Source organism: Globicephala melas, chromosome 4 (genome assembly GCF_963455315.2).
Source record: "Globicephala melas chromosome 4, mGloMel1.2, whole genome shotgun sequence".
In the NCBI taxonomy this organism is placed as follows: domain Eukaryota; kingdom Metazoa; phylum Chordata; class Mammalia; order Artiodactyla; family Delphinidae; genus Globicephala; species Globicephala melas.
The window spans coordinates 77,300,954-77,373,042 of NC_083317.1; the positions used below are offsets into that span (position 1 = coordinate 77,300,954).

The 72,089-nt window shown below is 38.4% G+C and overlaps 1 protein-coding gene across 1 annotated transcript; it reads left to right on the plus strand.

The window, feature by feature from the left end:
• Positions 1-20,772: 20,772 nt before the first annotated feature.
• On the plus strand, positions 20,773-36,838 carry CLDN1 (claudin 1). The gene is made up of 4 exons (XM_030860806.3): positions 20,773-21,202; positions 29,927-30,091; positions 32,494-32,578; positions 34,287-36,838. The coding sequence occupies exons 1-4, from the start codon at positions 20,980-20,982 to the stop codon at positions 34,447-34,449; spliced, it is 636 nt and encodes a 211-aa protein (XP_030716666.1). The 5' UTR covers positions 20,773-20,979; the 3' UTR covers positions 34,450-36,838.
• Positions 36,839-72,089: the final 35,251 nt, after the last annotated feature.

Here is a 72,089-nt window from a genome sequence, read left to right on the forward strand (position 1 = left end):
GCACATTAAACTCATCAAATGCTAATGACAGCTTAAATAATATTTAATAGGCATGTCTTTGTAATTCTTTTAATAGTAGCAGTGAATATGATTAAGGTAATTAAATATTGCCCCTGGGAAGTGAATGCCTAAAAATCCACGTATGGCGTTTTGAAGACTTTAAGAAATTAATCAGAGATGTTTGGGTAATGCAGCAATTTCTTTGAAGACATATGTTTAGTTAAAGAAATTAAGCAATTCTGTACTTTATAACTTTAGAGTGATGGCTATTCCTTATTTTGTGCCTTCAAAGTCTTTTGCTTATAACTCTAGTATAACATTTACTTTGTTTTGCCTTTTATAATAACTACCAAAATAAGAATGAGTCTCCATTAAGACCACAGGTCTTACAGGGTAAGAGTAAATGTATTTGAAGTAGTAACACAATCATTGTTTAATGAATTCATAAGACATCGTACGTAATTTTATTTATCTCAGGATGTTAGGATATTTCAATCCTTAAATTTTAGTGCTTACATATCTCTCAAATTTACCCCCAATATGCTATCTCCATGGATATTGACATTTAAACATTTTCAATTATTTTCTAGATTATTACAATAACCCGCTAAATAATCTCTCTGCAGTTAGACTTGCCTTTCTTATACTCTCTTCTACACTGCTGCCAAATTGATCTTTCTAAATGTTAATCTGATCAGATCACTCCCTGCTTGTCCCTACTTTATTAGTCAGGACTGTGATGGGAAATCAGTGTCACACACAAATGGGGCAATGGAGAAGATTTAAATGAAGGGACTGTCTTTAAAGATATGAGCAAGGTCAAAGGAATGGTAAAGACCTCGGGACTCTCAACAAGAGAAAGACACTACCACAAGGCATTCTAAAAGGGAAAAGGGAGAGGGCCTTTACCAAAACCAGGCAAGAGATCTGTAGCTACAGGAAATGACCTCCAGATGAGTTTGTGGCCCTAGGTTGAGGAAAGCAGTTATTGCCTCACCCAATTGATTTGGATCAGGTAACCTAGAAGTAGAGCATAAGACAGGTAGTCTTGTGCAAGTGATCTTTGAGGAAGTTCTGAGGTGAAATCTGTAAGGGAGTAAGGAGAGTGAGAAAAGGCAAAAGATGAAATTAAGCAAAAATGTGATTTCAGGAGAGGTTTACGTTCAATCTAATCCCATAGGACACTTCAGAACATAGATTGTAGCTAGAGGTTTTCTTGCCCAGAGAAAGAAGGGCTTCACTTTCTTATCTGTGCATTAGACAGTCACTGGGGACTGTCTGACCCCTGGGAGAGGAGATAGTTTAACTTCTCAGAAATCTTTGGGTGTAACAGCTTCAATCAGCCTAGGGCGATCCTCCAGAGAAATATGCCAGTTTGAGCAGTTACCAGCCAAGACCTGCAGCCGTTGGGGGATGGGTGCACCAGCCCAGTCTAAGCTCTTCCCATCTGTTCTCGGCTTCTTCAGAACTTGGGTTGGTCTAAATTTCTGGAAAAACTTGTAAAAGAAGCATTAGTAGGGTGAATTGCAGCCTTCTTTACTTCAATTGATTTTAAATTAGTAAATGATACTTATCATCTCCTTCTCCTTCTCCTTCTAAATTCCTCTTATTCTCACCTAGAACTTCAGATGGCCTCAGTAGCTTGTTTGGTGAGATGATTCAGAATCTCATCGCTGAGAGGCTTGATACCGTCATTACCATAACTTTACCAGGCAATGATTGCTGTACTTGTTCATTTATAATTAAGTTAGGCATGGACGTACCAAGAAATATCCTGTAGTTAACCTAAGTACAAAACATATTCCTCCATGCTCCTATTAAGTAACAACAACCATATCTCCTTAGGATCATAAGGTTAAAATACCCAAGTGTATACAAGTGTGCCAGTATGGTAACTCCTTTCTTTGTTTGCTGGTCAATTTGAAAAACTCTAAGTTATCAGCTGTCAGCCATGGCTTAAGTTTAGTGAGACTTTTGCAGTGTCTTTGAGTGAAAGCATCCCTCTTCTGGGAAATAGGACCTCTAGGCCCACAGGGTCTTAAGTTGAGCAAACGGAAAACACACATTCTCTCAGTCGGGCCCTGGAGTGACTGTAAAGTGAAGTCACACCTTCCTCCATCACTTGGTTTCTGAACTCATTGAATAATATGGGACATAGCACCATATATGGCCATTGGTTTAGGATAAAGGTACTGCTTTCTGAAGGATAGTGCCCCCATTAAGGAGTATCATCTCCAAACTGATATTGCAGATGTGCCTTAAATGGGCATTTCCATGCTCTGTCAGGTCAGCACCCTCCAAATGATTCAATATATGGTAACATCAGAGGATTTATTTGCCATGTTCCCATCATCATGCTTCTTTTGCCATTAAAAGGATCTCTTGGTCTGAGGAGACAATATTTGGGATCCTATTCTATAGATCACTCTGTGAGCCCTTGCATATTATGCTGACTGAGATACTGCTGTTAAAGATAAAAGGTAAACACGTACTTGGAATATGTGTCACTCTGCTCAAGACAAATTATTGCCCTTGTCAGGATAAGAGGGGCACAGTGTTATCAAATTACCATCAAGTGTCTGCTTGGTTTCATCGAAGTATGGTATCATATCAGGGATTCAGCATTAGAATCTGTTTCTGGATAGGATGGACATTTAGCTGGGGCATTAGCTGGATCAAATTCAGTGAGAAGGGAGCCCATGCTATTCGGTCCAGAGGTAGTCTCCATCTCTGTCATCATGGCTACTCCATTCATGAGTCTATTCAGCAAGCACAGAAGTTGGTTTATAATCTATTGGACCAGTCATCCTCCATACTTGGTTGACATATGGTAAATTCCTCTTATTTTGTGTCCATTCCCATATGTCCAGCCACATTCTACTTCCTTAGACATCCTTGTCCCTAAACTGCCAATTTTGTTCCTTGCATGCCTCCAGCCAATTAACCAAGTCATTCACCACTGCCTATGCATTCCTGTATATCTTTGTTTTGAGTCACATGTCTCTCAACAAAATTGGGTGATGAATAATACTGACCAAAGCCCTCTCTACTGTTCGAATTTTCTCATCACTACTGTCTTTCAAGGCTTCCTCTGAGTGGGCTGTTCTGTAACAGCAGCCCATTTGGGGCCCAAACTAAAACACCAGGCTGAACTATCCATGGACCAAGTCTGGGTTATTTTCTTCTTCTCCTAAGCTGGTCATAAAGAATCATCCCATGAGACCATAGTTGTGAGCTGTGTGAGTGGTATGTTTTGAGACTGTGCTGGGTGACATGGAAGTCTGAGACACTTATTTTTCCAGCTCACTTATGCCCTTTGGAACTGCTTAAGGCTAATCTAAGATGTAACCCTTCCATTTTTATAAATAATTGCTGCCTGGACTGCTAAAGTTTATGACTTGGTGGGTCTGACAGCCGCCAGCAGTGAGCAGTTTTGGTGTCACAGCTACTTGATGTTCCTTGGCCAGATATTTATTCTGCCTGTGATCCTGATTATCAAGGAGAAGTTGGACTACTACTCCACAACAGAGGTAAGGAAAAGTATGTCTGAAATACGGGAGATCCGTTAGGGCATCTCTTAGTATTAGCATGCCTGTGATTAAGGTCAATGGAAAAGCACAACAACATAATCCAGGAAGAACTACCAGATCCTTTGGAAATGAAGGTTTGGGTCACACTGTCACATAAAGAACCATAACCAGCTGAGGTGTTTGCTGAAGGCAGAGGAAATACAGAATGGGTAGTAGAAGAAGTTATTTATAAATACCAGTTATGACCATGTGACTAGCATCAGAAATAATGACTATAACAATCATGAGTATTTCCTCCTAATTTGTTATGAATAAGTCTTGTGTGTATTTATACATATATTAAGCAAATAGCCTTGTTTTCTTTCCTCTCATATTTCCTTACCATATAACATAAGATTTATTGACTTCCTATCAGCATTTAAGTATTGTTAATTTTAAATCATAGTATTTAAGTTATGGGATAGCTGGAGAAGAGTAAACATCACTCAAGGATTTTACTTCCTCCTCTGGAGAAAAGATTAGTGTATTTTCAGTTGTATGCAGGATAGTTGTATCATGTAAGGTGGTATTATGACTTTGTTATTATCTTTATTTGGAGATTAATTATGGTTTAAGAAGATATGTATAGGGGAGGAGACCAGGATGGCAGAGTAGGAGGATGCAGAGTTAACCTCCTCCAACGAACACATCAGAAATACATCCACATGTGGAGCAATTCTCACTGAAACAAACTGGAGACTATCAGAAAGACTTTTACACATCCAAGGCTGTAAGAAAGATCCACATGGAGTCAGGTAGGAAGGGAAGAAAAGTGATCATGTCAGGACCTTTGCCCCTAGTAGGGGACACAGAAGAGAATGGGGATGACACAGGCTCAGAGATCCTGCCTGGGGAATGAGCAGTTTGAACCACATAGGTCAGAGACCCAGAGCCTGAGTCCCCTTATCTGGTTTGAAAGCCAGTGGACTGACATGTGGACTGTAAGAAGCCTCGACTCCACTCATGAGGAGTGCACACACACTTGATTACTCCAGAAACAGGCTGGAGGGAGCAGATTAAAACTGCCCAGGACTCTAGCTGGTTTCCTGCAACCATCCCAGCGTGCACCCCAGCCCAGGACTAGAGCCCTCTCCAACCCCTCTTGCTCCTCAGTGCAGCTCCACACTAGGGTAAAGGCTGCCACAGCCGAGGAAAGAATGCAGTTGAGGGGGACAAAGCCGGTTTGGACTCAGCACAGCATCTGAGTGGGGCAAGGGCAACCATTACTGGTGCACATGAAGGCAGCAGATCAGGATTGGTCTGGAACTCTAACTGGTGTGCTGGGACCACTGCAATGCACACACTGGCCCACACCAGGTGTCCACTCCGGCCTGTATTGCTCCAGTACTGCTCACCTCTGGGGTGAGGGTGCTGGTACTGGGAGCTGAGAGAGAACACACTTAGTGGAAACAGAAACAGCTCAGACTGGATCCTCAGGGCTTCTACTCCAGCAACTTGGGACCCAATCCCACCCCCAATAAGGTAGTGTTGACACTAAGCAGAAGAGAAGTGCTAGCTCCTACCTGGTTCTGGCTCTAGATCCTCCAGCCCCACCTTCCACCAAGGTCATAGCTGGTAGCACACCTTGAGGGAAGAAAGAAGGAAATAATAAAGATTAGAGAGAATAAATGAAATACAGACCCAAAAAAAAGCAATAAAAAAGATCAGTGAAACCTAGATCTAGTTTTTTTGAAAGATAAACAAAATTGGTAAGCTTTTAGCCAGGCTCATCAAGAAATAAAGAGAGCAGATGCAAATATACAGAATAAGAAATGAAAAAGTAGAAATAACAGCCAATATTAAAGAGACACATAAAGTCATAAGAGACTATGAAAAGTTATATACCAATAAATTGGACAACCTAGAAGAAATGGATAAATTTCTAGAAACATACAATCTTCCAAGACTGAACCAGGAAGAAGTAGACAATCAGAACAGACTGATCAGTAGTCGTGAAATTGAATTTAGAATTTTAAAAAAAATATCTCCCAGCAAACCAAAGGTCAGAACCTGATGGCTTCACAGGTGTATTCTACCAAACATATAAGGAAAAGCTAATATGTCAAGCTATTCTAAAAAATTGAAGAGGACAGAATACTTGCAAAATCATTCTACAAAGCTACCATTACCCTGATACCAAAACCAGACAAAGACACTACAAAAAAAAAGATCAAATTACAGGCCAATATCTCCAATGAATATAGATGTAAAAACCCTCAGAAAAATTAGCAAACAGAATTCAAAAATATATTAAAAAGATCATACACCATGATCAAGTGGGATTTATTAGGGATGCAAGGATGGTTCAATATCCACAAATCAATCAGTCATACACCATGTTATCAAAAGGAAGGATAAAATTTATATGACCATTTCAATGGTCATATAGTGGCAAAAAAAATCATTTGATAAAATTCTACATCCATTCATGACAAAAACTCTAGTCAAAATGGGTATAGAGAGAACATATCTCAACATAATAAAGGGCATTTATGACAAATCCACCGTTAACATCATATAGTTAGTGAAAAGCTGAGTGTTTTTCCTCTAAAATCAGGAACAAGACAAGGATTCCCATTCTTGTCACTTCCATTAACATAGTACTGAAAGTCCTAGCCACAGCAATTAGATAAGAAAAAGAAATAAAATGCATCCAAAATGGAAGGGAAGAAGTAATACTGTCACTATTTGTAGATAATATAATACTCTGTATAGAAAACCCTAAAGTCTCCACCAAAAAACTATTAGAACTAATAAATGAATTCAGTAAAATTGTAGGATACAAAATTAATATATGCAAATCTGTTGCTTTTCTATATACTAACAATGAACTACCAGAAAAAGAAGAAATAAAACAATCCTGTTTAAAATTGCATCAAAAAGAATAAAATAACTAGAAAGAAACTTAACCAAGGAGGTGAAAGACCTATACTCTGAAAACTATAAAACAGTGATGAAGGAAATTGAAGATGATACAAATCGAAAGATATTCTGTGCTCTTGGATTAGAAGAATTAATACTGGTAAAATGTCCATACTACCCAAAGCAAACTACATATTTAATGCAATCCCTATCAAAATATCCATGACACTTCACAGAACTAGAACAAATAATCCTAAAATTTATATGGAACCACAAAAGACCCCAAATCACCAAAGCTATCTTAAGAAAAAAAGAACAAAGCTGAAGGTATCATACACCCTGATTTCAGACTATTCTGCAAATCTACAGTAATCAAAACAGTATGGTACTGGCACAAAAACCGACACATAGATCAATGGAACAGAATAGAGAGTCCAGAAATAAACACATGCACTTATGGTCAATTAATCTATGGCAAAAGAGGCAAGAATATACAATGGGAAAAGACAGTGTCTTCAATAAGAAGTGCTGGGAAATCTGGACAGCCACATGTGAAAGAATGCAATTAGAATATTTTCTCACACCACATACAAAAGTAAAATCAAAATGGTTTAAAGATCTAAATGTAAGACTATAAATCATAAAACTCCTAGAAGAAAACATAGGCAGAACACTCTTTGACATAAATCATAGCAATGCTTTTTTATCTGTTCCTAAGGCAAACGAAAAAAAGGAAAAATAAACAAATGGGAGCTAATTAAACTTAAAAGTTTTTGCACAGCAAAGAAAATCATCAGCAAAATGAAAAGAAAACCTACTAAATGGAGAAAATATTTGCAAATGATATAACTGATAAAAGGTTAGTATCCAAAATATATAAACAGCTCATACAACTTAATATGAAAAAAACAAACAACTCAATTTAAAAATGGGGAAAAATACCTGAAAAGACATTTTTTCCAAAGAAGACATACAGATGGTCAACATGAACAGGAAAAAATGCTCAACATTGCTAATCATCAGAGAAATGCAAATCAAAACCACAGTGAGACATCACATCACACTCTTCAGAATGGCTCTCATCAGAAAGACTACAGATTACAAATGTTGGTGAGGATATGAAGAAAAGGAAACCCTTGTACACTGTTGATGGGAATGTATATTGGTGCAGTCACTATGGAAAACAGAATGGAGATTCCTCAAAAAACTAAAAATAAGGGGCTTCCCTGGTGGTGTAGTGGTTGAGAGTCCGCCTGCCGATGCAGGGGACACGGGTTCACGCCCCGGTCCGGGAAGATCCCACATGCCACAGAGAGGCTGGGCCCGTGAGCCATGGCCGCTGAGCCTGTGCATCTGGAGCCTGTGCTCCACAACGGGAGAGGCCACAACAGTGAGAGGCCCGCATACCACAAACAAAACAAAACAAAACAAAACAAAACTAAAAATAAAACTACCATATAACCCGGCAATTCCACTTCTGGGTATGTACACCAAGAAGACAGAAACACTAAGTCGAAGCACCTCATAACAGCACTATGTTATGTGTTCATAACAGCACTATTTGCAATAGCCAAGATATAGAAACAACCTAAGGTCCATCAACAGAAGAATGGATAAAGAAGTTGTGGTATATTTACATATATCACAATGGAATATATATATACAAATGGAATATTACTTACCCACACAAAAAAAATGAAATTTTGCCAATTTCAACAACATGGATGGACCTGGAGGGTATTATGCTTAGTGAAGTAAGTCAGATAGAGAAAGATAAATACTGTATCTTTTATATGTAATATCTAAAAAAAAAAAAAAAAGCATATGAATGAATATAACAAAACAGAAACAGACTCACAGATATAGAGAACAATGTAGTGGTTACCAGTGGGGAGAGGGAAAGAGGGAGGGGCAAGTTAGGGGCAGGGGATTAGGAGGTACAAACTACCATGTGTAAAATAAATAAGCTATAAAGTATATTGTGCAGAACAGAGAATATAGCCAATATTTTATAATAACTTTAAATGGAGTATAATCTAAAAAAACATTGGATCACCATGTACACCAGAAATTAATATAATATTTAAGTAAACTATTCTTCGATAAAAATATAAAATAAAATTAAAATTAAACATATGTTTAGATGCCAAGTTGACAAAAAGCAGACTTGTGATGGTTAATTTTATGTGTCAACTTGACTGGGCTAAGATATGCCCAGATATCTGTAAAACATTATTTATGTGTGTGTCTGTGAGGGTGTCTCTGAAGAAATTAACATTTGAATCAGTAAATTGAGTAAAGAAGATCTCCCTCACCAATGCAGGTTGGCATCACCCAAAGCAGTTAGGGCCTAAATAGCACAGAAAGGCAAAAGAAGGGTACATTTGCTTTCTGCCTGAGGTAAGATATCCATCTTCTTCTGTTCTCAGACACTGGTGCTTCTAGTTTTCTGGTCTTTGGCATTGGACTGAATTATACTACAAGGTTTTCTGGGTCTCCAGCTTGCAGATGGCAGATTGGAGGACTTCTTAGCCTCCATAATCAAGGCCAAGTCCTATCATAGATACACATATATATAATTTTATCTGTATTTATAAAATATATTTTGTGTATTATTGGTCTGTTTCTCTAGAGAACCTGAACTAATACACCATGCCGAGTAGCGTTCCAGCAGTTGCATTTTTTTTTAATAAATTTATTTATTTATTTATTTTTGGCTCTTTTGGGTCTTCGTTTCTGTGCGAGCGCTTTCTCTAGTTGCGGTGAGCGGGGGCCACTCTTCATTGCGGTGCGCGGGCCTCTCACTATCGCGACCTCTCTTGTTGCGGAGCACAGGCTCCGGACGCGCAGGCTCAGCGGCCATGGCTCACGGGCCTAGTTGCTCCGCGGCATGTGGGATCTTCCCAGACCAGGGCTCGAACCCGTGTCCCCTGTATTGGCAGGCAGATTCTCAACCATTGCGCCACCAGGGAAGCTCCCAGCAGCTGCATTTTGAATGATGTTCTCTGCAGCAGATGGCATGCTCTTGCTCCAAAATCTCAGTTGCCTGTTTGAAACTCTTCTGTTGGGGCTTGTGAGAGACTCCATGAATATCTTCATCTCCTACAAATAACTCATGCACCATTATAGGATCTTCTGGGTTACATGACCCAAGTGGTAGGACTACTTGTACTATGGCCTCCGCATGTCCTTTCTTGCCCAGGGTCCCTACTGAAGCCTGGAAGCTTTCCACACCACTTGCTAAATCATTCAGTGCAGTGTGATGTTTGCTCCACATTGCTTCTTATTTAATGGTAGAATGCACAAGGTAAAATATTTTCCCCTTTACCTTGGACCAGTGCCCCAGACCATTGACTCCCTAAAAGGGTCACAGATGTGGCAAGCCACTGGATCTCTGTATGGCTTATCTTTCCTACTCTCTGAAGCTTGTGTGTCTTATCATGGCATCCAGAGTCACCTAGGCTGTGAATTCAGCTTTCTCTGAAGTTCTGCTATTCTCAATATCAAGTCCTTTGCCTATTCAGCAGCTCAGTAGGCCTTTCAGTTGCAGGTGATAAGGATCTCTCTAAAGACTGCCAAGGAAGGCCTCTGACTTTCACACTTACCTTTAATAGATGATAAGTTATTTTCTCTCCAGAATGCACCAGGAGGCACTCACCAGTAGTCACCCAATTCCATATCCCTTAATTTTATTATTTTCTCTCTATCTCTCAAATGTCAGAGACCCTGTAAAAGCTAGTGCACTTCCATCATCTTAGCAATTGTACTACTATGACATCCAAGAAACTATCAACACACTGCTTGTCATTAGGGACAGGGTCTTCATTGCCATTCAGCTGGTATATGATCCAACTCCAGAATTACATCTTTAGAGTTTGCTTTATAGGACCATTTCTGGTACGAATTGTCTTAAATCGGGTTCCCTAGAAGCAGAATCTGAGGCAGAGAATCTAAAACAAGTGATTTATTCGGGGAATGGTCTCTCAGGATAAACCTATAAAGAGGGGAGGAAAAGAGGACAGGGCAAAGTAGAAGCTAGACAAAGATATGGTTTCAAGAGAAATTCATCCTCAACCTGAACCCATGAAGAGCTCTGAACTCTCAATTGTTTATAGATGTTGCACCTCTTATATCCAAGGATGCTGGGTTGTTATATCCTTATATTAGTCGACCGCTGATAACTGACCACTGGCAAAGTGGAGGATTGCATAACTTTCTAGGCATCTCCTGGTAAAGCAGTACCCACTAGCTAAAGACTCTCCCCATTACTGCTAAAATATAAGTTGTCAGTAGTCAACTCCTGCAGCATCTGGGGAATGAGTGTAACACTCTGACACACCGGTCCCCCTCCCCTCCAGCTTTCTGATTTCCTAAAGGTGCTTCTCTTTGATCAAAGTCAGAGGGAAAGAGAGACCACAGATGCAACCATAAAGATTCAATTCTTAGGACACAGAGCAGGGTAGAGATGGTTGCATGACGGATGCAGGGGAGCACACAGAAAAGGTCCTGTGCTTCTGCATAAAATCACTTGGGGCTCCCACATAACCTAAAAGATTAAGCCTCAGTCCTCAGCATGGTAGGCTCTTCACAAGTCTCTCTTCCTTGCCTGCCTGGAAGCTTTATACTTCATGGCTATTTACCTGATATAACATATGTCCTGGCCAACATTTCTCAGACTTTTATTTCTGAAATACTTTTCTTCTTGCCTGACATTCCCCTTCCCAATCTCATTACATCTTCCTGCCACCCTACCACAACTTCCCCATACTGGGCCACACATACACACACACACAACAATCACTAACAACAACAATCACTATCCTAACAACAATCACTCTACTGTAGCTCTTATGAGTCGGTTTCTCAAATAGATCTTAAATTACCTGAGAAGAGAGATGGCTTTATTTTTCAATTGCTCTGCCACGGAGTAGCAACGAGTGAATGAATGGAAGAAATAATGAATGATTCATTCATATCCTTCAAGGGTCAGTTTTAAGTAACATCTTTTTTAATGTCATCTCTGGCCTCTCATTCCTGTCTCAAATTTTAGATGCCCCTCCACTCTGTTTTTATAACCCTTGACCTACATTTTTCATAGGACTCCCCATAGGGCATTATAATGATTTGGTCAGGTGCCTGTCACCTGCACTGTAATATGAGCCTTTCATCATTATAGTTCCAGTGCCTGGCAAATAATAGGTCCTTGAAGAATATGAAAGATGGATAAATGATTGAATGAGTGAACGAGTGTAAGAGACAGTGACAAACCATAAAATTTCCAGGAAAGGGAGCATACTTTTCTTTCTTAGAATCAAATGAAGAATTGAAAATTACAATAAAATGGAATTTTAATAAGTGTGGCATGTTCAATGGGTTGTACAATATTTGACAGAATATCATAGATGGACAGATAATAGATAGCTTATATAGAAAGAGATAAGGAGATAGAAATAGAGATAGACTTAGGGTGGTTTTATCTGATTAGCTTTCAATTCGGATCAGAGAACATTTCCAGTTTCTAGTATATGGAATATTATCTATAGTTTTTGAGTAAGGATACGTTTAAGTTAATGTGTTTAAGGTACTCAACACTGCTAATTTGTTAATATATGAGTATCATTGGCAAAAACATTTCTAAGAATCTGATTAATCTCTAGACGAACAGCCTTGAGACAAAATAGTTTTAAAACACCTTGATCTGAAAATGATGGCTCTTCAGGGTTCTCAAACCCAAGATTTATTTAATTCAACAAGCTTCTTTTGAAGAATTGTATGGAGAAAAAGCTTTTATCTTATTCTTTGGGGTGATCTTTCAGTGAGCTGCCACATACCACATATGTTACTGCTTCAGCACAGGGAGTCTTGGTTGTTTATGAACTTTGTTGAGTGCAAAGGTTTATTTGCATCGTCTGATAGCTTTTGACAGGAGTTTAGCTCTTCTAATGGCAATAATAGTCATCTGTTTTTCTAAGCACGCTGATTAAAATAAAGCAAGGAAATGAAAATGTGTTTAAACATGTTTCAGACTAATAATGTCAGTCTAAACCAACTGGAAATACAAGTGCCGTCTTGGTGATCCTCCTTCTAATCTTGATCCTTAGTAGAGCAAAGTCGATGCAACCACAGTTCCCAGGCTCAGTGTGACGATTTTTACCCAATTTCTTTACCTCTTCAATCATAGTATATCTTAGTAACAAAAGTAAAAACATGCTATATTTTCTATGATTAAATCATCTCTGTTTAGTTTTCCTGTACCTACTATTTTATTTTGAAGTAAAATGGGGCAACTCTGCATTGCTCAATATTATCGTTTGTTTTCAATCTTATTTCTTCTAACTTAATACAAAAAGGAAAATTTTAAGAGTTGGAAAGGACCGTAGAGATAGTTTTATCTGGTCTTCTACTTTTATCTTTGTGAACAACTTGAATCCAGAGAAACTGCACAAGTGAGTAGGTGACTATGCTAGGAAGAGAAGCCCATTCTCCTGATTAATATTCTCTGTCTCCATTTATCCCACACTACTATTAAGGTGCCATTAATGTCTCTATTCACTCATTCATTCCTGAGTTCATAAACGTAAAGCTCTTAGAACTTAGTGTCTGGTGCATATAATATTTATTAATATCTTATTTTTCTTATAATTAACTATTATTTAATTAAATTATTTCATTATATGTAATTAGAGTTTTTGTTAAATCAGAAACATATGAATAATTGTCTATAATATATTTACATTTCCTCTCTTTTCAAGGAGAATCACTGTACTTTATAAAGCATTTACTCATTAAGGTAGGTAGAATAATAGCCCCTCCCAAAGATGTCTGAACCTTAATTCCCCAGACCTGGAATATGTCATATTTCATGGCAATGGGAGAAGAATTAAGGCTGTAGATGGAGTTAAGGTTGCTAATCAACTGACCTTGAGTTGTGGAGAATATTTTGGATTATCCCCATGCCACCAATGTTATCATAGAGGTCTTTATAAGTGCAAGAGAGAGGCAAAAAAGAGAGAAGAGAGTTGGCAGTGAGAAAAGGACTTAGGCCAAAGTTGCCAACTCTGAAGATGGAGGAAGAGAGCCAGAAGTCATGGAATGCAGGTGGCATCCCGAATCCACAAAAAAAAGGAACAGAGCCTACAGAAAGGTAAGGAAGCTCTGCAGACATCTTAATTTTAGCCCAGTGAGACCCACTGCAGTCTCCTGAACTACAGAACTGTAGGATAATAAATGTATAATTTTAAGCCACTATGTTAGTGGCAATTTTTTACAGTATCCACAGGAAATGAATATACTCATTTTTAAAGGAATATAAAAAAAACATTTTTAGATGTACAACCCGTGCATTTGGTCAAAGCGATTGTAGAAGCATGACCAGAACACTCTAGTACAGTGCTAAACAGTAGAAGAATTTGAGATAATGGAATACCCCACATCTGTATTGTCCAGTGTATAGCCCTTCACTACACTGAGCTCTTGAATGTGGCAAGTAGGCCAGAGAAACTGAATTTTTAAATTTAATTTTAATTAAAATTTAAATAGCCACATGTGAATAGGGGCTAATAAATTGGACAGCACAGTTAGTGTCTGGTTTATAATTAAATGTTTCTCCCCTATTCTGCCAAGATAATGTAGCAAGTCAGAAACAAGTCTTTGCCTGCTAAAGTACTGGAACCCTGTTTAGTAGATTATGTACTTGGTAAATATTTAATGAAGTCTGTGGGAATGTGGTGGCAGCCACCATTAATATCAAGGAGGTAGAGGAAGACAGTTACTGGGGGGAGGATAACAACTTTTTTCAGCCAAATTCCAGCAGGTTTGGCCTCTGCCGGCAATAAGGTCAAGGGTATCCAACCAGCAAACTGCACGCATCCAGTGGCATTGATCCCACATGTGTCTGATATTACAGGTCAGAGTAACAGGAAATCAGTTCAAATTCACTCCCAACTGTGGGGCTTTTGCAATGTCGTGTTCTTTGTCCTCTTTGTATTTCTCCTGTTTACTCACTGATTTTGGTTCAACCTGCTTTAACCTCTACCTTGTGCAACTTCCATAGAATAAGTAGTCTTTTCTAAGGCTTTCACAGGTGGGACAAAAAATGGGATGCAGGGGAGGGCTGAAACAGCAGCAGACTTTTTTGAGAGTTTACTTTCTAATTAGAACGTAAAAGCACAAACACACACATCTTCGGAAAATTAATTTCAGCTAGTTGTGGTTATTTTTCAGTGGGTTATGGGATTTTAATTATGTACTTATACTTCATTTGATGGTACAATAAGGCAGCTTCTCCCATTGCAAAATTTTTCACTTCTCCCCACTCTCCATTCTCACTGTTAAGTGCTGGTTCAGGTCCACATCGTCTCCCTCCCACACCAACCATTATAAGACATAAGACTTACTAAGCAGTCAATATGTGGCAGCTGAGTGGCTAAGCGTAAATATTTTAAATCACATAAAGGCATACAAGTGTCATCTCCACTCATCTGTTCACACATTCGCTTAATTACCCAACACTTCCTGAGCACCTACTATTCACTCTGATACGACTCTGGTCTGGGGCCTTGTTGAGGGCTCAGTCTGTGGATGTCCCTGTATGGGTGGTTTGGAGACTCGCGAAAAGGGTGAAGATAAGCATGTGCTTCAGGTTAGCACGGGCCACCGCATAAGCTCTCTGCCTCAGAAGCCAGATCCACTGAGTTTGGATGCCAAGTCTGCCCTTTACCAGCTGTGTAACTTGGGGCAAACTACTTTGATTATCTGAGCCTCAGTTTCCTCATCTGCTGTGATCAATACCTAGCTCACTGGCTGTTTTGAGTACTAAGTGAATTCATACTGATAAAGGTCTTAGAATCTAAATGATCAGTAAGCATTAGTTAGTGTATTGATTAATTTTATGTCTCCACATTGCTAGGCTATAGTGGCCAGTTGTTTGGTCAAACACCAGTCTAGATGTTGCTGTTAAGGTATTTTTTAAGATGTGATTAGCATTTAAATCACTAGACTTTGAGTAAAGCAGATTACTGTCCATAATGTGGGTGAGCCTCATCTAATCAGTTGAAAGCCTTAGAACAAAGACTGAAGTTTCTGAAAAAAAAAAGAACTCTCAAGCCTGCAAGATTTTAAACTCAAGCTTACAACATCAACTCTTACTGAGTCTCCAGCCTGCTGGCCTACCCTACAAATTTCAGACTTGGCAGCTCTCACAACTTCATGAGCCAACTCTTTAAAATAAAGGTTAGAATAAATAAAGAATTATTTAAAATAAATCTCTCCTCTATGTATATACATATAATATGTAACATATTATTATATATTATATGTATATAACTTGTCTAACATCATGTTTAATAAAGGAATCTATCTATCTATATCTCCTATTGGTTCTGTTTCTCAGGAGAACCTTGCCTAATTAAGGCAAGGTTACATTAAGGAGATTAAAAGTAAAATAACATAATTTGACCTTGATTCTTTTTTTTTTTTTTTTTTTTTTTTGCAGTACGCCGGCCTCTCACTGTTGTGGCCTTTCCCGTTGCAGAGCACATGCTCCGGACACGCAGGCTCAGCGGCCATGGCTCATGGGCCTAGCCGCTCTGCGGCATGTGGGGTCTTCCCGGACCGGGGCACGAACCCGTGTCCCCTGCATCGGCAGGCGGACTCTCAACCACTGCACCACCAGGGAAACCCTGACCTTGATTCTTGATGGTCAAATTAGTGGGGTGTCTCTAACATCTGATATTTAAAAGGAAACCTTCCTCCAAACAGAACACAAGCAAAGGGATAAAGTAAGTGAACAGTCCTTCACCAGCTTGCTTCAAAGTAAATTTTTATGATTCAAAGAGTAGATTTTATGGAAAAATTCCATCTTTTTTTCTCTCTCTTTTCTGAAGAGATAGATCTGCTAGGCTGGGAGCTGATGGGAGGGACTAAGGGGGAAATTTATGTCCACATGATAACTAGACAGAGACTTAATACAAATCGTAAACTAAGGATTTTCCCACCTAACCTGAAGAGGCATGCTGATCTGCAGTCATTCGGTACTGTATCTCCAACCTCCCTCTGCTCTCGGCTCATCCCTTCTCAGAAAGGACACTACACAGGACTTGGAGGGGAAAACTGTCGAGGGCCAGGAGAAAGGGCCCAAAAATCTCATCTAAAGCTCCCCATCCCTCACATCACTGCCTTTTCGATTTCTGAATATAAAATATCTGCCTGCTAGAAACAGTTCCTATCCTGTCACCATGGTTTAACTGTGACATTAAGTGGGATTCTAACATAATCAAGGCAAGAAAAAGAGTCTTTCTGAACAAATGTGAGGATCATTTGTAAATGGCAGGGTTAGTAAATTAAATATATCTGTTCTGCTTGATATAATAACCACCATTTCATGTGCTTACTAGGTACTAACTACTGTTTTAAGTAATGCACACATATTACCTTGCTTAACCATCACAACACGATGAAGTAGAGCTTTACTTACTCACTTGAAAGAGGAAAAGTCTAAGGCTCAAGTATGTTGCATAAATTTTCCAAAGTTACTCTACCAGTAAGTGATAGAACCAGGATTCAAAAGTTTGTGCTTTAAACCACTTACACCTTGTTACTTTCTCAAAAACTCCAAGGGGACTCAAAGGACTGTTTTAAGTAGTAGTTATGACAGGCAAGTACCAATCGTTTTTAGTATTGGTAACCTTCATGTTCTAATACTAGAATTCACGTTAAACTTTCACATTTTTACTCTGATTCCTCCCTCAAGCCCTAAATAATTATACAGCCAATTGTTTACTTAGAAATGTGTTCATCCATTCTGCTTTTATGACCTGAGAAAGCCTGAAAAGTCAACAGTAACACGCATTGTCACTAAGTGAAACATTTACCTCCCAAGTGGCTTTCGTACACTCATCATTCCCCATTTCTGAGAATCTACCATGCTTCTTCTTGGGATTGTTTCTTTGTCTCTACCCTCTTCTATCATTCTTAGTCTCACCCTTACTTTCATCTCTCTTTGTGTGTCTTATGCTTATTCCTCGTTCTCAGGATCGTGGCTGAGCCCACGCGTCATTCACTTACGGAGTAAACCAGCAGGATACTTGCTGTTTTCACCCATATTTCCCTCCTCGGTAGCAACACCTCACCCTCCACATGATTCTGGATCCCCCGGGTGTATGATCTTAGTGGGAAGCAGCAGAGTTTGAGAAAGGATGGGAAAAGGCAGGAGGGCAGTCATAGTGTGGAATATCTCGCTGGTGGAGAAACACATGATAAGGATACCTAATCCCTAAAAGCCAATGATCCTTAGTTGATTTGGTTGACAAGGGAACTCCTGTAGGACAGTGCTTAAAGGCATGTGCTTCAGGGTCAAAGTGTGTAGTTGGAATCCCAGCACTGCCATTTACCAGATCCAATCCTGGGAAAGTGATCTGACATCTCTGTGTCTCTGTCACCTTCACGTGGTGCATTTAAACCTCTGAGCTAAACATTTGGTGATGACAGTATGTTGCCCACTGGTATAGACTCACAAAGCTTTAGACTTGGGCAACCTTTTAGAAGTCAATTCCTAACTTTTATTGATAGGGAAACTGAGAAAAAGAAAGGAAGTAATTTGTCTGAAGGTACACAGCGGATTTTCCTACTCAGTGGGCCAGGATATTCGCCACACTATCAATGGTCTTTCTAGAAACTTCTTGGTCACAGTGCCCTCTCTATTGTTTACGCCTCACATATTAAAAAACAATGTCTGTAAGTTGTTTTTCCTCTTGAGTTGATGGATTTATGCTGAGCCATTATCTCACCTATCTGCTCTGAGGGAAGGAAGGAAAACTAGACAGGATTAGGGTTGCCAGAGACAGGCATGGGTCACAGTGAAGTAAACAGCACCCACCACAGCCTCACAAGTACGCTGTGGGCAATGAAGTAATCAGCCTCACACAGACCTGGAATAATAAAAAACAAAAACACGGGGTCATACGGACAACAGAGTTCATCCTTCTAATTCCCTGACAACTGTAGGTTGATAAAAACAGGTCCCAAGGTAGATTAAAAGGCCTGTGCACAAGTATGTTCATTGAACTCAAATCTTGTCTTCATTAATCTAATCTGAACAACAAAGGAAAAAATTTAAAAATAGTTTTAATTCTGAACTGACTGGAACAAAAAAGACAGGACTATTTGATTCACATGGTGGTGGTCTGGTCCTATAGCATATTATGAGAATCTCCTCTGAGCTTAATAGTCCTGGGGAACAAATAAATCAGAAGTGATTGATACCTCTTCATCTATAATGACAGGATCCCACAGAACATTCATCTGGACATAGAAGGAACTGCTAACTGTGGGCCCAGACTCTGAAGACTCAACCTAGATGTGGTCCTGCCCTACAGAGCTGCCTGAGAGCCTTCCTGGGATCTGAGGTGGCTTTCAGATAAGGGACATCACCCACTTGTTTTAGTCTTGCTTACTCCAAATTAAATCTCTTCATCCAGCTCATGTGTTACCCTATTCATTGCTAGTCCCCAAATCTCTGTGCAGACTTATCCTTTGGATTTAAATCTTCAAAAGATATCTGGGGGCTTCCCTGGTGGCACAGTGGTTGAGAGTCCTTGCCGATGCAGGGGACACGGGTTCGTGCCCCGGTCCGGGAGGATCCCACATGCCGCTGAGCGGCTGGGCCCGTGAGCCATGGCCACTGAGCCTGCGCGTCCGGAGCCTGTGCTCCGCAACGGGAGAGGCCACAACGGTGAGAGGCTCGCATACTGCAAAAAAAAAAAAAAAAAAGATATCTGGATACAGCCAGGTGGAAGTGAGGGTGGTAGGATTTTGGGTGTTTTGCTTTTTTATAGACTTTTTTTTTAGAGCAGTTTTAGGTTCACAGCAGAATTGAGCAAAAGGTGCAGAGATTCCCATGTTCCTCTTGCCCCACATGTGTATAGCCTCCCCCATTACCAAAATCTTCCGAGGGGTAGAGTTGTTTTCACTCCTGTCATTCACACTATTGACATTTTTTTTTAATTGTTCCCTCCTTGTTACAAACTGGCAGCTGCCATAGTAAATATCGGAACATATCTTGTTTTCTCCTTAGCATGTTTATCTCTGCCCCCCAGGTGTTTCTGTTCTTACTAAAACCATAGAAGCTTCTCGTTCCATCACACTGGCACCACATACACAAAGCAGCCGGGAAAACATTTTAATTATTCCAGACCACAACACCTGAGGTACACTTCTAAGTAACTACTAAGAAGGAAGCTTTAGAGACGCATACAGGGAAACCAAAGGCTGAACTAGACTAGAACCTGAGGTGTTGGCCATAGCCAGTCACTGCAAAAATGGCGTCTGAACCTGGACTTCCTAATCCCAGTCCAGGCCTCTTTCTGCTGGGGGTGGGGACTTTTGGGATGCTGTCACCTTTGAGGAATAGCATCTGATAATTCATTAATGAAACACACTTTGGAGGAGTAGAGGCCCATTGGTCGGGTCCCTTTGAGAATGAATCGCTGCTCTAAGACAAAGTGCTGTGGGGAAGAGGCTGGGGTGTGTGTGTTGTGTGTGTGTGTGTGTGTGTGTGTGTGTACACGTGTAGGGGTGGGACAGGGTAGGCTGCATTTTCATAAGGATGATAATAGATCAAAGGACATATATTTTGGTCAAGCTGAGAAGTAGTTAGAAAGTAGAGTGGGCTGGGAACCAAGTACTGCATATGCTACTAACTTGCTGTGTGAGCTTATGGAAATCACGTTTTTTTCTCTGGGTCTCAGTTTCCCAATCAATAAAGTATAAAGATTGCTTACAACCCTTGCAAAAATATGATTCTAGGAGAGATCTTGAAGGGAAGAAGGGGGCAGAGGGAGGAAAGGAGGAGAAGGAGGCTGAACCGAAGGGAGGTAAGTGTGTGTGAGGGAGGGAAGAGGGGTGGAGAGAGATAGGAAATGTCTTTTAATCAGATAGTGGAAAAAAGTTGAAAATGAAACTGTGCGCCCCTTAAGGTCTCTATTTTTCATCTTTATGCGTTTTTACTGTTTAGACATACGGAGTCATTTTTGGATAAACGTAGATTGAATGAATGGAAAGCCTGGGAAGGCCAACAGAGGAAAACAGCTAGGGGAGAAAAGAGAGGAAGCGAGCTCGGGAACACTCTGCGCTCCTGCTCTTCCTCGGCCTGTCCCCCCTTAGGGGGCGGGACCTTCCGGCCACGGCCGCGTGGGCCATCGCGAGCTCCCACTCTCCCTCTCGCTTCCCCGTAAGCCGCCCCGAAACCGCCAGGGGGAGCTGCGCGGCGGCCGGGCCGGCCGGGGCGGGGCTGCTTTAACTCGCGGCGCCCAGCGGCTCGGCGTCTCAGTCCCGTCCCCGAAGTAGCTGCTGCTTCTCGCCTACCAACTCCAGCTCCAACCCGGACCCGGACCCAGAGCTTCTCCAGCGGCGACGCAGGGTCCGCAGTAACGCAGTCCTGCAGTAACTTCCTCCGCGCAGCTCCGCCACCCCCGGGAGTCCCGGGGCGCACCTGCAAACTCCCGCTTGTGCACCGGCCGCCCCCAAGCCGGTGCGGGAGCCCGAGCGAGCCATGGCCAACGCGGGGCTGCAGCTGCTAGGCTTCATCCTGGCTTTCCTGGGCTGGATTGGCTCCATCGTCAGCACGGCGCTGCCCCAGTGGAGGATTTACTCCTACGCTGGCGACAACATCGTGACGGCCCAGGCCATCTACGAGGGGCTGTGGATGTCCTGCGTGTCGCAGAGCACCGGGCAGATCCAGTGCAAAATCTTCGACTCCTTGCTGAATCTGAACAGTGAGTGCACTCCCTACTACCGCAGCTGTGACCCAGGGACTCAACCCCCCAGTGGCTCCGTTTTGGAGTAGTAGCTACCAAACGACCCTGTTGCGTGATTACATGTCTATCAACCTTCAGTGGATCAAGTCTTCTGATCATGTGCTCTGCCGTGAGGAAGTGAGAGAGACCTGTGGCTTGGGGAAGGGGAGGCCCAGACCTAAGCTCTTGTTTTTCCTCTGACACCCTGGGTGACACTTTTCTGTAGGTGTGGTTTCATCTTACATGCCCACGACTGGGGTGGTGATGGAGCGAGTGAAGGCCAAACTCTAACTTGAGCTCTTAGGCCTTTCCTGGACATTCTCAGATTCTGTGAAAATTGAAGAACTGTAGAGTTGGGTCAAGAAAATGATATGCCTTGAAAAGTTTGGAGACTGGTAGCTTCTCCAGTTTGTAAAATTAAATAGATAATCCCAAAGTTATTATGTAGGATTTTTTTTTTCTCGATCTATCTTTACTGTGGGTTTTCATAGGAGAAATCACATTCCTACATGCAATGTCCCAACCTAATGTCTTCTACTCATCTGAGTTTGAATCTTTTGATTCTTTTGACTTTTAAGAGCCACTAAGTGTGAGGAAGCCCGTATGCATCCCCTGGCGTGACTCTCTTTTTTTTTTTTTAAATAAAGGAGCAATTGTAATTTTTTTTTTTTTTTTTGCTTGCTCCAGGTCTTAGTCTCTGCACGAGGGGTCTTCGTTGTGACATGCCGGCTCCTAGTTGTGGCATGAGGACTTTTAGTTGCGGCATGCATGTGGGATCTAGTTCCCTGACCAGGGATCGAACCCTGGCCCCCTGCGTTGGGACCGCAGAGTCTTACCCACTGGATGACCAGGGAAGTCCCTTGAAGAAGCCTCTTAAGATTCTCCAGAGGGTTTAGCTTTCAGGCCAAGAGTGTTCAGAAGAGGCAGATTGTATAATGTTATTTTAGAAAGTGAAGGTGGGTGGCAGGTGGAAGAAGGATGACAACAAAGAGAAGTTCTAAATAACCTCCCTTCATAATATGAAGGGAAGAATGGAGCCACTGAAGACAAATGCCACAAAGGAGACACAGCTGATGAGCTCAGCGTTCAGGAGAGCGAGGGCGGGTCTTCTCTTGAGTTTCTGCCTTCCACAAAGGAATTTCTGTGTAATGGATATTGGCTTCTTACTCTGTCGGGTTGGAAAGGATTATATAGAGAGAAATAGTCCTAAAGACGGTGGAAAGACGACAGGAATTTTTTCCTTTCATTTTTTTTAAAAAATAAAAGCTTTTGAGTGTCTTGTCAGAAACTCATTAAATTCCCACTTACTTAGGTAATAACAATTCATGGCTAGAGTATCTTCCTTGAGATATTACATTAGTTGTCCTGAACCTTGTGTCTGTCATGCACTTGGACTAAATCGAAGAAAAGCTTCCTTAGTCTTCGCCTAGACAGGCAAGCCTGCCCACAAGTCCCCTTTGTGTGCTGATGGTAAGCAGTGTTGTCATCGCTCAACTTTACTTCAGTTGTTTTGTCCACCTCCTGCGTGTGGTTTAGTCAAAAGCTATATACTTTAGAGTTGTTAAATCTGTGCCAAATCTGTTTAAACCGCTTGAGTACCTCTGGAATTTGGTGAGTCAGTGTACATACAGTAGTTTTTTTAGTGTTGTCATTTCAGCTTTTCAAAGTTACCGTATTAGGATTCTTCTATGCCAAACATAAGGAGTATATTAGGTACACGTCTTTATATTATCATTGAATCTACCCATGGATGGATAAATACATGTAAGGAATTGTATCAGACATGTCATGTTGAGGAATTGGCAGATGGAGACCATTCTAAGGGCAATTCCAGAGAGGTCTCTGATTCCTCTGATCAAAATAGTTCATTTTCTACACGTTTAAATAGGTTTCCTGTTAACTGCCTTAAAGGACCAAATGAAATCAGATTGATCCATGTTGTCAATACTCAGACAGGTCATCCCTACTCATGATAATGTGTTAAAATGTTTTATTTTCACTTATTCCTAATTAATGTAGCTGTTACAGTTTTTAAAGCTGTAGCAGAAGATCTAAACAATACCTTTCCTCTACCCCATACACATTTTGGAGATCTCTTCCTGATGAATTTTTTTAAACTCCAGATCAGATTTCTTTTCATTTTCGTTAAAGCCAGAGTTTATTGAAGGTGGGGCGGAGGCCTTTCTCTCAAAACTGATTCCCAGAAGGAAACTTGACTCATTTGTACCCTCTCCAACCTGCCGGTAACTAACTAGATGTCTTTGGATGGAGGCCAGAGAACCTACCTGTCTCCATTTCTCTACCTGGACAGCTGTGCTCACACCCACCTGATGTAGAGAGCTGGGGAGGTGATTCATTGGCTGGTTTTGGTATAGTTCTGTGACATCTAGAGGTGAACAGGATTATCTGTACGTATAAACAGTGTTCCTTGTAACAAGTTGTGTTCCACAAAGTGCTTTTAGGTAAAAAGCTTAGCTAGAAGTTTCTTGAAATTGTACCTTGTTCTTTTTGCCAGTGGAGCCCATTTGGCAACTTAGGGCCGAGATTCTGGGATTTATCAAGGTTGTAGCGCTAGATATGTTCAAATCCCTTATTCCCTTTCTCTAATTAGTTTCAGCTGTAAAAAGAACATGACCGTGTCTATAGGGATACGGTGTGCATAAGCCAATATACGAAAGGAGATACAGCCAGGGTTGTATCTTTCCAAGAACAAGGAAAGCAGTTTGTGAAAATGGAAAGCAGTTTATGAAAATGTAACTGGGGAACTTCCTGGGGAAACAAATCTTATACCGTGGATTGTGGTTTTACTATGGTTGAGACAGTTTCACTTCCGTCCAAGGATGGATGTTTATTGACGTTGATGACTGATAGTTGGAATATACAAAAAAGAGTGTCAGATAGAGTTGCAGTCGACTTTTCTTGATTAAACTGTACATCTTGCCTTGTTTTGATCCAATTCTCAAACTTTTGGCAAGCTAGTGCCTATTTCATGTGCTTAGTTAATTGCTTCTTCTGGCTTGACTTTAATAGCTAGAGCTGTCCAAAGACTGGGTTGCCCCAGGAGGTTGCATGGTGGGAGGTGTGAAAGCAGAGGAATAAGTAAGCGTTTTGAAGGAATGTTGTAGGGAAAAATCCAAGTCCCAGACAAATGGGAGGTTAGGCTAGACTTTCTCTAAGTCTCATCTAGCCTTGGGATTCTGTAATTTGTTTATAAGTTCCTCTACGCTGTTCAACTTGCTTTGCATGAATCCACATGTGTGTTGGTGTGCTTTAATAAGTACTGGTTGTGGGTGAAGTTTCCCAGCACTCTCACCATGATGTTAGGCTCAATCAAAGACCAAAATCACTGACTTGGACAGTCTTTGAAGCACAGGCAGAGGAGGGCACCCGCTTGCACTTCCCTAGACTGCATTATGCCTGCTGAACCAAGGGTGTTTAAGGGGCCATTTGTGCTCAGATCCATTTCAAGAATTAGTTCTGACTTTTGGAATGATGACAGTCAAAACCCAAAGCCAGGCTTGAGTACTCAATTCTTACCCTGGTCTTGCACTAACTAGCCATGTTTATAGTGGTGATCCACTCAATTTCTCTGGGCTGTAGTTTCCCTGCTTATGAAATAGGGCAGAGTAGGAGGAATGGGGAGCTGAATCCATGACTCATTCATCCATTCGACAAACATGAGCCAGGCCCTATCCGTGTTCCTAGAAATGCAGCTAAGAAGATTGGTAGGATGCAAATGTCGATTCCTTCCAGTGCCAACATTCTTTGTTAATAACCGCAGTGAGGGAGCAGAAACAGGCAAGGGGCATGGTTTAGGTTTCCTTGATTGGAGTGATGAGTAAGAGACACAGAGGTAACATGGAAGCGTACATTTAATCATGAGGCAATTTCTCTAAGAAACAAACAAGGTAGCAAAACTGCTTGGCACATCCTGAAAAAGTGGTGAGCCCTGTCTCTTCCCAGACCACAGTTATTGACTGTGCTGGAGTCCTAAGGTCACATCCAACGGCCACCAGTTCATAGTCAATCAAATGGAAATGCTAACAATGAGGACTCTTGAGAAACTTTGAACTTGAGCAAAAGTGAGCAATTTAATAAGGGAAGAAGTCATGGGAGTATAGTTCTGTGACACTCTGTGATGAGTTCCTTTAATTGCAGAGGAGAGAAGAGGATTTTTGTTCTAGTCAGCCAGTGGTCAGTTTATTTATTTGCCTAATACTTATTAAGGAACTACTGATGCAAAGAGAGACTGTGTGAGGGTAGAGACATAATTAAAATCTACTTTGTTTGTGATATATAATCATAGGGTAATAATATAGTAATATGGCTAGTAAACAGCATGAACAACGTCACGTAGTTAAAGGAGATTCTGCTGCTTGTATAGTAAAACTTTAGAAAAGCTTTAGAAAAAAACATTCCACTGACTTGTCTATGCTTGTCTTTCTACGCTTATGTTGATTAAGTTCACTGTAGTAGATCAGTAACTTCTAACTCATTTCTTGTCTCATAAGTAGAGATCTTTGTAAGTATGTTTTCAAATTATACTTTCAGGTTGCAAGTGGTAAGAACTCCTTAAGGAGTCTTTAATCTCAAGATTATCAGTCTAGCTAAGTATAATATAATTAAAAGACTGCCTTCTCCGTGTACTGCTGATAATGATGAGGATAAATAGTGTAACTTGTTGAATGTTTGCTCCAAAGACAACTTCTTTAGTCGCTGATAATAATATTGTAGAGGTATCTGCAAATTTAGTGGGCCAGAAAGGAACGTATTTGCTTCTAGATCTGAGCCGATCAGGTCAACTCAGAGATAATAGTTCAAGACTGTATCTGTCTAGTCTAAAATATTTTGCAGCTTTCAAATATTTCTCAACTTCTCTGCCCTACTGACCATTGTTCCACCAGAAGAAAACTTCATCTTGGGAGCTAATTAGATACATAATTTAGAAAATTTTTTAAAATTATATTGGGTTAAACAAAAAGTATGAATTTTTTCGCCCTAGATGAGTTTCTAGCTTTTAATGATCTAAACTAGATCTGGCTTTATGTAGCAAGATTTTAGTATTCTGAGGCTTTCTAGGAAGGCGTTTCTCAGTATTATTTCAAAGATGAAGCTTAACACAAAAGAGTATTTTTACCTATCATAGTAGAATTTTTAAAGGATAAAGATATGTTCAAATTTAAATTCACTGAACACAGATTGAGTAATCCATGACGCTTGCCAGGTACTGTTCTTAGTGCTTTGGATGGAAATATGAACAAATATTTGGCCAAGTCATCAAGGAGCTCACAATTACATATTTTAGATCTCTGACTTAAAAGGCTTCCATAAGCCTTAATTTGAAGGATTCATATGGTTCCAGCTTAAAACTGTGCAGTTTAGATTCTATCTGCACATAAAACCCTCATAACTTGTAATACAACACTTGCTTACTTTGATCTGTAATTCACCATTACATATGCCCAACTAGTGAGTTTTCATGCTGTTATGATTCTCAGCCTTTTTTTTTGTATTTTTTACATTTCCCCCCCCCCCATATCACTATAGTTAAGAATTCATCCAGACGTCTCCAGTGATGCAAGATGAGATTTTGTGACATTTCCTAAGTCAGTGGATACCAGGACGTAAATGAAAAAAAAAATTGCTTCACAAAATAACACTATTGCTTTGTCATATTTTTCAAAACAAAACATGATCTCCTTGGTCTATATGGTTTACATGATTCCTGAGTATAGGTTTTTCCCCCCGGGTTTTTTCCCCCATTTTCTCCATGATTTTTTGTGCTTTATGAAAATGATACATTGTTCTATAAAGAAATAAAACATACTAGGGTTTGTACCACACGGAACAAAATATCTGTCCCTTCCCCCTTAGAAATTTTGTAAAAGTAGTGGAATGAGTAAAATGGGGCATGAATTAAATGTGCTTTCTTTGAGAACTGAAAGGGGAACAAACTTAGAGATGAAGACAGTGAAAATGAGATAATTGCGGACGAGTGCAGGTGGAGCCTTGGAGTGGTTGATCCATGTACGCTCCCTGCCTGGGTGGTTTTATACAAGCCTGACTCAGGAGATTGAGGTCCAGCAGACTCCTCGTGAAGAGTAAACCTTGTGATCCAAGTGCTTAGACCTGCTGGGCTGGTGGCCTGCTGTTTTCACATGAAGCACAGATCAGAATGATTATAGAAGCTGGGTCTGGTTTGGGGCCCTATAACTCGAACAAAGTAGAAAACTTCGAGATCAGAGAAAGCAACCACAGTGGTGAATAAAGGGTTGGAAAACTGAGCTTAATGGACAAACAAAGCAAAAGGTGGTGAGAGATGTAAGGGGCTATACATACTTGAAGGGCTATCATATGAAGACAGAGAGTAAAAATCTTGTCACCTCTTCTTTAAGACCCTCCAGTGACTTCTGATCACACTTAGAATAAACTCCAAACCCCTTCCCCTAGCTTGCAAAGTCTTACATGATAAATGCCTTCTGCCTACCTTGCTAACCCACCTCATTTTACTTTTACATCCTACCATCCTCCAGTAGTGACTAGCTTTGCCAGTTTGTCCAGGGTTGAAGACCTTCTCAGGAGTCAGGACTTGTAGCCTTTAAAACTGAGAGAGTCCTTGGCAAATGGACAGGTGGTCCCCCTGTCCTCCACGTGGATCATTGTGACTTTCAGTATCTCCTCTTCCAGTGTTGTTTGCTTGAAATGCTTTCCTTCTAAGTGGAACTTAGGACCAAATCTGAAATCTGTGTTATGTATAAGAGCTTAGTTATTTTTTATTTTCCTTCTAAGTAATGACTGTCTTTGCAAAAACTGTCGGTAAACCAAAAGGAAGGACACACCATAACTGTGGAGTCCTTAGTATTTTCCTCTTCATGCAACAGTATGGTTTGTGATTCCAAGGAAGAAGTGTCACAAACCCATGGTCCGTGAAACCTGTGTTTTGATTCAGGAGTTCTTGTACCACCCTGAAATCTTACAGTAAGTGTGTGGGTAGGGTGCACACTTGCACACACACATTTATGGGGAAGTAGATCTATGAGGGGAGCATGGAAGTGCCTATGATTTGATTTTAATTGAATCAAGTAAAAATTTATCTTGACTTCCAAAATATCTCTCAAATGCAGTTAAAAAAAATGCCTTTGATACTTTCAGAAAGTGGTTACTATGATTTTATCATAGATTGCCTGGTTATGGCAAGGATGGAAAAATTAACAATTTAAAATTGAAGTTTTAGAAATCTTTAGTCTTTATGATTTGTAGCCTAGGTTCTCAACCCTGAAAATACTGACCCTGAGCCTAGGTCTTAATAGAGAGTGAGATATAAAACCTTTCCATGATGTCAGCCACGTTTTTTTTTTTTTTTTCTGCTGTACACGGGCCTCTCACTGTTGTGGCCTCTCCCGTTGCGGAGCACAGGCTCCGGACGCGCAGGCTCAGCGGCCATGTCTTACGGGCCCAGCCGCTCCACGGCATGTGGGATCTTCCCGGACCGGGGCACGAACCCATGTCCCCTGCATCGGCAGGAGAACTCTCAACCACTGCGCCACCAGGGAAGCCCTATGTCACCCACTTTTGAAGACCATCAAGAAGTCAATTGTTCCAACTTCTCCTTAGAGATAACTGTCATTCACACTTTACATAATAAAAAGATGGTCCCAAAGAATAATAAGTAGGTCACCCAAGATAGCACGCTTAGTTACAATGTAAATATTTATATATGCAAAAAGACTTGTCACCTGTTAACACTGTTAAAGAGATAATGATCTTTATTTGAAGGAGGAAATAAAGATAGAATTAATCAAACTCATCTAACCAGCGTAGTTTCAGCTCTTTTTTCTTTGAAAGTCTGTGTGTCTTTACGCTACAGTGATGGTATCACCTTTTTACTCTTTAAGATACTTACTGGCATAATCTCAAACTTGGCCCTATCGATTTGATCGTGATTTAGTATGCCAATGACAATAACAGGAAATTAGAAAATTAGTGGAATCCTGAGAAATACTACATTGAATTATCTGCTATTTTACAATATAGCAGTTTAAATAGTTTTAAAAACTGGTGATATCTCCGAATATAAACCTACTATGTTCCAAAATAACATCTCAAAGGCTGTTATGTTTTGTTCTAAGAAAATGGTTTTCATATCTCCCACTCCACCCGCATCACTGGAGATACAAGTGTTGCTTATCCAGCCATGATAATCTATGAGAAATTCACTAGTTGTCTTCCAAGTTCACCCACCCAGATTTTCTGCAGCTTGATGAGTGAAGTATAAAACTATTGACTATTAACCAAGATATATTGTAAACCATTTTAATTATAAATGTTTTAACATTAAGGATAACACATATGATTGTTATTTCAGAATTAAAAACTCCATTAGTAAGGATTAAAAATGTATTAGTTCAGCTAAACCTATTCAACCAAATCATTAATTATTTTTTCAGAGGATTTTGAGTTTAATGTTGAAAACATAAACTGTTAGAGCTGGAGGAATTCTTATTCATCATTCAGCCAGGTATTTGTTTTTCTGGAGAAGAAACTATGTTGGTTACCTGCAGAAACATCCCTAGAAGCAGAGTCTCCTGACTCCTGTTAGATTTTCTCTCTTCCATACAACATTGAAATATACTCGGTCTTCTACCACTCTTCTCTTGTTGGTCTAGGCGTGATTTTTACATGTTCTAAAATGTTTTCTGTCAGGCTCTCTGCAAGCAACCCGTGCCTTGATGGTGATTGGCATCCTGCTGGGACTAGTAGCCATCTTTGTGGCCACTATCGGCATGAAGTGTATGAAGTGCCTGGAAGACAACGAGGCACAGAAGATGCGGATGGCTGTCATTGGGGGCGTGATCTTTCTTATTTCAGGTAAGAGAGGCCCTGTCCCCCTTAGACCTTATTAAACTCTCTCTGACATGGGTTAAGGTATAGTTTTTGCTTTCCTGAGATTATGGTGGATTTGTGGCACTTGAATCGATTGAATTCACTTCCTTTAAAATCTGAAGACATAGGAACCTTAAGTCCATTTGAGTTTCACATTCTCAAATAGGAACCAAATGAAAATCTGTATTCACAGTGGACAGGTCTATTCCTTGAGGTTTCAGGTGCCAACTGGTTGGTAGAACCATTCTCCCCAGGTGAAGAGAGATTTTTCTATCTAGCAAACACTGAGGAACAATTCTGTGTAATTCAGAAAACTGCTGTAGTGTCTCTTCCGATGCTATGTGGGAAAGATGGGGAATGGTGAGAGAGAACATAAAGAATGTGTCAGTCGTACAAGTGTGTGAGGAATGAATGAGACTGGGATTATTGGAGGAAAATGAGGACATCATTCCACGTGGGCAGATCTGACTCCAGAATAAACAGGTGGTACCCATAGATCAGTGAAGAGAAAGGTCAGTTGGAATGGAGGCGAAAAGTTGGAATGGTAAGGAATAAGAGTAAATGAGTTAAGAAAGAAAACAGTAGAGAAAGGCCTTGGAAAAAAACGTTGACAAAAGAGTGAGATTACATTTTCCATAGAAAATGAATGTGTATGTATTGCTTTATTCAAGTGTTGATATGTGACCTTTGAGAAAATGAAAGCCAGAAGAAGACATGGACAGGTCACTTGTAAAGCCTTATAATAAGGTTTATATTAAATAAGATTGTGTTTATATATAAAACAATAGACTATTATATATACTAGTTGTCTATTGTTTTGAAATGGACTAGTATATATAGTGTATATATATATATATATATATATATATATATAGTAGTATGTAGTAGTCTATTGTTTTTGAAAACAACACCAGTGATATAATCTACCACTAGGAAACACTAGAATTAGACTTTTTTCTCATTTTCTCTTTAACAAAAGTATGTGGATTTCATCAATAATGAAGGAAGAGTGCCTGTGACTTTGCTAAAGGTTTGGTTAAAGTTTATTCAAATTAATCCTAGATAGCATTTTATTCCCAACAGTTTGATTTTACATCACAGGCTGTGAATGCACTTACTGTGTAGGACCCTTCCTCCGCTTGCCTTCTTGTAACTCCGGTACATCACTTCCCCGGTCTCAGGGACTTCCTAGGGAGTGAGGCTTGCAAGTTCTACAGCACTTGCATGGTCTGCTTGAGCAGCCAAAGCAATGGTGTTTTCTCTCAAGTATTAGAGGCAATTAGGTTGGACCACTTTTTTTGTAGGAGGAAGGGAGCAGAGGGGGTAGCATAGAAATATTTAATCTGTCTAAATTGATGAATTTTTAGAATGGCTATAAAAAGAAGTTAATTTCTTTGGATAAGAAAAATCAAGGTGTTGTGTACTTCTTATGAATGATAGAGTGGGTTATTTTGACTAAGTAGTTTCTCTGGCCTTACTGAAATATGAAAGGCATGAGAAATTGAGTGTTCAGCACATATTGATCTGATGTGGCACTACAGCGAATCTCATGGCAAGACCTGGCACATCTGGCCAGTGAGGCTGTAGGAGTTCAGGTGATCTAGTGCACTCTGAGACAGGTCCTACTCGTTCCTGCTATCTAGCTATTTACTTTCATTTTGATTCTTCAGAAATGTGAATTTTCGGGCTTCCCTGGTGGCGCAGTGGTTGAGAGTCCGCCTGCCGATGCAGGGGACACGGGTTCGTGCCCTGGTGGTCTGGGAAGATCCCACCTGCCGCGGAGTGGCTGGGCCCGTGAGCCATGGCCACTGAGCCTGCGCGTCCGGAGCCTGTACTCTGCAACAGGAGAGACCACGACAGTGAGAGGCCCGTGTACCGCAAAAAAAAAAAAAAAAAGAAAGAAATGTGAATTTTGAGTTTTGGTCAAGGAGAATGTAGAAGGGTTTTCATCTTCCCTTTTGTATTGTAAGTGACTAGCTTTACTAATAAGGACTTTGGTTTTACCAAAAGTAGTCTAACACAGTGATGTATAACAATATATTTGAAAGAGATCTTAAATGACATGAACCTGCTGAATATTTCCAACAGAATGTTGTTTGTGCCGGTGACCTTCAACTCTAAGTGAATAAAATGACATGAACATTATAAACTATGCCTAACTCCCACCTAATATTTTCATCTGTCTTAAGAGAATACTTAGAATAAATCATGTCTGAACCTCTAATCTCCCTAAATTAAAGTCGTCTGAATTAAAATGGATTAAATTAAAAATGTCAGCACTATTGATGAGATTTAATTCTTGTAAAATACTTGTAAATTTAATGAGCTGTATATTTATGCTCAGTGTTCCATAGTGATTAACAGTCTTTTGTTTTGAATTTCTGTAGGTCTGGCTATTTTAGTTGCCACAGCATGGTATGGCAATAGAATTGTTCAAGAATTCTATGACCCCATGACCCCGGTCAATGCCAGGTAATGCTGTTCACTCCTAAAATAGTTTGTTCTCTGAGAAAATACCCTTTTAGTGTTCTGCAAAGTCCAGCTTGTGCCGTAGCTTCCCAGATTTGCTATCCAGAATTTTATGGAACTTCTGTCAAACTTGAAAATAATTTGAATGGCCTGTGCCTCATGTTAAAAATAGTCTGATCATTGCTTTAACAGCCTGTATTGATAACAAAATGAACTTCGAAGTAGAAAAGTTCTAAGCTGTATACTTTCCAAGTGTATGCTGGACCTTTTTTCATATTTAAAAAATGTTTTTAAGATGAATAAAGATACCAACGTGTTTGAAATTTTATTTTTGAAGTGTATTCTGAAACTTTTAACACTTGTGATTATTTGTAACTAAACACAATTTATGACTGATTGCAAAAATAGTACTGTTGTAGAGGTTAACAAATAATGTCATTTCTAATGGTTTAATCCTGTTTATGAAAAAACAATTTATTTATGAAAAAGAAAAGTTAGCACTTTGAAATATTGTGTTCCATCACAACCATAAAAATAACTTTAGAAAGGTCATCCTTCTTAATATTGCAAGTTGTGGAAGTTAAAGGGCTGACTCTTGGCTCTCACGTAATGACACCCTTTGATCAGAGACACGGCTCTTTGTCTCACTGTGTTCACATCTTTAAAGCCGAATAACTATATTCTGAGTCAGAATGTTAAGATGTAATTATTGTTTGTTGAGCGCTAAGACGAATGGATGAAAAATCCCAGTGGTGGAGAGATAAGGTATGCTTCTTTGTATAAAATCACCCACGTAGAGGAGAACACATACTGCAGTGATTGTGTTGGGACCCATCCCATAAGATCTACACTGTAAGGACAGAATCTGCTGGAGGTCAGTAGGCTAAAATTTTACCAGTAATGGATATGAAAGCACTTTATAAATTACTAGGCACCGTACGCTTATTTACATTGTCTCACATGATTCTGAAAGCAGTCCAGTGAGGCAGATGGAATCATCCTGCTTTAAGAGAAGCAGCAGCTGAGGTTGAGAAGAGGAGTTACTGGCCCACAGTTTAGCAGTTGAGAGTTTGCATCAGAATTCAAACTCAGGCCTTATAACTCTAGATCCAGCCCTTCTCTCTCCTTATTGTCCACCATCAGTCACAGATCTTCTCCCCAGAAGTATGGCTTCATACATCCACCTGGATCAACTTAACCTAGAATGATCTATGAGCTGATTAGAAGTCTTTTTCACAAAACCATAAATTTCAGATTTCAGTGCTTATCAGTGATTGACTATTGAAAACTCTGTCTCCAACACCGTCTAGCAGTTTCTTTGTAGAATTTGGTTGCTACTTGGTGATAGCATGACTTGTTAAGTTTTAGCCTAGGAACCATTGTCCAAACCTGACTTCCCAGGTATATATAAACATGCTTTACAAGTCTCCTACACATGAAAAAGTCTTTGCAACTATTTGTATAATTAACCTGGCGTTGCATGCCACATTGCCTGATCTACTGTTGCAAATTGTCAACAGCTGCAATGTGAACATGCTCGTGTGTGTGTCCACAAACCTTAAAGTACTTCGCAGAACTTAAAGGGATCATGGGGGATTTTTTTTCAGCAGAAAAAATATAATGAGTGTGATATTGATTTCATTCTTTAATTATATTAGAGAAGTTTCCAGTGATTCACTGATTAAGCAAATACATTGTCTCTTCTTTTTAGGTATGAATTTGGTCAGGCTCTCTTCACTGGCTGGGCTGCTGCTTCCCTCTGCCTTCTGGGAGGTGCCCTACTTTGCTGCTCCTGTCCCCAGAAAGCAACATCGTACCCAACACCAAGGCCCTATCCAAAACCTGCACCTTCCAGTGGGAAAGACTACGTGTGACACAGAAGCCAAAGGAGACAACCCTGTTGGAACAATCAGAAAATGAACATTGAAATACTGTATTGGCGTTAAGGTCTTAGATTTTGACTATTGTAGTCTGAACTGTGGTATTATCAAAAGAACATATTTCGTTAAATACCCATTGCTAAAAATGACATAGTCTTATTTTATCTCCTTTCCTCAATAGAAGAGGGAAGCCTTTTCTATTTGTATTACTGCTTCCCACTGAGTCATCATCTCAAATGTGGGGAGAGGGCATTCCTTAAATATATATAGATATGTACATGTTTTTCTATAAAAAAGTTAGGTAGTAAAACCTCATTATGTTGGTACCAGCATTCTTAAAATATATCTAAAAAAAGAAAAATATATTTATATTGATTAAATAAGTAGTTTATTTGGTATTCTTCTCTTCTTTCTTTATGTATACATATATAATAGGTCAAATATCATTTACCCTCCTTCATCAGCTTTTAATGTCTTTCACAGAAGACCTGACCTACTTTACCAAGTATGAATTATTTCAGCTCTTCACATGTGCCCTTTTCATATGTTTGTATCATACTTTTTTTTTTTTTACTATGATCTTATAGCGCTTGCTCTGTTACCATTCAGTCATTCTTCATGACTTTGTTTTTTGTGAGATTGGGCTTAACTCTCGATTCTGATAACACGTTTATATGCCTACAGTGTAATTCCTAAAGTCGGTAAGAATCTCTTACAGATCAGAGTTTTGGGAGCAGATCTTTCTGTGTGACCAGATGGTATATTCCTGATGACCTTCCCATATGCTCCCTGTACTCTGACCTGTAACACACTTGTTTGCTTTGAAAATATTTGTCCCATTGAGGAGCTGTGTGCTGCTTTCCCAAGTGTTGTGACACAGTTCTATTGATTGAATTTTTTGACCTACTTATTCACAGTTGTATATCCTCCCAAACTACCTTTTTCTTGTCCCCTTCCTCAAACTGTATTGTTTTCTCGTATAGTTTACCTCGTCCCAGAGAGGGATGACCTTTTTGTCTGAATGAAGTGCTAGACTTTCTGTAGTGACAGCCTGATGACAAATATTCTCTCTGTAGCTGTAAGCACGTCACTTAATCTTTCTCCTCTTTTCCCATCTGTGAAATTGAGATAATGATACTTAACCAGCTGCTAGAGCGGTGTAAGTATTAATTAGTTGATATTATGCTCATTCTTTGAACATGAAATATGCCTAAGTAGTGTCTCTGTTTGCTAAATTGTCTGTTAAGAAGTCATTGAACCAAATCTACACGCAGGCATCCCATCGTTCGGCACCTTCCTTTCTCCACAGGCCCGTTTCCTTCCTTTCAGCGGTGGCCACCATGCTGTTGGTGCTCTGTTCCGTTTTAACAATTGCCCTTAGTTTTCCAGTCTGTGGAAAATGCTCCTTCACTCGAGCAAAATGATGTAATGGGAAGGGTGTTGACTTTGGTGTCTGGAGACCTGATGTGAGTCTTGGTGCTCTCAATTACAGTGTGAGTTTGGGCAGGGCGCTTGGTTGCCCTAGATTTACTGCTTCACTTATAAAAAGAGGATTGTACTTCCTGACCTGCCTACCTCTCAGGGCTGTTGTGGGGATCCAGTGAGATGGGATACATGTAAGTGTGATTTTGTGAGGTAAAAAGTATTATACTAAGGGAAAGAATTAAGGAATTTAAGTGCATAGGTTTTGGATTACTTTTCAAATGACTGAAAAGAGACAAACTGTAAGCAATAGGTTTCTTGCTTTAACCAACCTCTCGAGTGATGAGACACTAAAGTGAATTTCAGATTACTAAGTGAAAAGGATTCTGGGGCAGTCTTAGTTTTCTTCAGTCACTATGGCCTGATGCTTTTTGTGGCTAAGCTTTTCTCCTTTCAGGAATGCGGACTTGACCTAGGACAAGTTTGCAGATGTAATGGGTGAAACAGAAGTGTACATGTTGGCAAACCAAAGAATGGAAGATTTTTTTACTTTTAGTAACTTGCAAGGGTATACAAGGTGGATATCTGTTATGCGATGTTATCAGAGGTATTGCTATTAGCTGGCAGCTAACACTGCTAGGATAGGTAGTTTGGGAATGTAACTCATAGTGAAACCATATAGGGGAAATTATCCAAAGGACTGCATCCTATGATTTGAACCTAGTAAATTTTAGTGTGTCTTCCAAACCTGAAAGTCTGTGCTCCTAGAATGTATAATTCAAAGAACTTCTGCTACCTACATAGATCCTAATGATGGGCAAGTATAAATACATGTGGTTGCTAGTTGCTAAACTCTGAAATCTATAGTCCAAAATGGCCAACAGAATGGTTACACCAAAATTTATCCAATTTTGATATTTTTGTACTCTGCTACTATACCTGGAAACAGACAAATAGGTATTTTAGGGTTTTGTAATGGGAATTTGTATAAAGTGTTACTCTTTTTCAATAAATTGTGTTTTTTTTAATATAAAATAAACCTTGTTTTTTTTGTTTGTTTTTTTTAATCGTTTATTTCAAGATTGCCATGCTTGGAAGAAGAGATGGCTCGGGATAGGATCTGACTCACCATGTGTTACTAGAAAAGAGCTGTGGTGCCTCTGCACCACCACCTGTCAACTTTTTGAGTGGCTCCACCCACTGGAATGCCCTATTTCTCTCCAACTATGCTTTTCCTCGTCAAGGGTGGTGATACAAGAGAACGTCAGGAGACGTTACTTCATTTTCCCCATCCATAGAAAGGGGACATGCTACAATAAATGACTAAGGGATAAAATCACCAACTGTAAATCATCGTGAAAGCTTAAGGCAGTTGTGTTTCTCACAAGTTGGAAGAGAGAAGGACAGCCAGAAATCCATTATTGTTTTTGTAATGACTATTACCAAAACTACTTCTTAGGAAAGCAAGTGATGAAATTCATTCACCTGTTATCTGAAAATATCAATAATTGATAAAGCCTTAGTTGTAACCTCTCTGTAAGCAATTTACATATTAAAGAGACAGGCTTGTAAACAAAGGATTGCAGCTCTATGTGGAGCTCTATGTGGACATTAGCCTTAAGGGTGAGAGACTAAGATTATTCTCAGTCCCTTTAAATTAAGCAGATGCATCAGAATCCCCACTCTTTCTACAGAATTTAAATTTCTGAGGAGGGGTCCAGGCCCCTGAAGTTTGAGAGGTAATACAATTCCTAAGTGCTCCTGACAAGTACTCTTAAGAGAAAACCTGGATTGTCAGTCATACGAAGTAGACACCCCCTCTGTGTGAGCTCCTCGTTATGGATGACATTGTCCTGCAAACCATGTCGTTTCTCCTACTCATCAATTAGTACTTTCTATGTGGATCCGTGCCCAGGTCCAGGGAAAACTCCATACCATTCCCACATTCCAGCCTTTTAAAGCCTGTTGTTAATCCTAGGAAAATCTGGTAATGGGTTTTTTTCCTTCCTTTTGAGTGTGGCTCAGGTATAAGATTTCTGAAGTCTCCTACCCTTTCTCTAACATTATGGTTCTATTTTCTGGTTTTAGGGGTTTTTTTGTTTGTTTGTTTTGGTGAGAGGAGGGAAGGAGTTAAACGGAGATGGTCTTCAGAAGCTGTTATCATATTTCTTTGGCAAATAACCTTCTTTCTTGTCATTTTCTATTATTTTTTAAGTCACCACCAATAGTCATTAATACAAAGCAAATTCTCGTTTAAAGAACAGCTTTCTGTTTAACAAATAATATTAGCTCAAGAGTATAAGTGTTTATCGTATTATAATCACTGAGTTATTTTCCTTTGTTATATGATAATTTCAGGAAAGTCCTTAGCCAAAGTATAATCTTGCTACATTTATTTTTAATTGAATAACATTTCTGTGATTTGATTTTATTTATGTAATAATTTCCATGATTTATTGCTTTTATTCTCTGTTCCCCCAAAAAGAAAAAGTAAACACACACACACACACACACACACACACACACACACACACACACACACACACACACTCTCTCTCTCTCTCTCTCTCTCTCTAGCCAGTTGGGGAAAGATAAAGTTTGAAAACTGGACAAGTATTTCTTAGCTGAGATGACCTGGACCAGAGCACTTTCTTCTCCCAAAGGGGCTTTTTTCCTTTTAATCAGTTTTGTCCAGTAAGTTTCCTATTTCCATTAACGTTGTGCTTTCCCCAGGTGTCTATTGCTGCTGCCTAACTATAAAAAGTCCAACAGCCTATGAGAGACCTGAAATAAGCAGACATCTGAAACAAGGGTCAGGGGTAGCAGAGAATATTTCCTTGGAGATGGGAGTGGAATACATGAAAGAAAAATGACCTCTAATACAGCAAAGAAAAAGGAATCTATTTTTGAAAATTATTTTTTACCACAATATTTATTTTTCCTGATAATAAAATTAAAATGTATTAATAATGAAGTAGAAAAATATAGAAAAGTAGAAATAATTATTTTAAAGATTGTAATAGCCATATTATTCAAAAGCAAAACTACTACTAATTTGATGTGATCTTTTCTAGCAGCCTTTTCTTTCCCAAAGATAAGCTTTGGAGTTTGTTGGTGGGTTTTTGTTTTTGTTTTTGCGGTATGCGGGCCTCTCACTGTTGTGGCCTCTCCAGTTGCAGAGCACGGGCTCCGGACGCCCAGGCTCAGCGGCCATGGCTCATGGGCCCAGCCTCTCCGCGGCATGTGGGATCTTCCCGGACCGGGGCACGAACCCGTGTCCCCTGCATCGGCAGGCGGACTCTCAACCACTGCACCACCAGGGAAGCCCTGTTGCTATTTTTTACTTTTTTTTCATAGTATCACATAGTAAAAATAATTTTGATTTCTTTTTGTTTTCCATTCAAGTGTATAGTAATATACTGTTACCATGCAGAGTTCATAAACATTCATTCATTCATTTAGTAATATTTTTAAGAAGCTAATATTTGCCAAGTATTTTCTGCCACAAAGGAAATGGTGGACCTGGATTTGTGCAACGTAGCCACCATGAATAAAACAGACAAAAAACCCTTCGCTCCTAGAACTTACATTCTATATGGGAACATAGACAGTAAAATAAACATGCTAAATATATAGTATATTAGATGGTGATAAACCATATAGATAAAAACTAAAGTAGGCAAGACTGGGAAGGTTGGAAGAGGGTAACAATTTAAAATAATAAGGTCATGGAAGTCCTCAATGAAAAGGTGATGTTTAAGAAACAATATCAAGGAGAATAAGAAGCAAATCAATTATCTAGGGGAAAGAACATTCCTAAAAAACAGCAGGTTTAAATGCTCAAAAGTGGAATAAAAAGAGTAAGGAGGCCAGTGTGGTTGGAATGCTTTAAGCTAGAAGAGAGTAATAAGAGATGAAGTCTTGAAGAGAAGGGGAATCTAAATCGTATAGGGCATGGTGGACCATTGTAAGGACTTCATCTACTATTAAGTAAAGGGAACAAACAGTGTTAGGTTTTAAGCACAGAAGGCACAAGATCTAAATTAAGATGTATTTTTTTCTTTTGTGTTGAGAATAGACTATAGGAGGGCAAGGAGAAAAGCAGTGAGTTCAGACAGAAGGATATTACCAATAATTCTGGCAAGAGGTGGCTTGGTGATAGCAGTGGGTGGTAAGAAGTGGTTATAATCTGGATAACATTCTAAAGTAGAGCCAGCCAGTTTTGCTGATTGACTGGATGTGAGATGTCATGTTAAAATAAGAGTCAAAGATGACTCCAAGATTTTTGGCCCAAACAATTGATAGGATGGAGCTGCCAAAAACCAGAGAGGGAAGACTACAGGAGAGTAGGTATGAAGAGAAAATCAGAAGTTTTATTTTGGACATGTTAAGTTTAAGATACTTATTGCACATCCAAGTAGAGATGACCAGTAGACAGTGGGAAAAGGCAGGAGTGTGGAAATCTAGAGGGAAGAAAGTGTCTTCAAAAGAAGAGAGAAGTCAAACATTTGTTTCATATGACTTACCAAGTTGAAAATACGTCCCAGTCTTTGGACATTTAAGTTGATACCTATAATCACTAGGTTAAAAAGGCAATAAAAGTAGAAACCAAATCTATTTTACCCATTATTGAATATTTTATTATCTTCCAAATTTTTCATTCTAGTGTTCTCAAAACTATCCTCAAGGAAGTCTGGTGTGTTAGAGTCATAGGCCTGCCCTGGATTTTGGTCCTGATTCTGCCCTTTACTAATCTACTTTTTAATGATTATATTTTAATAATTTAATGTAGTAGCAGAGACCAAATGTCTCAGTTTAAGTATTCTGGGAAGCAGAATGTCAAGACAGGGTTAGAACTGCAAGAGGTGGAATGCTAATTCCTGTGGAAGAGCAAGGGTAAAGAAGGCAGGAATAGACAGGAAAGCCTTTACAGGGGTTGGCAAACTTTCTGTAAAGGGCCAGATAGTAAATATTTTAGGCTTTATGGGATACATATAGTCTCTGTTACATATTCTTCTTTGCTTTTTTTGTTTTACAACTGTCTAAAATGCAAAAACTATTCTTTGCTTACAGAGCATACAAAAAAAAAAAAAAGGATATGATCCAAATTTGGCCCATGGGCCATAGTTAGTCAACACAACCTGGCCTAACACTTGTGAAAGGAGAGAAGGAAGGGAGGATAATTCTGCAGGAAAAGCCTCAACCTGATGTGCAGCTCTGAGAAAGTCTTGGGGCCAGGCCATGGGGAGCTGTGGTTTAAAGGACATCCATAGAAGAGTCCTGCACTGGGCAGAGATGGACCGGCTCTAGCACCCCTGCTGCACTTAGTCATTATCTGGGAGCTGTCCAGCAAAAGTGTGGCTTAGCTGGAAGGCTGCAGCAGATCCCAATGGCAGTGCAGCTGAAAGCCGTTGGCAAACTGTCCCCACTATGGCAGATTCTTATCTGAAGAGAAATGTAAATAGCGCACCTCCTGAATTTCACATAAAACTACAGAGAATTAACCACATAGAGTGGTTAATTGTTTGTTTCATATAACAAGTCATCCAGAGGTAGGTAATCCAAATATGGCATGAAGAATCTGTAATACAGCCAAATAACCAGGTATATTCTATCTCCATACTTTATCATTCTTAGTATGTGGCTTCCATTCTCATAGCTACTTTATGGCTTCAAGACTGCTACTCTTCCTTCACCCTCATTGCCTTATTCAACATACGAAGATGAAGAAGAAAAAGAGGAAGAAAGAGAAAGCTAGAAAGTAATAGCACGTATATCAGAAAATCAAAACTTTCTCAGAAATCCCCAGTGGAAGGAAAAACTAACTTAACAGTGAGATGGGAACAGTGGGATGAACAGTTCAAAATAGCTCGAGCATATGTAAAACCGTGATATAAGACATGACAGTATTGCAGATCAGTGGAGTTATGAGGGATGCTTCAATATATGTTGTGGGGAAATTGGGTATCCATGTGGGGGAAAAATAATCTCTAACTCCTACCATATACAAAAGTCAATTCCATTTGGGTTAAAAACTTGAATATGAAAACCAAAACTTAAAAAATGTCAGAATAAAAAAATAGGAGAATGAATTATTTACCATGAATTACAGGTTTTTTTTATTATTAAATAAGACACAAAAAGCAAACCATATTTTTAAAAAAGGATATATACAACTACATTAAACTGAAGAACTTCTGTTCATCAAAGACATAATAGGAACAAAGAAAGACAATCTATAATGGGGAGGAGATAACCCCCACCTAGTATATAATAAACAAAAATTTAATATCCAGAATCTAAAACAAACCCCAATAAATCAATTAAAAAACACAACTCAATAGAAATATAAGCAAAAGTCATGCAAAGTCATTTCACAAAAGATAAATGATGCAAAGTCATTAAAAGTATGAAAATATGCTCAACCTTAGTAATAACCTTAATAATAAAAGATTATTAATAAAATTAATAAAAATGCAAATTTAGACCCAGTCATATTCTCTAGATTGGCAACATTTAAGAAGTCTAATAATACAAGTGTTGAAGGGAATGTGGATCAATGGTGGTAGGTCTCTCTCAATTGGTCCAACAAATTTTGAAATATTGCATTATACTGTAAATTTAAATACCCAAATTCATATAAAAATTCACTACTGGAGAAACTCTTACATATATACAAGGACACACATATAAGAATAACAACTGTAGTAATTGCAATAGTGAGAAAATTGGAATCCTTTCAAATGTCCATTGGTAGGGGAATGGTAAATAATTTGTGGTATATTCACACAATGGAATATCTTATGGCAGTAAAAATAGATAGAATATAGTTGTACATAAAATGGATGTTTTTAAGAAATAATTTTGAGTGAAAAAAAACAAAGTCCCAGAGGAACACACTGAGCATAATATCATTTTTATAAAACTCAAAACTAGCAAAACTAAAAAATATATTTTTAAGGCATTATACATAAGAGATAAAACTATGGAAAAAGAAAAACAGAAATGATAAACACAAAATTCAATATAATGTTACTTCTGGAAGAAAACAGTGGTTGGATAGGTGAAGAACTTACAGGCATATAAGTGTTGTTGGTTATGTTCTACTCCTTGGGTTAGGAAGTGAGTGGGTTCACAGGTGTTCATTATATAATTATTATTCTTCGACACTTATATTACATACATATTCTTTGGTTTGTAGCAAATAGTGTATTAGAAAAGACAATAAAGATATACATTATAAAACAAAGAAATCCTCAGCCAATTTCCACTTTTATGTCTCACTGGATAAAATGGTGTTTCTGTGGTCACATCTAGCAACGAGTGAAGTTGGGATGTATAGTATCACAGATGGGCACATTGCTGCCCATTAAAATCAGATTTTGCCTGCCTCATTAGCTACAACACCTTGACCAAGTTGCCAATACCTCTTAGCTTCAGTAGTAATATGTGTCCAACTTAACCCATTGGATTTTAGTGGAAGTCAAGTGACATGATATACATGAATGTCCTTTGTAAACCAAAAATATTGAACAAATGTAAAGGATTGTGGTTCTCGGGCATAATTCTTTTGGGGAAATTGAAGCCTTTACCTTGACAATTTCAAGTGTACAGTTGATTGGGTAGAGTATTTCTCTGATTTTGTATGTTAACCTACCTCTTTGTCTTGCAGAATACTATATAGACTCAGCATTGAGAACCCCATGTTAGAAAATTAAGAAGCCAAGTTATCATAATGTATCATACAGACATGCACATTTTCTGATAATGTACCTTCTTAAAAAAAAAAGGATAAAACAGAAAATGTAGATACAATAAAAATAATGTCTAGATGCAGCCACATTACTACATATTTTACTTCTTCATAAGATGTCGGAAACAAAGCAATTTTGCTGAAATGTTCAGTGAAACTATCCTCTATTCAATGCCACATTAATTTAGTGCTTACTCTGTGCCAAATCTTGACCCAAACAGAATTGCTGTAGAAAGATGAATAAAACATAGTCTTTGCCTCAGAGCCATCTTTTTGAAAAAACTCAGACTGACACCATTCTCACAGTAGTCTACATGAATGATGCCCCCTATAGGCTGTGCAGTGTATAGCTCAGGCCACAAAAACAGAAATAATGGATAAAAAGAAACATAAAAATAAATCAAATAGGATACAAATCAGGTTTGTGATAAGAAACTTGAATGACCACTAATAATCAGGAAAAATGATTAATTTCATGTTCTTCAGATTGGTAAAAATCTTAAAATCTAAATATGCCAAGGGTTGGCTTAGATATGAAGAAAGGAGTGCTCACCCTCATTTATAAGTGTAAATTGATAAACTGCTATAGAAAGCTAATTTTAAAATGCCTAGTAAAAGTTGATCTTTCACTGTGATTCAGCAATGTCAATTTGAGGTACGTATCCTTGAGAAGCCAACACATGTACATATCATGACCGTGTTATAATAGAGGTGAAACTATTGATGTTAAAGTACTGCGTGGAGCCCAGAGGCAGGAGGAGACTTAGTCTGAGAAAGCTGATAGAGAGGGAAATATTGAGGAATGGTCAAGAATCTACCAGGTGGGTAAAAGAAAGAAAAGCATTCCCAGTAGAGAGCAGAGTGTGCAGAGGTGTAGGGGTCGAGCAGTGCAGTGAACAAAATGTGTAAGTTATGGGAAGTGACCCAGTGTACTTGAAGCGAAGAGAAAGTGTAATGGAGATGATGCATATGCAAAGTTTCAAATTTCAGATTAAGGAATCTGGTAGGTGCTTCACTATCTACAAAGATTAAAACAACTTTTTTTTTTTTCTGAGAATTAACAGGAAGATATGGTAAAAGCTCTACAGTTTACTATAATTTTACACTAACCATCTTTTTATACTAGACATATTCTGTGACTTTTTTTATGTCCAATATTCACTCTCCCTTAGTAACAGCATGAAGGTTTGTTTCAGAGAAATATCCTACGTGACTCTCAATAGGTGTGGTTCAAATGGCCAACCCTAACATCCACTTCCAATGGAAAGGAACATCAGTATATTCCATGTTCATGCCAGAGCTGTAAATATCATTACAAATGTTATTATAGAATATAGAGAAAAATAGCCAAGAATCCCTTAGACATGCCTATTCAATTGTATATTTACAGTACATGCTGAGGAAGACTGGAGTGTCTGATGAATTCTTCCTGTCTAATGATTCTTGGTTTTTCTCTTGAAGGAAGATTTTTAAATCCATCAGTGAATCCTGTCAACTCTACCTTCAAAATTTGTCCTGAATCTGACCATTTCTCTCCACCTGCTACTGTAGTTTAAGCCACAAGCATCTCCTACCAATACCCGTGAAATAACCTCCCAAATGATCCCTTGCTTCCAGTCCTATGTCTTACAGTCTATTCTCCAAATGCTAACAGGAGTCATCCTTTGAAGACATAGGTTAGATAATTCTCCTGTCTCTCTACTGTTCTCAATCCTCCAGAATTTCTAACTTAGGATAAAACCTGACACCACCTTCCTATCCTCATACCTTACTACTCTCCTCCTAAATTATCCTGCTCCATCCACTCTAGACTCCTTGCTATTCCATGACAGAATAAACAAGCTTCTTGAATTTATTGTTTTCTTCCAGAGTCACTTTTCTCCCAGAAGAATCACAAATATCACTGTATCAGAAAAGACTTGTCTGATCACCATATACAAAATAGGCCCTATCACTCTCTATTCCCTTGTCCTGCTTTAGTTTTCCTTAAAACATGACAAGCATGGCAGCAAATTATATATTTATTCATGTATTCATGTATTGCCTAGCTGTCCCACTCTGGAGGTGGAGTATTTATATATTTACATATTTTTTATGTTTGTTCATCATTGTATCACAGATGTCTAGGACCATAGTACCTATCCCATTGTAGAGTTCAAATAATAATTAGTAAATAAGTTAAACAAATAAATTGTGATTAATTTAAGGCAGAGCATATGAAACAAGTTGGACCAAAGAGATTCCATCCTTTTATTGTAATTATTATTAGGAAAGGAAACTCTCTTTCTCTAGAAGTTGCTAGATGAAAAGAGTAAAGCCTACAGCCAAAAATAAATGAATATATAAAGCCAACTCTATGAGGAAAGTAGGGCAGCAAGATGTAGAAAAACAGAACCTGACAACATAATTCCAGCCCCTAGATCCAGCCATACCTAGAACTAGTTGTAACTCTGGACTTTTCAGTTATGTGCACCAAAAAATTTCTTATTTTCTTAATGCACTTCAACTTGAATTTCTGACATTTGCTTCTGAAAAAGTCCTGACGAGTATAATCTTCAATCTCCTCATATACAAATAGGTAAATTGAGATCTGGAAAAAGGAAGAGTTTTAACCAAACTCACAAAATTATGTTGAAGCCAAGACTTAACTTTGGATCTTCTGAGTCCAAATCCTGGTCTTTTCGCACTCCATTGCTTAGCTGCTGCACAAATAGATTCAAACCCTCCCACGATCTTAGGTTGTTGTACATTTATAAAACCGCCTAGTATTCAGGCCAGGAATCCTAGGAAATTAAGTAGGTTGAGATGAAGTTCCTGGGTTATTTAATCTTTTTAAATTTAAACCGCTACCTCGCTGTAGGGGAGTCCAGCTCAGAAAAAAATATCCTCTAAAGAAAATATCAGGATTAATCCTCTAAATCTAACTTAAGCTATAGGTTTGCTAGAGAAAGAAAAATTACTTTTATAAAGATTAGTTTTTTCTCATAAGTCTTGTAACATTCATGCCTTTCCTCCCACAGTTTATTGCAAGTCATAAATCTTTTAATTCCCTGCAACCTGGCGAATGTAACCCAATCATTGTTTCTGTGCACTACTGTGGACCTGACAAACCCCATGAGCTCAATCATGGGACTGTCAGAAAATTATAAGAAAATGTCTAGCTCAGTACCTGGAACACAGTAGATATTTGATATCTTCTATTCTTTACATACAAACATGAATGTGTTGTGTAGAGCACTGTAAAAGATTGGAGGGGAGTTTTCTTAATTTTTATAATTTTCAAGATCTGAGACAATCACCTCTATTGGATTCCCATGTTTTTAAAATATATCAGAAGATGATTAAAATAAAGCTAGAAAAGAGCAGCCTCTACATCATATTTTGATTTTACTGGAGAAGAGAAAACATGAAATTTTCTGATAGACTTTATGTTTTAATTCTCATATTTATTACTCTTTAATGATTTGTTTAAAGATATTTTCAAAAACTCTAATCCATTTTTATCAGCAATGTGCTTTATGGTTTATATTAAACTATTTATTATGATAGGAACAATGTGAGTAAATCCTGAATCTGTAAGAACAAATGACTTTCTCCTTGGGATAAAATTAGATTAAAAATATGTTCTTCAGATGGACATTAGATATTTTTTTAAAAATTAAGAGATAAAAGTAATGTTTATTGAATGTATCATTTGTATGAAAATGGCATTATTTAACTCTTGAAGGAGCTTATTTATTCACCAATTTCAACAGGGTGTGTTAAAATTGTTTTTACTTTTAATGGCTTTTGAACTCTCTTTAAAAAAAACAAAACAACTTAATTTTGTTGAAAGTTTTTTCTGCATCTATTGAAATTATCATATGGTTTTTATCCTTCAATTTGTTAATATGGTGTAACACAATGACTGATTTGCATATACTGAAGAATCCTTGCATTCCTGGGATAAACCCCACTTGATCATGGTGTATGGTCCTTTTAATGTGCTGTTGGATTCTGTTTGCTAGTATTTTGTTGAGGATTTTTGCATCTACGTTCATCAGTGATATTGACCTGTAGTTTTCTTTTCTTATGACATCTTTGTCTGGTTTTGGTATCATGGAGATGGTGGCCTCGTAGAATGAGTTTGAGAGTGTTCCTCCCTCTGCTATATTTTGGAAGAGTTTGAGAAGGGTAGGTGTTAACTCTTCTCTAAGTGTTTGACAGAATTCACCTGTGAAGCCATCTGGTCCTGGGCTTTTGTTTGTTGGAAGATTTTTAATCACAGTTTCAATTTCAGTGCTTGTGATTGATCTGTTCATATTTTCTATTTCTTCCTTGTTCAGTCCGAGAAGTTTGTACTTCTCTAAGAATTTTTCCATTTCTTCCAGGTTGTCCATTTTATTGGCATATAGTTGCTTGTAGTAATCCCTCATGAACCTTTGCATTTCTGCAGTGTCATTTGTTACTTCTCCTTTTTCATTTCTAATTCTGTTGATTTGAGTCTTCTCCCTTTTTTTCTTGATGAGTTCGGCTAATGGTTTATCAATTTTGTTTATCTTCACAAAGAACCAGCTTTTAGTTTTATTGATCTTGCTATTTTTTCCTTCATTTCGTTTTCATTTACTTCTGCTCTGATCTTTATGATTTCTTTCCTTCTGCTAACTTGAGGTTTTTTGTTCTTCTTTCTCTAATTGCTTTAAGTGTAAGGATAGGTTGCTTATTTGAGATTTTTCTTGTTTCTTGAGGTTGGGAAAACTAGACAGCTACATGTAAAAGAATGAAATTAGAACACTTCCTAACACCATACACAAAATGGATTAAAGACCTAAATGTAAGGCCAGACACTATAAAACTCTTAGAAGAAAACATAGGAAGAACATTCTATGATATAAATTACAGCAAGATCCTTTTTGACCCACCTCCTAGAGAAATGAAAATAAAAACAAAAATAAACAAGTGAGACCTAGTGAAACTTAAAAGCTTTTGCACAACAAAGGACACCATAAACAAGACGAAAAGACAACCTTCAAAACGGGAAAAAATATTTGCAAACAAATATTTGCAGAAGCAACTGACAAAGGATTGATCTCCAAAATATACGAGTGACTCATGAAGCTCAATATCAAAAAAACAAACAGTCCAATCTAAAAATGGGTGGAAGGAAACGAGGGGAATATGGCAGGAGACGAGGGGAGGATGGCAGGAGACGAGGGGAAGATGGCGGAAGAGTAAGACGTGATCACCTTCCTCCCCACAGATACACCAGAAATACATCTACACGTGGAACAACTCCTACAGAACACCTACTGAATGCTGGCAAGAAGACCTCAGACCTCCCAAAAGGCAAGAAACCCCCAGGTACCTGGGTAGGGCAAAAGAAAAAAGAATAAACAGAGACAAAGGATAGGGATGGGACCTGCACCAGTGGGAGGGAGCTGTGAATGAGGAAAGGTTTCCACACACTAGGAAGCCCCTTCGCGGGCGGAGACTGCGAGTGGCGGAGGGGGAAGCTTCGGGGCCGTGGAGGAGAGCACAGCAACAGGGTGCGGAGGGCAAAGTGGAGAGATTCGCACACAGAGGATCAGGGCCGACCCGGCACTCACCAGCCCGAGAGGCTTGTCTGCTCACCTGCCGGGGCGGGCAGGGCTGGGAGTTGAGGATCAGGCTTCGGTCAGAGCGCAGGGGGGATTGGCAGCGTGAACACAGCCTGCAGGGGGTTAGTGCACCACGGCTAGCTGGGAGGGAGTCTGGGGAAAAGTCTGGACCTGCCGAAGAGGCAAGAGACTTTTTCTTCCCTCTTTGTTTCCTGGTGCGCGAGGAGAGGGGATTAAGAGCGCTGCTTAAAGGAGCTCCAGAGACGGGCGCGAGCCGTGGCTAACAGCGTGGACCCCAGAGAGGGGCATGAGATGCTAAGGCTGCTGCTGCAGCCACCAAGAAGCCTGTGTGTGATCACAGGTCACTATCCACACCCCCTTTCCAGGGAGCCTGTGCAGCCCGCCACTGCCAGGGTGCGGGGATCCAAGGACAACTTCCCCGGGAGAACGCACCGTGCGCCTCAGGCTGGTGCAATGGCACACTGGCTCTGCTGCCGCAGGGTCACCCCACACTCTGTAACCCTCCCTCCCCCTGGCCTGAGTGAGCCAGAGTCCCCGAAGCAGCTGCTCCTTTAGCAGAGGGTGGGGCCAAATCCAAAGCTGAGCCCCGGGACCTGTGAGAACAAAGAAAAGAAAGGGGAAATCCCTCCCAGCAGCCTCAGAAGCAGCAGATTAAAGCTCCACAATCAACTTGATGTACCCTGCATCTGTGGAATACATGAATAGACAACGAATCATCCCAAATTGAGGAGGTGGACTTTGAGAGCAAGATTTATGATTTTTTTCCCCTTTTCCTCTTTTTGTGAGTGTGTATGTGTATGCTTCTGTGTGAGATTTTGTCTGTATAGCTTTGCTTCCACCATTTGTCCTAGGATTCTATCCGCCCGTTTTTTTTTTTCTTTTCTTTAAAAAAGTTTTTTCTTAATAATTATTTTCTATTTTAATAACTTTTTTATTTTATCTTTATTTTATTTTATCTTCTTTCTTTCTTTCCTTCCTCCCTCTTTCCTTCCTCCCTCCCTCCTTTCTTTCTTTCTTTCTTTCTTTCTTTCTTTCTTTCTTTCTTTCTTTCTTTCTTTCTTTCTTTCTTTCTTTCTTTCTTTCTTTCTCTCTTTCTTTCTTCTTTTTCTCCCTTTTATGCTGAGCCATGTGTATGAAAGGCTCTTGGTGCTGCAGCCAGGAGTCAGTGCTGTGCCTCTAAGGTGGGAGAGCCAACTTCAGGACACTAGTCCACGAGAGACCTCCCAGCTCCACATAATATCAAATGGCGAAAGTCTCTCAGAGATCTCCATCTCAACACCAGCACCCAGCTTCACTCAACGACCAGCAAGCTACAGTGCTGGACAACCGATGCCAAACAACTAGCAAGACAGGAACACAACCCCACCCATTAGCAGAGAGGCTGCCTAAAATCATAATAAGTCCACAGACACCCCAAAACACACAACCAGACGTGGACCTGCCCACCAGAAACACAAGATCCAGCCTCATCCACCAGAACACAGCCACTAGTCCCCTCTACCAAGAAGTCTACACAACCCACTGAACCAACTTTAGCCACTGGGGACTGACACCAAAAACAACGGGAACTACGAACGTGCAGCCTGCAAAAAGGAAACCCTAAACACAGTAAGATAAGCAAAATGAGAAGACAGAAAAACACACAGCAGATGAAGGAGCAAGATAAAAACCCACCAGACCTAACAAATGAAGAGGAAATAGGCAGTCTACCGGAAGAAGAATGCAGAATAATGATAGTAAAGATGATCCAACATCTTGGAAATAGAATAGACAAAATGCAAGAAACATTTAACAAGGACCTAGAAGAACTAAAGATGAAATAAGCAATGATGAATAACACAATAAATGAAATTAAAAATACTCTAGGTGGGATCAATAGCAGAATAACTGAGGCAGAAGAACAGATAAGTGACCTGGAAGATAAAATAGTGGAAATAACTACAGCAGAGCAGAATAAAGAAAAAAGAAGAAAAAGAACTGAGGACAGTCTCAGAGACCTCTGGGACAACATTAAACGCACCAACATTTGAATTATAGGGGTTCCAGAAGAAGAAGAGAAAAAGAAAGGGACTGAGAAAATATTTGAAGAGATTATAGTTGAAAACTTTCCTAATATGAGAAAGGAAATAGTTAATCAAGTCCAGGAAGCACAGAGAGTCCCATACAGGATAAATCCAAGGAGAAATACGCCAAGACACATATTAATCAAACTGTCAAAAATTAAATACAAAGAAAACATATTAAAAGCAGCAAGGGAAAAACAACAAATAACACACAAGGGAATCCCCCTAAGGTTAACAGCTGATCTTTCAGCAGAAACTCTGCAAGCCAGAAGGGACTGGCAGGACATATTTAAAGTGATGGAGGAGAAAAACCTGCAACAAAGATTACTCTACCCAGCAAGGATCTCATTCAGATTTGATGGAGAAATTAAAACCTTTACAGACAAGCAAAAGCTGAGAGAGTTCAGCACCACCAAACCAGCTTTACAACAAATACTAAAGGAACTTCTCTAGGCAAGAAACACAAGAGAAGGAAAAGACCTACAATAACGAACCCAAAACAATTAAGAAAATGAGAATAGGAACATACATATCGATAATTACCTTAAATGTAAGTGGACTAAATGCTCCCACCAAAAGACACAGATTGGCTGAATGGATACTAAAACAAGACCCATATATATTCTGTCTACAGGAGACCCACTTCAGACCTAGAGACACATAGAAACTGAAAGTCAGGGGATGGAAAAAGATATTTCATGCAAATGGAAACCAAAAGAAAGTTGGAGTAGCAATTCTCACATCAGACAAAATAGACTTTAAAATAAAGACTATTAGAAGAGACAAAGAAGGACACTACATAATAATCAAGGGATCAATCCAAGAAGAAGATATAACAATTGTAAATATTTATGCACCCAACATAGGAGCACCTCAATACATAAGGCAAATACTAACAGCCATAAAAGGGGAAATTGACCATAACACATTCATAGTAGGGGACTTTAACACCCCACTTTCACCAATGGACAGATCATCCAAAATGAAAATAAATAAGGAAACACAAGCTTTAAATGATACATTAAACAAGATGGACTTAATTGATATTTATAGGACATTCCATCCAAAAACAACAGAATACACATTTTTCTCAAGTGCTTATGGAACATTCTCCAGGATAGATCATATCCTGGGTCACAAACCGAGCCTTGGTAAATTTAAGAAAATTGAAATTGTATTAAGTATCTTTTCCAACCGCAATGCTATGAGACTAGATATCAATTACAGGAAAAAATATGTAAAAAATACCAACACTTGGAGGCTAAACAATACACTACTTAATAACGAAGTGATCACTGAAGAAATCAAAGAGGAAATTTTAAAAAATACCTAGAAACAAATGACAATGGAGACACAATGACCCAAAACCTATGGGATGCAGCAAAAACAGAGAGAATTTTATAGCAATACAATCCTACCTTAAGAAACAGGAAACATCTTGAATAAACAACCTAACCTTGCACCTAAAGCAATTAGAGAAAGAACAACAACAATAAAAAGTTAGCAGAAGGAAAGAAATCATAAAAATCAGATTAGATATAAATGAAAAAGAAATGAAGGAAATGATAACAAAGATCAATAAAACTAAAAGCTGGTTCTTTGAGAAGATAAACAAAGTTGATAAACCATTAGCCAGACTCATCAAGAAAAAGAGGGAGAAGACTCAAATCAATAGAATTAGAAATGAAAAAGGAGAAGTAACAACTGACACTGCAGAAATACAAAAGATCATGAGAGATTACTACAAGCAACTCTATGCCAATAAAATGGACAACCTGGAAGAAATAGACAAATTCTTAGAAAGGCACAACCTGCCAAGACTGAATCAGGAAGAAATAGAAAATATGAACAGATCAATCACAAGCACTGAAATTGAAACTGTGATTAAAAATCTTCCAACAAACAAATGTCCAGGACGAGATGGCTTCACAGGTGAATTCTATCAAACATTTAGAGAAGAGTTAACACCTATCCTTCTCAAACTCTTCCAAAATATAGAAGCGGGAGGAACACTCCCAAACTCATTCTACGAGGCCACCATCACCTTGATACCAAAACCAGATAAGGATGTCACAAAGAAAGAAAACTACAGGCCAATATCACTGATGAACATAGATGCAAAAATCCTCAACAAAACACTAGCAAACAGAATACAACAGCACATTTAAAGGATCATAAACCATGATCAAGTTGGGTTTATTCCAGGAATGCAAGGATTCCTCAATATATGCAAATCAATCAATGTGATTCACCATATTAACAAATTGAAGGAGAAAAACCATATGATCATCTCAATAGATGCAGAGAAAGCTTTCAACAAAATTCAACGCCCATTTATGATAAAAACCCTGCAGAAAGTAGGCATAGAGGGAACTTTCCTCAACATAATAAAGGCCATATATGACAAACCCACAGCCAACATCGTCCTCAATGGTGAAAACCTGAAAGCATTTCCACTTAGATCAGGAACAAGACAAGGTTGCCCACTGTCAGCACTATTATTCAACGTAGATTTGGAAGTTTTAGCCACAGCAATCAGAGAAGAAAAGGAAATAAAAGGAATCCAAATCGGAAAAGAAGAAGTAAAGCTGTCACCGTTTTCAGATGACATGATACTATACATAGAGAATCCTAAAGATGCTACCAGAAAACTACTAGAGCTAATCAATGAATTTGGTAAAGTAGCAGGATACAAAATTAATGCACAGAAATCTCTGGCATTCCTGTACACTAATGATGAAAAATCTGAAAGTGAAATCAAGAAAACACTCCCATTTACCACTGCAACAAAAAGAATAAAATATCTAGGAATAAACCTCCCTAAGGAGACAAAAGATCTGTATGCAGAAAATTATAAGACACTGATGAAAGAAATTAAAGATGATACAAATAGATGGAGAGATATACCATGTTCTTGGATTGGAAGATCAACATTGTGAAAATGACTCTACTGCCCAAAGCAATCTACAGATTCAATGCAATCCCTATCAAACTACCACTGGCATTTTTCACAGAACTAGAGCAAAAAATTTCACAATTTGTATGGAAACACAAAAGACACCGAATAGCCAAAGCAATCTTGAGAACAAAAATCAGAGCTGGAGGAATCAGGCTCCCTGACTTCAGACTATACTACAAAGCAACAGTAATCAAGACAGTGTGGTACTGGCACAAAAACAGAAAGATAGATCAATGGAACAGGATGGAAAGCCCAGAGATAAACCCATGCACATATGGTCACCTTATCTTTGATAAAGGAGGCAGGAATGTACAGTGGAGAAAGGACAGCCTCTTCAATAAGTGGTGTTGGGAAAACTGGACAGGTACATGTAAAAGTATGAGATTAGATCACTCCCTAACACCATACAAAAAATAAGCTCAAAATGGATTAAAGACCTAAATGTAATGCCAGAAACTATCAAAGTCTTAGAGGAAAACATAGGCAGAACACTCTATGACATAAATCACAACAAGATCCTTTTTGACCCACCTCCTAGAGAAATGGAAATAAGAACAAAAATAAACAAATGGGACCTAATGAAACTTCAAAGCTTTTGCACAGCAAAGGAAACCATAAACAAGACCAAAAGACAACCCTCAGAATGGGAGAAAATATTTGCAAATGAAGCAACTGACAAAGGATTACTCTCCTAAACTTATAAGCATCTCATGTAGCTCAATAACAAAGAAACAAACAACACCATCCACAAATGGGCAGAAGACCTAAATAGACATTTCTCCAAAGAAGATATACAGACTGCCAACAAACACATGAAAGAATGCTCAACATCATTAATCATTAGAGAAATGCAAATCAAAACTACAATGAGATATCATCTCACACCAGTCAGAATGGCCATCGTCAAAAAATCTAGAAACAATAAATTTTAGAGAGGGCATTGAGAAAAGGGACGACTCTTGCAGTGCTGTTGGGAATGTAAATTGGTACAGCCACTATGGAGAACATTATGGAAGTTCCTTAAAAAACTACAAATAGAACTACCATATGACCCAGCAATCCCACTACTGGCCATATACCCTGAGAAAACCATAATTCAAAAAGAGTCATGTACCAAAATATTCATTGCAGCTCTATTTACAATAGCCTGGAGATGGAAACAACCTAAGTGTCCATCATCGGATGAATGGATGAAGAAGATGTGGCACATATATACAATGGAATATTAGCCATAAAAAGAAACGAAATTGAGCTATTTGTAATGAGGTGGATGGACCTAGAGTCTGTCATACAGAGTGAAGTAAGTCAGAAAGAGAAAAACAAATACTGTATGCTAACACATATATATGGAATTTAAGAAAAAAAAAATGTCATGAAGAACCTAGGGGTAAGACAGGAATAAAGACACAGACCTACTAGAGAATGGACTCGAGGTTATGGGGAGAGGGAAGGGTAAGCTGTAACAAAGCGAGAGAGTGGTATGGGCATATATACACTACCAAATGTAAAATAGATAGTTAGTGGGAAGCAGCCGCATAGCACAGGGAGATCAGCTCGGTGCTTTGTGACCACCTAGAGGGGTGGGATAGGGAGAGTGGGAGGGAGGGAGATGCAAGAGGGAAGAGATATGGGAACATATGTATATGTATAACTGATTCACTTTTATAAAGCAGAAACTAACACACCATTGTAAAGCAATTATACTCCAATAAAGATGTAAAAAAATTTTTTTAATTTTTTAAAAAATAAAAATGGGTGGAACACTTAAATAGACATTTCACCAAAGAAGATATACAGATTTCCAACAAATACATGAAAGGATGCTCCACATCACTATTCATTAAAGAAATGCAAATCAAAACCACAATGAGGGGCTTCCCTGGTGGCGCAGTGGTTGAGAGTCCGCCTGCCGATGCAGGGGACACGAGTTCGTGCCCTGGTCCGGGAAGATCCCACATGCCATGGAGCGGCTGGGCCCGTGCGCCATGGCCGCTGCGCCTGCGCGTCCGGAGGCTGTGCTCCGCGGTGGGAGAGGCCACAGCAGTGAGAGGCCGCATACTACAAAAAAATATAAAAATAAGAAATAAATAAATAAATAAAATGCACAGATTTAAACAAAAAAAATAAAGAAACCACAATGAGGTATCACCTCACACAGGTCAGGATGGCCATCATCAAAAAATCTACAAACATTAAATGCTGGAGAGGGTGTAGTGAAAAGGGAATCCTCCTGCACTATTGGTGGGAATTTAAATTGATACCGCCACTATGGAGAACAGTATGGATGTTCCTTAACTAAAAATAGAACTACCATACCACCCAGCAATCCCACTACTGGGCATATACCCTGAGAAAACCATAATTCAAAAAGAGAAATGCACCATAATATTCATTGCAGTATTTACAATAGCCAGACATGGAAGTAGCCTAAGCGTCCATCAACAAATGAATGGGTAAAGAAGATGTGGGACATATATACAATGGAATATTACTTGGCCGTAAAAGGAAATTAAACTGAGTTATTTGTAGTGACGTAGATAGACCTAGAGTCTGTCATACAGAGTGAAGTAAGTCAGAAAGAGAAAAAAAAATACTGTATGCTAACACATATATATGGAATCTAAAAAAAATATGTATGGCTCTGATGAACCTAGTGGCATGACAGGAATAATGACAAAGATGTAGAAAATGGACTTGAGGACATGGGTGGGGAAAGGAAAGCTGGGAAGAAGTGAGAGAGTAGCATTGGCATGTGTACACTACCAAATGTAAAATAGATAGCTAGTGAGAAGCAGCTGCATAGCACAGGGAGATCAGCTCGGTGCTTTGTGACCACCTAGAGGGGTGGTATAGGGAAGGTGGGAGGGAGACGCAAGAAGGAGGGGATATGGGGATATATGTATACATGTAGCTGATTCACTTTGTTATACAGCAGAAACTAACACAACATTGTATAGCAATTATACTCCAATAAAGATGTAAAAAGAAAATTTAAATTTAATAAAAACAAACTAAAAGCATGTGTTGTGCAGAAAATTTTTAAAAATTAAATTAATTTACATTCTATGTTGAAATTTTGTAGCACATGTTTTCACTTTAACTATTAATACGTTGTCCTTTTATACCAATCAGCCTCTCATTCAGCCAAGATTATGAATTAAGTGACCACAATAATCTATGTATAGTATGCACTGAACACTTACCTAATACTAGCAAATTTGTTTTTTTAAAGTGAACCGATGTCTACTCTGGCACAGTCATAAGGCCAGCACTTAGCTTTGTAAAGATGGTGAGACATGGTTTGAAACTTCAAGTATCTTAGAGGGCAGTGTTCTCAGCTGAAAAATTGCCCTGGCTAAACCATCCCCCAGACTGGGATAAATCTTAACAGGAAACAACTCTCAAAACAATACGCAGCTTCCTTTGGTTCTCCTTCATGATTTGCTGTTATTTCCCTCTCAACTAAAGCCATCTCAAATTTAAAACTCCAGGCCCAGTGTATTCCGAGAACTCCAGACTTGATACACAGCTACTTACCCAATAATAGGCTGTCTAACAGGAATCTCAAACTACAAAAGGGAAAAACCAAATTCTTGATACAAAGCAAACAAAACAGAAACTTGAGAAGGTCTCTGTCTCCTCAGTTTAACTACAACTCTGTTTCTGCAGTGCTCTGGGCCAAAGCCTTGACAATATCAGTGGCCTTATTCTTTATCTCATGCACTCTTTCCATCCATTATCAAAACCTGTCAGCTGTAGTTCAAAAGTTATCTCAAATCTAATCACTTCTCACCACCTTCCTCCAAGTCACATAGTCTCTCATTTGGATTACTGATATTTCATTGGACTTTTTCATTGGTCACTGGGCTTCAATCCTCGTTCACTCACGGTCTAATTTCCACACAACAGCTTGATTATTTAAAACCCAATTCATATGACGTTACTCTTCTGCTCAAAACCATCCAAGACTTTTACATCTCACTCAGAATAAAATTCAAATCCCACACCTTGACCCATTGCCTGTAAGGCCCTACCATATTACCTGACCCTCAGTTACCTGTCTGATATCATCTCCTCTCCCTGGCTCATTCTTTGTCAGCCACAATGATCTCCTTGCTATTTCTCAGTTAGGAAAATCATATTCCCAATTGAGGACATTTGCATTTGTCATACACTCTGAGTAGATAGCTCTTCCCCCAGATACTCACATGGTTTATTCCCTCACTGCATTCAGATTTTTGCTCAAATGTCACCCTGTCCAAAAATCCTCCCTGACCAACCTAAATGAAACAACATATAACCCAACCCCTCATCACTCTCTAACATCTTACCTGCTTTTTATTTATAATTCTTATCACGACATATATATCAAATATACAATGTGCATATTACATATTTCTATAAACAAAATAATATCTTATATATTATACATATTTGGGGTTTCTTTGTTTACGTGCATATCTTTCATCTCTCCGGTGGAACATAAGCTCCATGAAAGTGGAGAATTTTTCTGTTTTCACTGTGTATCTCCAGTTTCAATAACCGTTCCTGGCTCAGAGCAGACAATCAAAAACTTCTTGATTAATTAATAATAAACTTTTCTTCTTTTACTTTAACATTGTCGTACAGTGTGCTTCACAGCTTCTTAAAAAAGGAGAATTCTTTATTTCTGATTTGTCCACACTCATTGTAAGGTGGCAGAGATGTAGAATAAAAGATGAAATACCTCCTTAGTTACACGTTTGTAGAACTCCAAGGATGAATTGGCTGAGAGGAAAGGAGCTGTAGAAATGAAAATGGTGAGGACAAAGACAGTGTTTTTCCTCTGTTCAAAATTCTCTTCCACCCAGGACTAGATAAGGTCCTAGAAGTCAAATGGGACAACCCGGCCTAGGCTGAAAACTTTTTCTAGCATCCTAGACAAGTGGTCACCCTTTCTACCTCCAAAGACAAGATATTCACTGATGCAGGGCCACAGATATCATAAGTCACATACTTCTCCCAAGTAAGCTCCATACTCTGGAGTATCTTTCAGAGGTTATATTCCATTTATCACTAGAGAATTTTTCCTAAGTCCCCCAAAGAACTAATTTCCAGGTCCTCTTTCAGTCTCAATCCTAACCAAGTGTAAAATCTGTTATAATTTCTGAAGCTCAACATGAGGTCCTGTTTTCTCTGCCAAGCCTCCAGACCTTGAGGCAATGTTGTCAGGCTTTCTGTAACTGTGACTCAGCTCACAGGTCATAGCAAAGAGAGACTGAGAACCTCCCAAGAGAGATTCTTTTGTCATGTATTTATACCAGGACTAGATTATGTGACAGGCTTATCAGTGCTGATGAATAGTAAAGCCACTTAACTGTTCCAAAAATGAGAAGTCACCTAGTTTAACATGAGCTTTCTTGACTCTAACCAGTCAGGGATTCACACTGACACTTAAATAGCTTCATGATTAAGTTGTCTTTCACTTACTACTTGTGACATTGGTGAGGTCATTAATTCTCTCTAAGACTCAATTTCCTCAGCTTTACTTGGGAATAATAACTACCTAATTCACTGGGTTGTTGTTAGTATTTAACTTTTTTTTTTTTTGCGGTACGCGGGCCTCTCACTGTTGTGGCCTCTCCCGTTGCGGAGCACAGGCTCCGGACGCGCAGGCTCAGCAGCCATGACTCACGGGCCCAGCCGCTCCGCGGCATGTGGGATCTTCCCGGACCGGGGCACGAACCCGTGTCCCCTGCATCGGCAGGCGGACTCTCAACCACTGCGCCACCAGGGAAGCCCCCTGTTGTTAGTATTAAATAAATAGTTATACTTCCTGGTCCTGGTAGTCACTCAGTGACATTACCTACTATTATTCTTTTCTTGATAATGATATGGGAAAAAAATGGGATATAGGTTTATCTTCTAGAATTCTTCGCTATTTATCCAGTGAAAGTCCTCACTTAGAAGTGAAAGTAAAAGGTGAGACTTCTTAGAATTAGTATAAAATTTTGAGTTATTGATCATTCAAATAGAATTTTTATAAAATATTTTGCAAATATGTGTTTCTAGTAAAAGGTAATCAGGTACTTGAAGACATTCCACTTAAATAATAGTACCATAATCAGATAAAATATTTTTATTCAATTATCTAGACAATTTGATAACTTCAGTATTAGTATAAACATTTACCCTCCATGGGTATCTCAGATATGAGATTGGATTTTGGGACAAATGGGTTGGGTCTTGTCAATGTGATAAAGGGAATCATAAAATTAGTTTTTTTCCAGTTCTGCAGCAAAATCACCCAAATGTAGTGGTTTTCAAAGTTTGATGTTCAGTCTTCCGGGGAACACTGAGACTTATTCAGGAGTTTTCTGAAATCAAAACTATTTTTATAATACTACTCAGATGTTATGTGCCATTTCCACTGATGGTGAAAAAGCACTGGCTGGTGAAACTTCTGGTATCTAAACATGAATCAAGGCTTTGACACCACAGTGTATTTGTAATCATTATATAATATTCTCTGCCACATCAGTGTAACTAATTCATCAAAGAATGTCCTTCATGAAACACTAAGAATTATTAATTTTATTAGATCACAGCCCTTGACTACAGGCTTTGTCAATATTCCCTGTGACAAAATGAGACATATGCATAAAGTACTTCCCTGTCATACTGAAGTGTGATAGCTGTTTCAAGGAAGAGCTCTTGTATGATTATTTGAGTTGCAAACTGAACCAGCTGCTTTTTTCATGGAACACCATTTTTACTTGAAAGGCTGATTGAAAGACAAACTATGGTTAATAAACCTTGGGTATTAGGCAAACATTTTCTTGAAAATAAAAGAAGTGAGGCTGTCACTTCAAGGAAAACAACTGAGAATATTTGTTGCCAATGGTAAAAATTTGCACTTTCAAATGAAAATGTATATCTATTTGCAACTTGGAAAACGTGTATCTGCTATTATGAACTTGATAACTTTCTAGCGCTTAAAGATTTTTAGGATGTGACCGACAAGGGCTTAATTTCCAAAATATACAAATGACTCATACAACTCAATAACAACAACAAAAAACCCACAACCTAATTTAAAAAAATGGACAGAAGACCTAAATAAACACTGTTTCCAAAGAAGACATACAGATGGCCAATAAGCACATGGAAAGATGCTCAACATCGCTAATTATTAGAGAAATGCAACTCAAAACTATAATGAGATATCACCTTACACCAGTCAGAATGGCCATCATTAAAAAGTCTACAAGGGCTTCCCTGGTGGCGCAGTGGTTGAGAGTCCGCCTGCCGATGCAGGGGACACGGGTTCGTGCCCCGGTCCGGGAAGATCCCACATGCCGTGGAGCGGCTGGGCCCGTGAGCCATGGCCGCTGAGCCTGCGTGTCCAGAGCCTGTGCTCCTCAACGGGAGAGGCCACAACTGTGAGAGGCCCGCGTACCGCAAAAAAAAAATGTCTACAAATAATAAATGCTGGAAAGGGTGTGGAGAAAAGGCAACCCTCCTACACTGTTAGTAGCAACGTAAATTAGTGCAGACACTATGGAAAGCAGCATGGAGGTTCCTTACAAAGTTAAAAATAGAGTTGACATATGATCCAGAAATCCCACCCGTGGGCATATATCCAGAGAAAATTCTAATAGAAAAGATACACGTACCCCAATGCTCATAATAGCACTATTTACAATAGTTAAAACATGGAAGCAATCTAAATGTCCATTGTAACTGAATCTCTTTGCTATACACCAGAAAGTAACACAACATTGTAAATTATACTTCAATAAAAAAAAATGTTTAAGATTTTTCTTTTTGAGATTGGTGATGTTAACAAAGTTGATTTGTTAATATTGTGGAAAGATAGTACCATTCATTTGGAAAATCTGTATAACTTAGTGAACTAATATTTTACAAACAATCAGTGCTTAATATTACACAATCATGCATGGATAAAATACTGATTCAAAATGCAAGATAGTTTTGATACAATGAGGTTATCACCTCACACTGGTTAGAAAGTCCATCATTAAAAAATCTACAAACAATAAATGCTGGAGAGAGTGTAGAGAAAAGGGAACCCTCCTACACTGTTGGTGGGAATGTAAATTGGTACAGCCATTACCAATACAGGAACAGCATGGAGGTTCCTTAGAAAATTAAAAATAGAGCTACCATTCCTTAAAAAACTAAAATTGATCCAGCAATCCCATTCCTGGACATATATTTGGAGAAAACCGTAATTTGAAAGGATACATGTATCCCAGTGTTCATTGCAACACTATTTACAATATCCAGGACGTGGAAGCAACCTAAATGTCCATCGATGGAGGAATGGATAAAGAAGACGTGGTACATATAAACCATGGAATATTACTCAGCCATAAAAAAGAACAACATAATGCCATTTGCAGCAGCATGGATGGACCTAGAGATCGTCATATTCAGTGAAGTAAGTCAGAGAAAGACAAATATCATATGATATTGCTTATATGTGGAATCTAAAAAAATGGTAAAAATGAACCTATTTACAAAACAGAAATTGAGTAACAGATGTAGAAAACAAACATAGTTACCAAGGGGGAAAGTGGGGGGGATAAATTGGGAGATTGGGATTGACATATACACACTTCTGCATATAAAAGGTAACTAATAAGAACCTACTGTATAGCACAGGAAACTCTTTTGGGTGCTCTGTAATGACCTATATGGGAATGGAGTCTAGAAGAGAATGGATATATGTCTATGTATGGCTGATTCACTTTGCTGTACAGCAGAAATTAACACAATATTGTAAATCAACTATACTCCAATAAAAAATTAATAAAAAACACAAAATGCAAGATATTCCATTTTATGTACACACCATACGTTCTTTATCAATTCACCCATTGATAGACATTTTGGTTGTTTCTATCTTGAGTATTATGCATAATGCTACAATAAACATGGTAGCGCATCTATCTCTTTGAGATCCTGATTTCAGTTCCTTGGATAACTACCAAAAAGTGGGATTGCTCGATCAATCTCAGTAGTTTGGTCAATTTGCCATTATATATTTTCTATAATCTTATTTGCACCCTGCTCTTCAGGTCCCCAGCTCTGGCAAGTCATCTGATTTTTTCCTAACTGGTTTTCAATTATTTTCCTATGCAGAACATTCTATACTTTTCTTTTTCTTTTCTGCACTGTTATTTTATTAGTCCTTCGATTTTTTTTTTCTTGGTACAGGAATGTAGCTTCTAATAGTTTTCTTTTCAGTTTTCAGAGATTGTATGTAGGTCAAGATGACACTTGGGGGCTTCTCTGATACAACCTGTTTAATAACTCGTCAGTCTATATCAAATTCTCATTCCATACTAGTTTGGTAATATTCACATTTCAACTATCTATTCAAATCCTATATATTAACTTTTTCTGGTTCTTGAAGTAGACTTTTTCCCCACAAATTTAGTTAGAGGTTTTAGTGTATGTGAAATGTCAATATGTACCAGGAAAGTGGATTTGCTTGGAATTCAGTGTTGCTAGAGCTAATTAATTGTTACTAAAATTATAAATGAAAGGATCTTGTGATTGTGCTGAAGTGTGCCCTATATTTCTCTGTAGTCCTTTCAGGAACTAGCACAAAGCCATACATATGGTAAGCACTAAGGTAATGTTGCTTTATTGGGCTGCAGAGATACTTTATCATTATAAAGTTGGATTCTTTTTAATAAAATTGATTCTGCTATCTTTTTTTCACATGGTTACTAAAGTTAAAATGTTATAAACTAATGGTAACAGAAGCATCTGGTGTCAAGGTTCTGGCTCTATGCTAACGGTTTACAGGCAACGGCTACCAAGGGCAGGTCTAGTGACTACTAAGCCCTCTTGTCCTCTCCACTTCTCCCCGCTTAAATGCAGGGGCAACTGCATGGGACAAGTCAGCAGCCATTTGTTTTGGCTCATGAATTCCTCTAGACCACATCTTAGTCTCCATCTTTGTTCTGATATGTTGAATTTAAAGCCTTATTTTTGGACTGGCTAATTGTCTCTTTGTAGATATCCTCAAAGTATTTTTCAAGTACTTCACACACACACACACACACACACACACACACCTGGCAATTATTACCATAACTGCTTACTACAGTAGCTGTCCCATTTCTCTAGTGAGTTAGTCTTTGTAACTGAATACTGTGAAACAATACTCCTTTTCAGCCTCAAGTGATATCAAGAAGCTGAGTTATTCCGTAAATCCTCTGTTCCTTGGTTATATAACTTTCTGTTCTCTCCTTAGCTTCCTGATAGCAATAACCAACAACAATAACCATGGCAACCCGTGGCAGCAGCTCATCTCCTTCCTTCTCTGTTGTCTAACTTCTAGCCAATTGCTGACTACTCTTTCTTACTTATTAATAATTGGAGGAAGAGTTTGGTTAAACACTCAGGGATTATTTTAAGCATCAGCCTTATCGTTCTGCAGAAACTACAAAACTAACCCAGTCTATGAAAATGGTTGAAGTTGTTCACAGTACTTTCTTTTCCCTTAATTCTCAAACCGAATCTGTCACTAAGTCATGCTGAGGGTTATTTTTTCCTAAATACACCTCAAATCATCTGTTTCTCTCCATTTTCTCTGCCACTATCTTGGTCTAAGCCACTGAACTATTTCAATGTCTCCAAAAAGATCCCTCCCTTCCATCTATTTCCATGTCCCTTGCCAGTCCTAAGCCTATTATCCTCAGATCAATCCCTCCCTCTTCCCATGTGCTGCTTGACATTGTAAGGAGGCTAACACTTGCAGACTGTGATAACCAGGTATGAGTCTGCAGGCTTTTTGCTAATGGGAGACATTAGCAGGAGATGGGAGGATATAGGAAGGGAGACACCAGCTATTAATATTTCCCTCTTTCCTGCCCTACCTTGTGAATCATCTCTGGCACTATCTCCACCACTTCTGGGTTTTAGCTATCATCCCCCATGGTTCCAGCTTCTGCTAGGAGACCCTGGACCCCAAGCACAAGTTTACCACCTCCTTCCTTGGTCCCTCCAGCCTTGGTGTGTTAGAGAATTCCAGCTGTTACTAACTCTGGGTTACTTTGCTGTTACCTGTTGACTTTTAGTCCACTTCATCAACTGTTAACTGTCAGCTGACTCTTACCAGACAGGAAATTGTCAGAGAAAAATATGATACAACTATAACCAAGGAAGTTTAGGGCTCAGCACTGCTCTCCTACTTAAGACCAAGATTAATACTAGGGGCAAAAAATAACAAAGCTATTATCATAGATTTGTTGCTGACTGTTCTTTGCAAGAGCTAAGAATACAAGCACACCACTGACACTGAATAAGGACTGTTTAGAAGGAAAAATTGGCAACATACACCAAAAACAAACAAATAAATAAAAACCGTGATATGAATTGTTTCCTCCGCACATAGACCACTAATGATTGTTTATCATGTGGATTCTCTCTAGCTGTTTAACTTTTTCTTTTTGAGTATGATAATTGGTGGGAGCATCCGCCCCTGGCGAGACAGATGACATGAGGGTAGGTACAGATGCAGCAATACACAAATGCTGTTAAGATGAAAGTCTCCAGGGAGGAGACTCCTTTTTTGTTCTGTGATTGTACAATTACTGAGCTAAAGGTACCAATATGTGCTTCATCTTTAATTGCCAGATTTCTCTGCAGTACACACAATTCCTTTTCTGCAGTCTTAGCAGTTTCTCAACAATGCTGGTGGTCAAAAATCCCTGTACAGTTCAAACACTTTTGAACCACAGCATAATTTTAAAATATACAGGGTTTTACCTTATATCCCATGGAAAGCATTCTTTGGGTCTGGCTAGGTCTCCCTTCCTTACAGACTTAATTTGCTGTAAGCTCATTACAACTAAATTAGAAAGAAGCAAAAAGGCACCAAACTGTATTCAGTTAGATTCACCATAATGTTTATAATTTGATACTTATGAGGGGAAAACAGTGTTTTTTAATTGGGGCTCTGATTCTACCACTACCTATCTTCATTTCAAGCTGAGGTTTTCAGAAAAAGAAATGATTTGTCCAAGACGTGCTTTCTCCATAATTTTTCTAGGTACAAGTAAATTAATCTCAGTGTTGCCTCTGGTGTGGTAATACAGGAGAGTGGTTAGAGCATGACCTCTGAGTTTGAGAGATCTGGATTTGAGTCCTGGCTCCGACACTGACCAGCAGTGTAAACTTGGGTAAATTGAATTCCCAGTGCCTCAGTTTGCTCCACTCTACAGCAGGAATAAAAATCAAATTATTGTAAGGATTAATGACATATTTGTGTGAAATCCTTACCACAATGTTTGGTACCTAAGGAGTTTGATATATGCTAGTTATTCTCTTCTCATTATCATTTTTATTCATAATATGTCTACTTACGTTGTATGACTTTTATTAGAAAATGTCTCCCCCTATATCAAAAATATTCCTCTGTCGAGTACGAGGCATAAAATGAGAATCAAGCTTTCTATAATAAATAACTGAATATGTAATGATTTCATTAAGACCATATGTACAGAATCAAACAAGGAAGAAATCATTAGTCCTCTTCTGCAAATATAGAAACCAAGTTTTCAGGAAGGTATGTTGTTCAAACCAAAGTCTTCTGCCTCCAAAATTCAGGTTCTTTCAATTCCCCTTTGTGATCTGATATACATGAGAGCAGCCAAAAAAAAACTGAACTTTTCATTCTTGTTCTCCCTCCCCCACACCAAGCAAACTCCACCCTCTCAACCAGCCACATGTTTTTTCAATGTTTTTTTCCTCACCATCTCCCATTTTCTCACTTCTCATTTACTATCTTTTTAGTTCCAAACAACCTGATTCAATTCAGTGAAAGTCAGGATAATAAACATATAAATATCTTGAAGACACAGTCCAGCCCTTAAGAAATTAAAAATTAGACAAGTTCTCAAATGATGATACCCAATTTATAAAAAAACAAACAGTTACCCAAGAAATATAAGAAAGGTATTATGATGTTGCAGAGTTGAAAAATCACATCTTGTTAGGGAATTAAGAAAAGAGATTATGGAGGAGACTTGAAAGATAATATGGTTTCATCATGAACTGTCTGAGCAAAGATATCCCAGGAATGTCAGAGATATTTGTGGGGAGCATGGAATAGTCTGATTGTGCTTAGGATTCTTGTAAATAGTAGTAGTAACTAAGAGGGAGAAAGGGATTGGGAATATTTTGTGGAATGTTTAGAACATCAGAATGAACAATGTACACCTGACCTGATAGCCAATAAGGAAATCTTTGACAGCAGTGTTTACTATTGTATTTTTATATCTTTCCATATATTTTGCTGCCCAGTTTCAGATTCTAGAATATTTAGACAAAAAACGTAACAACACTCAAAATCCAAGCATAAGATCTATCCAATTCCTCTACTTAAAGTACAGATACTTAGGTTATTACTAAAAGATTTCAGGAATCATTGTGTCTTATGCTTTAAATTCTTTGGGCACAAAAGTAAACATATTCATAACAAGTGTGTTTTCATATATGCTTGGTTTCATTGCAAGCCAAAAGACATGTCAGAACAAAGAACTCAAATCACATTCTCTTGCCTATTGTAAACATAGAAAGAAATTCAAGTGTTTTGGTTCCATTCACCGATAGAGTTGAGGAATTTCTCTCTGTCTTTGTATAGAACTTCAAGGAGGAAAAGAGGCTATGTTCTGCATTGTGTTAGCACGTTAGAGGAAGATACAATACCTATTTTTTTTTAATCAGCAATTGAGAGTTTTATAAGTAGTCTCATAAGGAAAATCCAGTTGGTATAGTAAATCCCTGTGGATAAAAGTGGATCATTTATAAACAGCTGCTTTGCAAAGTACAATCTCTTTTCTTCATTCTACCCACACTCCATCATTAAAGTGAAACAAATCTGTTTTCCTTCTTACCTTTTTCTTCCCTTGATCATTTCACCAAGAATTTGCAATTTTATTTGCCTTTTCCAGCAATCAACATTTGACTTTTTTTTAGATCTTCTCTACAGGATATTTGTTTATTTCATTGGTATCTATATTCTCTATGTCTTTCATTCTATTTTATTTGAATTTAATTTGCTGTTATTAAAAAAATACTTCTTGAGATAGATGAGCTAAGATAGAGTTTCCTGTCTCATTTCTTTTCTCAAATATGAATTTAAAGATAAAAATTTTCCTCTAAGAACAGCTTACCCTGCAATCTGTAGGTTTTGAAATGTCGTACTTGTGTTAGCATCCAGTTAAACACGTTCTAACTTCCATTGTTATTTCATTGATCCACAGGCTATTTTAAAGTTCATACCATAATTTTTAAAAAGTAAAAATTTTTGTTCTATCTATCTTTTTTAAATCATTAATTTCTATTTTAATTGTGTTTTGGTTAAAAGACACACACTGTGATCTCAGTCCATTGAAATGTGCTGAGATTTGCCTTATGGTATAGAGTTGGTCAATTATTGTAAATAATCCTTCAGTAATTGGAAAAAAAAAAGTATATTCTAAAGTTTGGAGTATAGTATTTTATATGTCAATTAGATCAAGTTTTCATTTATATTTTTCAAATATTCATTGAGAAATTGACTTTTGTTGTTTTGTTATGTAACTTTTATTTTATCGTATGTCGTTTGAGTCTGTGTTATTAGTTGTCTGCATTATTATTTGCATACAATTTAGAATTATACCTTCTTTATAAATTAAGTATTTAATCATTTTGAGGTGACCCTATTTATTTCTAGAAATTCTTTTGTTAAAAATCTTGTCTGATATTACAATAGCTACACTGGTTTTCTTTTGGTTATTATTTGCCTGATATATTTGTCTCTATCCGTCTGCTTTCATTCTTTCTATATCCTTATGTTGTAAACGTGTCTCTTGTAAACAGAATAAAACCTTTCTGAGCTGCAGCATTTGCCAGCCTTTTTTTTTTTTTTTTTTCTTCTTGCCAGGTGACTGGAGCGAGCCAGCCTGATTCCACGGGGGCTGGACGGAAGCTGGCCTAGACTTTTCTGAAAGGACAGTAACAAGGTGGCAAATTTTACTAAGCTGTAGAAAGGATTCCATAATTCCATGCCTTATAATTTCCATGGATCAGACATGCATAAAATTATTTTCTAAAAGTCGTGGTGGAGAAAACCCTCCGTGATAAGTATCAGCTAACTTCAGCACTACTCTATGTTGGAGGTATAAACAAACTGATGTTCCGGTTGGAATATTTCAAACATTGAATGCCTCTTTCTTTATAGTTTAGTGCTATTTAAAAAATCCAACTTCTCAGTAACAGCTGGTAGAATAAGAGGAGAGTGAAGATCAGCTATAAAAAGCGTGGCAAAGTTGGAAAATTTCAATGCATCCTAATTGTCACTTATGCTGAGTGCTTAGTCCCTGTAGCTTTAACACAAGAGTATTTCCTAAAAGGTCCTTGAGAAAATGCTAATAGATGTTCTTATGAAAAAACAATGAAAGAAATATCTCCTTCCATAATTTAATTTTAATATTATGTTAGGAAATATCAAACATATTTTGTATCCTTTCATTATTTAAAATGCAATGTCTTACATATTTATTTTGAATAACTAAGTTATACTAAAACATATTCTGTGGCTAAGAGGAGAAAACAAAACAAAACAAAATCTTGAGGTTCTCAAACTATGACGGAGTGAAATAAGCAAAAATTCAGATTTCCTTAAAATAAATTAAATAACCACAGCCTTTGTTTTAAAAAAGTGATAATCTTTCCAAGATGTAAGCATTAATAATGTTTAGAATATCCTAATTCAAGACTACCAGCTTATTACTGGGTGGTTCATCTTCTCTTTACTATAATGGATAGGTATAAAATAGGATTTTCATGTTAAGTGCTACTCAAAATAAAATACAAAATATAAATTAACTTGAATTCTCTATTTTTATCTGTTATAAAGTTAAAAGCAACTCATTAGAAAAATGAATGTTTATCATTGCTGGCAACAATTCAGTTGTGAAATCATTTTTAGCTATCCACTGTACTCAAATTGCTTATTATTGCTCATGATTCTCTGTTGGATTTCTATTAATACATTATAACCTTATAAGTATTCCTGTGGTCTGATGAGTTAGGAAAATATCTAAAGTATTGGGAGACATTTATATATATAGGAAAGAAAAAAATTACGCATATAATTTGGAATCAGAACAAGATTTAAATCTCAGTTCTACTTACTAGCTATATGACCTTGGGCAAGGTCCTTGGCCCTTACCCAAGGATCTTTATCTTTACAAAGAACACAAAGATGCTACAACTGGGAGCACTTCCATGGATGCTTGGAATTGAAAGAATATCAAGATAACTATTCCAGCACTTTGATGTTTGAATTTTTTTAACATCTACACTTCAGGCAATGCTGCTTGAAGTTCACTGATAGACACTCAAGCATCTATTGAATTGAAAGAGATGTAAAGAAGAGAGAATATTTATACGTGTCAAAAAGCTAGGTAGGTATTCAACATATTATTCTGCTTTGACAAAAATATGAAATTTATTTTTATTATTATGCTCTGAAGCTCAAGAAAACTAGATAATTGACAGAAATCACAAAAGTGAGAGACTGAATATACAAATGACAATGGTCAGACCATATATAAAAATAGAGCTCTGACCCACTACCTAAAGCAACCTGCCCAGAAAATCAACTTTTTATCTACAAGAAACAGTCCAAGAAGCCAGCCTTCTATAATAAGGACTTGTAGGAAGCCAGATTTCTTCTCTAGTAACAATCCAGTAAGCTGAACAGTAATTCTTGTAATAATTGACCCCAAATGATCAGGACTTGATTATTAACTGACAGCCTCCCTAATACTCCCCAATTCCAACTTAGGACCAACAAGAGAAAGTCAAATATGTACCCCTATATCTTCCCCACACCAACAGCCTCTAATCATGGTACACCTGTAGTCTTTCCTTTTTTTCTACTGTAAAACTTTCCCACTCCTCTGCCTGCCTTTGAATCTTTGCCAAAATGCAAGTGACAGTGACTGACACTTTTGCTGTAGCAAGTTCTCGGTAAACAAGTTTTGCTTTTCTCATTTAGCTGGTCTTTATTTATTTCCATAAAATCTAACAAAAACTAGGATTTAAGAAATTATTGCATGTGTGCAATAGGCTACATGTACAAGAATATTAATTGTAACACAATTTATGATAGGCAAATGTCCATCAATAAAGGACAAATAAATTGTGGTATAGTTATACAATGGAAAACCTTGAAACAATGAAAAATTAACACATTATAGCTATAGACAGCAATGTGGATACATCTTCCTTTCAGGAAAAGGGTATTTATAATTATTAGAAATGGGCATACAGGGGGATTGTAGCATGCCCACATCTGGTATTATAGACCTGATTGGAGTTACATGGGTTTTTCTTCATTCTCAATCCAGACTCCTTTGCTATAATATATTCCTTTCCCAGGATAAACATCACAATTATTTACTGAACTTAAAATCTGAGTGTAAGAGTTTTGGGATACTTACAATTTCTGTGTGATTGATTCTTGTTTTAAGCTGAGAAAAAAATCCTTTCCTGGGAGCATGAGCTCCCTTTAAAATCCACTCCTAAATTCCTGCCTCAAGCCAGGTTTGTGCATCTCCAACTACAGCCAGGTTTTTCTGCTCCACAGCTGCTGGGAAAGAATGACCACTTAGCATACTTGCTCTGAGACTCAATTGGATTCCAAATGGAATTCTAGTCCATGAATGCGGCAGGGAAGGAATGAGGAGTTACTTGTTAGAGCGTTACCAGGTTTCTCCTTCACATCTAACCTTTTTCTTAACTCATCCCATTAGGAATAAGAAAAAATA

Bases quoted from the DNA above. Each gene is read 5' to 3' on its own strand.
- CLDN1 (XM_030860806.3), top strand. From the start codon at position 20,980: ATGGCCAACGCGGGGCTGCAGCTGCTAGGCTTCATCCTGGCTTTCCTG. The intron at 21,203-29,926 runs GTGAGTGCACTC...GTTTTCTGTCAG, and splicing joins CTCCTTGCTGAATCTGAACA to GCTCTCTGCAAGCAACCCGT. The intron at 32,579-34,286 runs GTAATGCTGTTC...TCTTCTTTTTAG, and splicing joins ATGACCCCGGTCAATGCCAG to GTATGAATTTGGTCAGGCTC.